The following is a 69,558-nucleotide window of genomic DNA, read 5'->3' as shown; positions in this document are numbered from 1 at the left end:
GGGGGGGGGAAACTACTCGTAGCTAGCTAGCATATAAATGACTTTTTTCTCTTCTTTTGACAAAATCATATTGTCCATTTTTCATTTTATACGATACTTTAGAAATTATAAATAATTTAAAAAATAATTTTACTTCATTCTTTACAAAATTTATTCGAAATTTTACAAATAAATATGAAGCTATAAATAATTTTAAAAATAATTTTATTTCATTCTTTAAAAAATTTATTCGAAATTTTACAAATAAATATGAAAGCTTTTTTAAAAAAATTGCAAGAATACATAGAAAAATAAAATACTTGCTCCGTTTAAAAAAGAATGACCTCCTTTCCTTTTTAGTCTGTTTAAAAGAGAATGATCTTTTTCTTTTTCTGGTAACAACTTTACACGTGGCATGTCTAAAGTCACAAAATTAAAGAGCAATTTTGTATATTTGACATAATTTTAATTTAGGATCACATGATCAAAAATCTTCTTTATTTTTTTAAACTCCGTCTCAAAATCAAGCTAGATCATTCTTTGTGAAATGGAGAAAGTAACTAATGATCAACTAATATAAAACGAAAAAAATAACTAATGATCAACTAATATGAAACGGAGGAAGTTATAATGGCTCAAAAATGTCAAAGTCAACCAATATGAATAAAAGTTTGGTCCACTAATATTAAAAATTTTGAACAATTCAACAATAGTGGCTAATGTATAACAATATTCAATTTTCCCATACATCTATAAATACTCCCCCTCCCCATACTTCCCTCCACACAACTCAACAAAAATGAACTTCTTCTCTTCATCAAAAACATTTTTCTTTCTATTTCTCACATTATCTATAGCATCAAGACTAATCTTGGCACAAAATTGTGGTTGTTCATCGGATTTGTGTTGCAGTAGATGGGGTTATTGTGGAAGTGGAAATGATTATTGTGGTGAAGGGTGTCAAGGGGGACCTTGTTTTAGTACTACTCCAAGCAATAATAATAATAACAATGGAGTTATAGTTTCTGATGTTGTAACTAATGCATTTTTTAATGGAATTGCTGATCAAGGTGCTTCTAGTTGTGAAGGAAAAGGGTTTTATACAAGAGAGAGATTTCTTGAAGCTCTTCAATCTTATAGTAACTTTGGAACTGTTGGTTCTAGTGATGATTCTAAGCGTGAAATTGCTGCTTTCTTCGCTCATGTTACACACGAAACTGGACGTAAGTTTGCTTACACTTATTTTTCGTTGGTCTTATGATTTTAGTCTATCGTATCATTAAAAAAGGATCCTTTTTAAGCGGTAAAAATGGTAAAAATGCAATTCGACCTTGGTTTTCTTGCATTAAATCAATTTTTTTCAAAAAAAATGAGATAAAACATGGACCATCCACTACATAAAAAATGTCATTAGCGATAATTAAGAATTAATTACCAATATATATATATATATATATATATATATATGTTTAGCGACAATTAACATTCTTTGTTTATATATGTTCCCAAAGTGTTTATTAATATCAATATATATTTGGAAAAAAAAATGACAAACATAGTCTTGAAGTTAGTTGTAGAAATGTATCCTACTACTACAAAATTTGATTGTTTATTTTTTAAAATTATTTACCTTCCTCGTGAGATGCCACTTTTTTTAATTACTCGAATTCACAATCTTATATTTGGAGGTTGGGGGTGCTTGATTACCATCTAAAACATCTAACTCTTGTCGAAAGAAAAGGTTCAAACTCCAATTGGTGCATTTTATGATTACGTAACTTAAAAAAAAACAACCTCACGAAGGTCGTATTTTTTTTATAAAAAATGAAATAAAATCAACCTCCACAAATCAATTAGATCTTCGACATAACTCACCCCCCCCCCCAAAAAAAAGTCAACTCTAACGGAAGGAGGATTTCCCTAACCTCATAAGCAGAGTACGTAGTAGATCACCAATCTCATTAATCACCAATATGAGACTTTTTCTCATCGATCGTCAGTACTTCACAGCTAATCAACTAATTCCTTGTTTGTTTGACTTTACACAACAGACATGTGCTACATAAATGAGATAAATGGTCCATCAGGAGACTATTGTGATGAGAACAACACAGATTACCCTTGTGTCTCAGGGAAAAACTACTATGGTAGAGGACCAATTCAACTATCATGGAACTTTAATTATGGTCCAGCAGGACAATCAATTGGATTTGATGGATTAAATGATCCAGACATAGTAGGAAGAGATGGTGTTATTTCATTTAAAACAGCTTTATGGTATTGGATGAATAATTGTCATTCTTTAATTACTTCTGGACAAGGATTTGGCCCAACAATTAGAGCTATTAATGGACAAATTGAATGTGATGGTGGTAATCCACAAACTGTTGCTAGAAGGGTTGAGTATTATACTCAATATTGTCAACAACTTGGTGTTGATACTGGGGATAATCTTACTTGTTAATTATATATTAACAAGATGGAATTTAAATTTATGATTATTGAATAAGAGTTTATTGTTATACTTGATTTTTTTTAAAAAAATAAATATACATAGTATTGTACTGCTTTTATCCTTTTGTTTGTACTTTGAAGAATATTCTTTGATGTATATTCACACTGTATTGATTATATATGAGAAGAATTATCATTTATAGTATCTTTTATATGTAGTTTTTAAATTTAAAGTTTGGTTTCAAAATACTTTATTAATCTAATCAAATTTAATTTAATGGGCTCTTCAAAAGCAATACGTGACAATTATTTTGAAATTCGTAAGTAACTTTAAATTCTTAGCTTAGAGATAAGAGCTGTATATTTCATTTTCACCTGATAAAAGTGGAGTAATATTTTTGGTAAAAACAATTTATTTTTGTAAGAGATTATTATTTTTTGATATTTAGTATTTTAATAAACATCCTTTATATATATATAGAGAGAGATATTATGTTATTTGCACGGATAATATTAGTTTATTGATGATAAAATTGTTGAGGAAAATTTAGTTAAGTATAGTTTTCAATCATACCTAAATTTTGACGTAGATTTTATTTAAAAAAAATATAAGTGGAATGTTTTAGTATTTATCTTATTAGATAGTGATATTATATTTCTAATCTGAAAGAGGTTTTATGTTTGTCGTCAGCTAATTAGGTAACCTCTTGTTGGATTTATCTAATCCCATTATTATTTTGTCTTTAGTACTCTAATTAGATATATATAATTATGCAAAAATCATGTAATGATTACTATCGCAAGGATTAATTGAGATTAATTTTGGTTTGGTTTGACATATTACATATTAGTATACATATATTTGTTCACTTTTTAAACAAGACAAAAAAAGTTATAGGGTTAGTTTAGTCATTTTAACATTTTAAATCATGCATTATTTAAGCCCACAATATTAGAGGGAACTTTCGCAAATAATATTATAATAAACTTAATTATGCTCCATAATTATAGTTTGCATATTTATGGGTTGTAGCTATAATACTTTAAACTATCTCGTTTGTATAATTTGCGAATTTGTATGATTCGCAGGTTTGTATTATTCAGTGGTACATTTATATAATTCAGTTAATTTTTATATGAACTCAAAATAACAAATTTATACAATTACAAATATCAGAAGTGTACATAACTATATAAAGTATACAAATTCTGAATTATACAAAATTATACAAATTTCAAGTTATACAAACGTATTTTATTATACAAAACTAAAAATCTGAGCCGCATAATTATAGCTAAAGTAGGTCAAAAATTATAATCAAAGAAAATTATAGTTATGTTAATTAATTACTAATATATATTTACTTATACATGTAATTTCCCTGTTATTGTATCACATTTTAGAACTGAAATTTCAAAACTGTCTCCTATTGGGGGCTGGGCTTGTAAGAGGCCGTGTCAGAGATTTCGTTCAAGCCCAAATAGACTAGCACGTTCTGGGTTTGATATGTTGTAGTCACAGCCCAGTAGTTTTCTGATTATTTTTAAATGTCGAATCCGTCTCTATTTATGCTTGTCAATTGAGAATCATGTTAGGTGATGGTAATCGACTAATTGTCATAAGTAGTAAGTAGTGGTAAAAGTGTTTGACAATAGTGATTAATAGTGATTGTTGATCATAATAGTTGGTAATAAACAAAAATAATAGTGGTGAACAATAACGATAGTTAATGATGATGATAACAATTGGCGACACATAGTAATGATTGATTATGGTAATAGTGAATTGTATTGGTGGCTCTAATGGTAATTAATGATAACAATCGTTAATAACAGTTAATATGATGAGTGACAACAATGATTATTGTAAATAATAATAACTTTTAATAGTAAATGATGATAATGATTGACAATAAAATAATAATTTTTTGAGATTCATTTAAAGATCCATATTATGATACTCTAGTAAGAATATCCATTCTAATGATCTCAAAAATACCTACTCCTTTTGTCATTTTTCCAACCTTTCAAAACTAGCTAACTTGACTTTGATTGGTCCCATGGAGTGTAGAGTCCATTGATAAAGACCAGCTTATATTTGAGTAACACGTGGACGGCTAATAGGAAGCCACGATATCCCATTTGACACATTCGTATAAATAATTCATTAATTTAATTATATTAAACAAGGTCAATATTAAATTTAATGACAACTTTATCAGTAGGCACCGTCCTCTTTAACTTTTTTTTCTATTTTATTTGAGTGCTTAGGAGAAGTTTCACTTCATCATGGGACCTTCCACTTCATTGTTCTAGATTGTTCCATTGACATTTTCAATATTTTAATAATGCTTCTTACCCCCCCCCCCCCAAACCATCCCCTATTTGAGTTAAAATAAAAATAAATAGGCATTGGGAAGAGGTGTGAGGACATCATATTCATTGATTGGAAGGTGTGAAAGAAGCGTACTAGAATATAAAATTATTGCTTTTTGAGGATTTAAATTTGTTTGATGTTTATTGTTATTTTAATTGAATTATATATTGTATTTTTGTTAGTGATATTTATTATCTTTGATTGTTTATAGTATTTTGATTATCGCATAATTTTGTGTTCTTGTTTCTTTCTAGTGGGATTTACATTGCTCCACTTGTTAATTTTTGTTTTATTCTTTCTACTTGAATTTACTATATTCAGTTAAATATCTTTCAGAAATATTTTTATTTCCATATCTTATTCTTTTTACTTGAATTTACTATATTTAGTTAAATATCTTTTAAAAATATTTTTATCTCCACAAGACAGTGATAAGATCTGCTACACTTTAGCCCTCTCGATATTCCGTTTATAAAATTTTATTGAATATATTACTACTAAGATCACACACCAAAATTCTTATTTATTTCTAAATTTTATATTCAATCAAAATAGAATCCAAATCGAACTGGAGAGTCTATTATATGTGCCCAAAAAAAAAAGAATGACAATACTATGATAGTTGACATATTTAAATTAAGGAAAAATTACGCAAGTATATATCTTATTTTATCATATTTTTATAATTTTCTACCATTTATTTTTTTTTCAAAAAATCTCTATCGGATATGTTTTTCTCTTCTCACTAATACATCCCTATACCCTCTCGGATACATCCTTCATTTTCTGATATATCCCTCACATATGTATCCGGATAGCTGCTAATGTATCCATTTATTCTATCCCCTCTCTGATGCATCCATCTCCTCTCAGATACATCCCTCACCTATGTATCAGCATGTCAGTGATGTCGAAAGTTCAGTGATATATTTGAAATCTAATGATACATTCGAAATTCATAAATTTTAAGGAATTTTAGTAATTTAAAAAAAAATACATTTAATTAACTCTTTAAACTATAAAATTTATGTAAATTATATCTAAATTAATACACTCTTTATACATTATTTTGAACACTATGAAGATATACATGTTACAAATCATGATTGTTTGGAATAATTATGTAGTTCTAGATTGTTAGTCCTATCTCAGATTCTTTAAGAATCTAATCCTAATTATGGAATTTAAGCTAAGTTGGAATTTGCCTTTTTCATCTATTAACTTTTAGGTAGTTTTGTCGTGTGACTTTATGTATGATAACAGGCTAATTAATTTGATTTAGTACTTCATGAAACAATTTTTTAAAGAAAAGGTAATTTTACTACGTAATCTAGATAACCTAAATGACCTTTTACTATATAAAAAAAATATTTATATTCATTAGTACTCAATATATATAATAAATATTATACATTTGTTGATTTTTTTTTTTTAATGAGCGTTAATTTATGTCAATAATTTCCCTCAAATGTATGTCCTATATGTTCTCCTTCTTGACAATTATTACCCACATAAAAACGTAACAAAATGAGACATCCAATATTCCAGATGAGAAGTGATTTTAATTCTATTTTTTGTTGACTTTCTTCATTTGAGTTTTGACTAAAATTATATATTTGAACTATGGCCCTACGTTAAATATATCTGTGTTTTATTATAGTAAACCAATAAACATTCCTTTAACTGATCCAAAAATTACAACAATCATCCTTCGATTAGTTTATGTCGACAAGAAAGAAAAAAATTTGAATTTCTTGTTTTAACTTTTCAAGTTGTGTTGATCCTCCCGCCCATTCGATCGTTTTAAAGAGAATTTTAATAGGCGTTTGATCATGCGATATATTATCACGATATAAAATTGTGAGATAAAATCAGCGTTTTGACATGTGATTTCACACTAGTTTCATCTTATGAGATAAAATCACAGTTTCTCCAGAAATTATGATTTTGAGATTTTCTAAATATAAAAATTAACCCACAAGTTTATAATTTGTTAAAACAACTCTACATTTATATCTACTAACCATTTATTTTATATGTAAATAAAATTTATAAACATATCATTACTTTTTAAAATATATTATCATCAACAACATAAAATTTATTATTACTTTAAATTTGATGTATATAAATGATAATATATAAATTGATCTGGTTAATATAAATAAGAACGGGCGGGGGAGTAGCATGTTTTTGTTTTTTCATAATAAAATCCTTCTCTTTCGATTGCATATGAAAAAGTTTAAAACAATTTAATATGAAAAATAATAAAAATGGGTAATGTTATTTGATAATCACTAATTCCAATATATTTGATTTTAGCACGAAATTAATGCACTTCAAATGTGAAGTTGCCAACAGTGGCACTAATTGAAAAGTATTTTTATTAGCTGGCAACACAACTTCAAACAAAAATTTTATTTAGTAAGATTCTTAAATAATTGAGGTTATTTTATAGTTTTACAACTTATTAATTTTTATATTTATGAGAAAGTATATAACATAAAAAGTTTAAATCTCATATTCAAATAAAATTTTAACTTTATTTCGTAATTTCATATCATAATTTCATATCACATAACTAAACAAATCCTTAATATCTTTTCAATTTGATTTTTTCAATTTCAAGGACCGGACTCTCATATTTGTTTTTTCGCAAATCTTTTGTCCTTTTATTGTTTGGGTTCCAAAGCATCAAACGGAAAGAAAAAAAAAAGACAGTAAGACCCCCTTATACGTAGCTTTAGTTAATAAAAATAAATATACGCATATTAATTTACACATCGCTCAATTTTAACTTATTTTCTATGTCTCAATTCTTAGTTTTAGGGATAATATATATACTGAAATCTTAAATTTAACTTCAAATTTTAACTCTGATCTTCTATTTTCATAATGCATAAATAAACACTTTAACTGTTCAACTTTTAAATAAATAAATATATGAGTTTTACATGAAACAATACAAGTAGGACAAAATATAACATGTAAAATGACATGTAAGACACGTGTGTTTATTTGTTCAACTTTATACAAGTTAAAGTGTCTACTTGTACAAATTCAAAATTAAAGGACGTAAATGTAATTCGAAATCAAGTTAAAAGACATAATTATGTATTATGCCTTAATTTTATGATGCATATATTCTTAATATTTACATTTCAAATCTCACTAATGGAGTATTCAATTGTAATTTTAGGACAGAATTATTAGGAGATACTTTAAATTGACATGACTTTTTATTTAAATACTTCAAAAAAATTTATACTCCATTTAGTTCTATTTAATTATCATCATTTTAAGACCACATCTTTTAAGAAACTTGATAAGTTTATAATTATCTTTATATAATATTTTTTTTTAAAAGTTAAGTCTTTATAAATGAAATTTATTTTGATTAATTCATCTGATCAATAAATATAAATAACTTATTTTTTTTTATATTAATCAAGTTCATAATTTTAAAGCTAGTAACAACGAGATATAAATAAAAATAAAAAGATTGATCTTTTAAACACTTGTAGTACTGTGTCATTTTGGTATCTTTTGTTTATTTAACATTATGTGTTGTTGCATCTATTTTAATAATTGTGAAAAGTAATTGTTGTTTTTTTCTTCTCCTTCTTCTCTCTTTCCCCCCTTGCCACCTACTTTACCTTCCGGCTTCCACCGAATCACCATCATATTAATTTTGAAAAATCTTACAAAAATATGAAAGAACAAGAAAAAAAATTTCATCACACTAATTTTTTAAAAACTTTATAAGAACATGATAAAATAAGACACGAAAAATTCAAATTATAATTATAAAAAAAGAGAGAAGAATCCCATTATCTTTCTTGAAATTTCACCAAAATTTACTATCGACAGGTATTCGTCCGAATTAAGGGTGTGTTTGAAAAATATTTTCCAATTTTCTCATGTTTTAGTTGGCTTATGTTTGAAAAATCAACTTGTTTTTCTCAAATTTAAAAAAATGGCTTTCCATCCAAAATTATGAAAAACATTTTCTAAAACTTTATTTCATCCTTTGATTTTTTTTTTACCCTACTCATGCCTTGTACCCGACTCTCTTCAATAAAAAAAATATTTTTTTTTAAATTTTGAATATATTTTTATTTCTATTCAAAACATCCTATCAAACAAAAAGTAAATAAATTTTATTGAACGAATAAAATGATATTTAAATGAGTAAATAATTAAATACTAAATAAAAATTCTGTTAACTTTAAATATTAATAAATAAAAACTACATCGATCCAAAAAATGGTTGACCAATGAGAAGTTGAAACGTTCAAAATGTATGCATGACATGAATGTTGCCATTATGTCCATTGAAACAGCAGGTCCATCCGAAAAATAGAAGTTTATAAATAGAAGTTTATGGGAAAGTAGCTTTAAGGATATTGAAATCTCATAGAAAATTGTACCACGTGTACAATTAAAATCAAATATGAATATTTAAATAAAAACAAAATCAAATAATTGTTAGCCATTGGATATAACATGAGGCGCTTGTTCGAAATATCTTCTACTCCACAAGATATTTATGTCCCCTGCCCCTCAAAACTCTGCTGCCCATTTTCTTTGTTGTCAACTTCTTAGTCTCTCTACTTCAAATAACTAGACATCGGGTAGATATTTCTCCTGCCCGTTGCTTCATCCCTTGCATCTTCTTTTATATATATACTTTTTGATTTTGAGGGATTTGTTGCACTCAAATTATAATAAATATGAAATTTTCATATTATTATACGTTTTGATTGGAGGTGTTACACTCTTTTGATTGTTGTTTATGTATTGTTTTATAATATATTATATTATTCAATATTTATTATATTATATTTATAGTGAATATAATTTTAATTAGACGGTATTATTTGTTGTTGTTTGATAACATTTTTCTTGTTTGATTTGATTGTATTGTATTATATTGTAATTTTATAAATTTATTAAAATATTCTTAATTATTTTAAAATAGGAAGTTTGACTAGAATTAAATAGCAAAGGATAATGGATAATTATGAAATATTATGTAAGGATATAATTAAAAAAAGAAATTAAGTCACAATGGAAACACTGCAAATCAATTGTTCCATAAAATGAGAATTCTCATTATTACTATTACATAACAAAGAAATTTAATAATATACATATTAAGTTATAATTAGATCAAATATTTAATATATAATAACAATACAATATAATAGGTAACAATGAGTAGGTTAATGAACCTATACTTTATACCTTAATCATGATTAAACATTACCCCATGAATAAATAAAATAAAAATAAATAAGATAAAAGAAAAGAATTTTTTTCTTTTGGTTTTAAGTGGCTAATTGATTGGCCAAAAGTATTTTATTTCAGATGTATTTGGTTAAAATTTTATGAAAAAAAAGATATTACTTTTGACTAGTAGCAGCTTTGCCCGAAAGCAATATTATATTAAAACTTTAAGGCAAACATAAATTGTTAATTTAATATTAATTGTTTAAATTGATCAGCCAAACCTAAATTATTACTTTACAAAAATACTTTTTCAAAAAATAGTTATAATATATCACTTTTTTTTTCAATAATACTTATATAATGAAGAATTTTTGAAATTGAATTATTAGAACCAATTTTTTTACCTGATAAATAAGTAAATGCTTCATAGATATTGTAAGCAACATATACTCCTACTGATTGAAATTAAAATTAATTAATCACAATCTACCTCAATCATTTACATTTTTGCCATTTAACCCTATTTTCTGAGTGTATGAAACAGATATTTGCAATAAAAAATATTCTTTTTTTCCTCCTCAAAATAAAGGCAAGTGTAACTTGAAACAAACCAAGTAGTAAAAAGCGTGATAATGACTAGCATTATTTAGATCAGAATCATATTATATATGGGGTTGTTTAGTGTAATTAATTAATCATAGTATTTATTAAATTGTCTGTCAAAGCAAACAGGGTAAACAGTTGTCCCATTGGCAGTGTCTCCACTTGTTTATTTGAATAATTATTGTAACCTCTATTATTAGTATTAAACTAAAACATGCTTAGGGCCCTTAAGCACTTTCTTTATTAAGAGTTCCAAACATTTTTTTTTAATAATTCAATCACCAACCCATTTTGGATATTTTAATTGAGCATGTGGAGACCATTTTCAGTACTTAAACGAATATGAATTTTTGTCCCTTGTTTAGTTGTTTATAAACTAGGACTTAGGGAAAGAAAAAAATTGGGAAATGAGCAAAAAATAAATAAATGTATCTCCTTATCGGATCTCATGTGGTAGAAAAAATGCCAATAAAAGTGAAAGGTAAGTTTATGGGTGAATATATTATAAATTATAATTGAAATAATAATAATAATAATAATAGAAAATTAAGTTGAGGTATGAATAATTTGCTTTTTTTTTTTTGTTAAGGCAATTCAAGTTTAATTTGATATAATCTTATATATTTTATATAATTTTTATAGTGTTAAGAGCTAATTACATTATATTTCTACTCTTTTTTAAATTGCAAAAAATCTCTTAAAAACTTAAGAATTTCGGATGTATCACTCAACATTTCGATACATCATATTCTGGTTTAGGATACCTCACTCGAGTTCTGATAACAACGCGTCCTGATTTTGGATACATTACTCGGCGTTTCGATATATCGCATCTCAGCATACGATACATCACGTTCAGATACATTATACCTTTGTTGATACAAGCTATACACGTATAATTTATGACTTGTCCCTTCTAGAATAAAATAGTCCAACAACATCGTATAACTGAAATAACTCTGAATTTGTTGAATAGTCTAATGTTTCATCATTTTGAATAGTTAAAAATTGAAAAATTAGATTTTTTTTGTTTCAATCCTCTATTTCACTACACTAGTCTCAAAATATAAACACAATATAAAAATTCTCATTCATTATTTTTATCTTTTTTCCCTCTATTACAACACATGAAACAAAACATCCTTTAAATAGGTGTGTAATTTCTTCCACATACGGTCAAAAATGTGATTTAAGAATTAACACTGCAGTTAGTAGAAGAAAATGATGAAAAACGTTTCTTGCGGTTACATGAGTTACAAATGACACCAAACTTTTCTTATTTTATGATTACAAGTTACTATGCACTTATTTTAATATCTAATATTGAAATGCACAATAACATCAACATTTTCGTACTCATTTTGATATTAAAATAAGAAAATACTTCACTAGTTTCAAGAGATTATTATGTATAATAAATATGTACTATGGATTAAACATTCGCTTCATAAAATAAGAACCTTTTATTAGAGTAAATAGAGAAATCGGACTTAAAATATAACTGCTCAAGGAAAATGAAGGATAACTTTATACACAAATAATCAAGATATTCACTTAAATTTTTACAGTTTTACACATCACAATATTATGCTAAAAAGTGTTTAATCGAACAAGTTATTGTTCACGTTGAAATAAAATTTTATAAAAAGTTTAAGAGATTTTCAATGTATTTCGCCGTATAACAATTACTATTTTTCTAATATTTAGTATGTTTAGTTATAATATTTTTAGTATTGTTATTAGTAAAAACAAGAGTTTTTTTTATTCATATTGAAGATGAATTTTTTTCCTATCATTTGAACTGAATTATAAATAAAAAACACATATTTGAGTTGAATTCAGCTAACATAATTTTTTTTTTGGTACTTTTAATTGAATATTTTATACCTTTTTATATTTATCTAAATATATATTGAATAATGCTCTTGTGTTTAAATGGTACATAAACAATGAAGTTGTAATTTTAACATGAAACAAGCTGGTTGAGATGTAATTTCAAAATGATAATTGAGTAGGATTGAACGTTAAATTTTTCAATTTGATTTTATTAAATTTCAATTTAATTTTTTGATTTTGAAAAATGTGCACTGAATTCTAACCAAACTAACAATGATTAGATTTGATTTAACGTCTTTTAAAATAATTTTTCGATGCAAATAAAAAAAAAGGTCAAAATCAAAATATAGGACACCTAAATAAGTATTAAGTGATGATATATCTCAATATGGAACACCATTATTGTGCTTATGAATATTTGTCTTTGTAAAAAATATTCTGCCTCCAATTACTGTTCAAAGAAAAATAAGCACAAGACAAATTTCGTTACATGACTTACATCAGCAGCAAAATGTTTGGACTCATTTTGAAAATTAATATTTGAAATAACTATTTGAATCGTAAATCTCATGCTATTTTAATTTGTTCATAAATAATTCAATTGTATGTATAATTAATTTTTATTAATAAAAAATCAATTCTTCGAGGTGTATCAAAACTGTAAAACCCTTACATCGAACATCAAACATCAAACTAAAGAATCGAATTTAAGAAAAAAATGACCTTGCCCTGAAAAGTCAAAATCGAAGATAAAGTGCTAAAGTAAGTGAGATTGGTCTTATAAACTTAGGGATTTGTTTAGTAGGGAGTAATAGGCAAAATAATTCTTGTATTACGTGTGATATTATGCAATATTATATTTGGCAGGGATTTTGGACCTATGTATAACTAATCCATGGATTAGTCATACACCCTCCATGGTATTATAGGGTGTATAACTAACACCTTCCATTTGGGGTATTAGTAATACATAGATCTAATACCATGAGTTTAATATATGTTAAGACAAAAATATCCCCTCAAATCCTTTCATTTTGTTTATTTTCTTGGTTTTATGTTTTATATTTGTACTAATAAATTTTTTTAAATTGATCAGCTTACAAATTTAATTATTTAAATAGAGTTATTTGTAGATAAAATATGTGTTATTTATCTAATTATTATTAACCACTATGCTAATGTTGATGTGTGAATTTAAGAGTTATTTTTGCTATTTTGAAACATCTTGTGTATAAAAATAGTTTAATTTATGTTGCTATTTTTTTATTTTATGATAAGGAGCAATTTTGTATATATAATAAAACTCCTAAGTTGAATGATTTTATTGATGTAAAACAATGTTGAATGATTTTTTTCTAGAAATTCTTATAATTTGTGACTTTTTGAGATATTAACATCAGTTTATTATTATCACAATTATTTACCCTTAAATAATTTAAGTGAGAAAATAGTGAACATGGTAACAAAATTTTTCTTCTCCTAACTTGTTAAAAGGCTATAAAAATAATATTTGTGGTCAATTATCTAAATTGACCCAATTATATGAAATAAAAAATTTCATAATAACTCAAGAGTATAATTGAAAAGAAATTTTTTTGTAGAGCTTTAAACCCCAACAAAATTAGGGCCTGAAGTAACGAATCAAACATTAAAAAAAAAAGAAAACATTTGATAAAAATAATTTCTGCATTACTTATCCCTGCACTATTGATCTTTATACCAAATGTTTCCTTTAGAGTGAATTTAAATTCACTCGAAATGAAATTAAAAAGTAAATAATTATATACAAAACTGAAATGCTAAAGTAAATTTTACTGCTACGTTCAGAGGGTTTTAATGTATTTTCTCTAAAAAAAATTTCAATTTTTCTATATTTGGCCAAAATGAAGTGGTATGGGTGTTTGTCATGGGTACATGTGATGATGATTCATGATGGTGTTGAATTACATGACACATGGCCATTAAGTGCCTAAGAAAAATATCTCAATGCCACGTCTGCAAATCTGAAGGAAGAGGGAGAGCTCAGCTAAAGATCTCTTCTCTTCTTCTCTCTCTTCACATTCATTTCTTTTCTCTCTCTACTTTTTTCCTCCAACCAAAACCTCTTCTTCAAATTTCATCTTCAAATTTCAGGTATTATATATTTCTTCAATTTTCTGCTATAACAATGAATTTTTTTCTATATTTTTGAAGCTCCGTTTCTCTATGTGATTTGTAGTTAATATCTCTGATGTTGTTGATTTGTCTTGCTTTTGCATCAGTTCATAATGAAATTGGTTAGGAAGTATGGAGATTCGGTTTTTGTTGATATGTTGTTAATAAGGTCGTTACAAATATTTATTGGAACTAAAATAATGCTATTCCAGTAATTTGTAATTTATAAAATTGTTGAGTTTTACCAAATATTTTTTTTTTGGATTTTCACTTGATGTCTGATACTCACATTGGAGACGGACTAAATTCGTAGCTTTGATTTTTTAGGGAGACTCTGCCAAAGGGATTTTTTCTATTCGTAAGGGTTCGAATGCAAAAATCTTATTAAGGTTGGAGGGATCTCAACCATCCCACACAATTCATGTTGCTAGTTTACAGTTGAATAGATTCCGTCCATTGTATTCCTTATGCCTATTTATGCATATGTTTTTTTTTACTTGCTAATGTTTTCCTAGATTGATTTTCATACTGTCCAAGTTTACTTTGAATATGACTCGTTACAGACTGGTGCTTACTTGAAAACTCTTTGTACATTAATTAAAGATATAACCATTAGAGTATTATTAGAGCAAAGGCGGAGTCGAGGATTTTTAGTTTATGGATTTTGAATTGCAATCCATTCTTAGTTTTGGATATATTTTTTTTATCAGATAAATGATTTTACACCGTAAGTAGAGAACCCACAACAAAATATGTTTCTTTATGAATGAAACCAATCATCTGTAGTAACATAAAACATAAACTACAAACAAAAGGTTTGTAGCTTTACATATTAATTATACATATGAAATACAAGGTTTAAGCTAAAGCCTGTAGCTACAATGGTGGCTCCGCATCTGTATTAGGAACCCCTAGTGTTAGATAAACCATAATTATGGAGTATTGAAATGATATGGACCCAAGAAAAACATACTTATGATATTGAGGTTCATACATTCTAACCCAACTAGTTTGGAATTGAGGCGTAGTTGTTGTATAATTCTTTGTTGAGCTTGAAAATCAATTTTCCTTGTAATTCTTGGACAGGTCATATGATTTTTGTTTGTGCCAACTGCCAATTTAATGGGCTGTTAAGTGAATTACCATATTCCCCTATTTCGTCAGTTTCATTTTCATTTCTCTCTGATGTTTTACTTTTCGTTGAGTTTTGGATTTATATTTCGTTGTGTCAGCAAGGATGCCGTCATTGAATGAAAAACTTGATATATGAAACAGTACGTTGTCCCTCTAGATTTCTTATGGAAATCCTCCAATAGTTCTTTCACATACAACTTTTGGTGCTTGATTTGATCAAACTAACTAACCGTCTTTTTTTATCTCTTGAAAGATGCTTTCCTTTATGCATCTGTCTAACAGTTTTGACTATCATTGTGTTTTTCTGTTTTGCAGGGCAAATAGTCATATGTTGTAGTTAGTATCTGCTTACTATTTAATTACGGAATTTACATTTCCGTAACCTGCATATTATTTCAGAGATACCTTGAAGCTCTGAGGTGGTTTTGCTCGTTAGAAGTTCTGGACCATCCTTTGCTAGGATCCTAGATGTTGAAATTACAATCTGTGGATCCTAGATTGGTAGTGGTCATAGTGGTACTTGATGGCCTAATCTGTGAGCATCCTCTCATATTGATAAAATTCTTGGATTGACAGCAGTTATATGGCCGCTACATGCGAGAGGTGGATTGATGGCCTTCAATACTCTTCAATATTTTGGCCTCCCCCTCAAGATGCACAACAACGGAAGGTGCTATTATTTTCTTAAAATTACAAATACCTTACTTATTTTTCATTGCTTAGGTTGGGGTAAGTACAATTTATCATATTTTTGGAGATAAGTTCTTTGACTGTTTCTATTTTTTATTCATGTGGATGGATGTAGCTGCACTATGGGTTTGCCATGCATTATTGATGTCATTGCTCTCAACTGTAATGCATGTAGATTCACAATTCTCTAATTTGAACAAACAATTACAAGATTAAATTCATGGGAGTGGAGGAGTGAACTCATACATGAATAATCTTACCAAAAGATATTCAATGTAGAGGTTAAGAGATAAGCCCACACAACTCACCAAGAGTATTCACCTAATAAGATTGTCTATTTAATAATCTCTATTCAATTTTATTTATACTACTAGGGTTAGCTAAGATAAGAAAAGACATAAATGCCCTTAATTTCATGTACACCATAACTTGATCAAAAGGACCCTAAAACATAATGTTAATCTTTTCTTGTATTGGTTCTTGATTTTGCACTTCCCAAACTTGCATCACATGGGGTTTGGGGATAAGTGGATTGGTTGGACTGAAAGCTGCATTTCTTTTGTCAGATTTTCAATCATCATCAATGGGTCAGTAGAAGGCTTCTTCTCGACTTTTGAGGGTTTAAGACAAGGGGTTCCCCTATCTCCCTTTCTCTTTATCTTGATAATGGAGGATTTAAGTTCAATGCCTTCTATTGAAGTGTGTGACTATCTCATCTACAAGTATAAGCTGTTAGAGAGAGCACACTTTATTAGTTAATTATATTCTTAACACTCCCCCTCATGTGCGGGCATGATTCTCTTTCATGGGACAAGCACATGGTAATTCTTTTTGATATGGGTGGCAGTTAGATTTGATCCTAGGATCTCTGCCTATTCTGATACCATTTCTGATACCATGTGAAATTAGAAGCAGAAGAAAAAATATTGTGAATTAAATTGATTGATCATTCCCTTAAGTTGATGGGATTTAAAGTTGTTAAAGACAATGCAAATATGGAAAGAAGATAATAAAATATTACACAATTTCCTAATTGCCTAATTGAAGGGATCAACGAATATTCTCATATCTAGGCTATTCAATTATACCTTTATTTAAATATTCTCATATTTATACTATCCAAATATACCATAATTAACAATCCACCGCAAACTGGAGCGTGTAAGTCATATGTTCCTAGTTTGCCACCAATATAGTCAATTCTAGATCCTCATAGTGATCTTGTGAAAACATCCGCCAGTTGATCTTTTAAGTTGACAAAACTTGTGGTGATGTATATTAACTCAATCCTCTCTCGAATGAAGTGACAATCTATCTCAATGTACTTCGTTCTTTCATGGAATATTGCATTAGAAGCGATATGAAGTGCAACTTGGTTATCGCAAATTAGTGTCATCAGTTCAACTCCTCCCATCTTTAATTCGTGGAGAAATTGTCTCAACCATATAAACTTACACCATATAAACTTACACGAATCTAGTGTCATAGCTCGATATTTAGCCTCTGTGCTTGATCTAGCTGTGACTACTTGCTTTTTACTTTTCCAAGATATTAGATTGCCTCCAATTTGAACACTATAACCTGAAGTGGACCGCTGGTTAGAAGAACCTGCCGATCTGCATCAAAATATCCAACAATGTTGGTGTGTCCCTTTTCTTCATACAATAAACCTTGTCCTGGAGAGCTTTTGATATATTGCAATACCAGTGACTAACCCAGGGTGATTGCTTAAAATAACCGCGCTAACAACAAATGAGATGTCTGGTCGTATGATCGTAAGATAGTTGAGTTTGCGAACAAGTCTTCGATACCTGCTAGGATCTTCTAGAGGCTCCGCCTGTCCTGGAATAAGCTTAGTATTTGGATTCATTGGACAGTCCACATGTTTGGCATCCAACATTACGACATCTTCCAAAATGTCCAAGGCATATTTCCTTTGAGTAATAACAATACCATGACCAAATTGTGCCACTTCAATGCCTAGAAAGTTAATTTTAGCTTGCTTAAATTTTGTCTTGAAAGTGATTTGAGAGGTGTTGATTGAGTTTAGTAATACCTTCATGATTATCTATAGTAATAACAATATCATCAACATAAACAACTAAAAAAATATGTATGCAATGAGATGAATGCCTAGAATACAGAGTGATTAGCTTCTATTTGGATCGTTCCTCCAAATTGTTGAACAACAACTCGAAAACGGCCAAACCAAGCTCTAGAAGACTGTTGAGACCATAGAGAGATCGATGAAGTTAACAAACTAGTCTAGACTCTCTCTGAGTTGCTCCATATATACCTCTTCAACAAGTTCTCCATGTAGGAATGCATTTTTGATTGAAAGTTGAAAAAGGGGCCAGTGATTCATTACTCCCATAGAGATTAGAATATAGACAAAAACCATCTTGCCATCTAGTGAGAAATTATCTCCATAATCGATGCCATAAATTAATACCATAAATTAGAGTGTATCCCTTAGCAACAGTCTCGTTTCAGACGATCAATAGCTCAATCCAAACCTACCTTAACGGTGAATACCCAATGGCAACCAACTATGGTTTTGCCTTCAGGTAAAGGAACAAACTCTCTAGTACCATTATCATGCAAAACACTAATTTCCTCAATCATAGTTTGATGCCAACCTGGATGAACCAATGATTCTACCATAATCTTAGGAACTTTTAGTGATGATAAACTAGTAAGAAAGGCATGATATGAAGGAGACATGTGATGATAACTTAAATAAGCATAAACGGGAGTTTGATTGGTAGTAATTCTAGTACTTTTGGGAAGAGCAATAGAAAGATTATCCGATAAGTGATCGATCAAAGCAGAAGACATTGTTGGAGCAATCACCAAGATTTCTCTGTGCACCTCTATTAGAAAGGAGGTTGAAGTTGTCGAAGTTGTCGGGAATAAGCATTAAGAGTTGGAGGTGGAGCTAGGGTTGGAATAGTTGGAATGGGAAGGACTGCTATGGCCTTCTGATTTTCCATATTAGGAGAAAAATATGGAGAAGTTTTGGAAAAAGTACCATTTGCAGAAATGAAGTACGTGTTGGTAGAGAAATCAAAACATCTGTAATCTTTTTGTAGATGAGAATACTCGGGAAAGACACATTTAAAAATCTTATGCTGAAGTTTATCTTTTCCATTGGTAAGGTTATGAATAAAACAAGGGCAACCAAACACATGTGAATGAAGGCGAAAAAAATTTTGGTCCAGATAAAGGACTGAGTGAGGACTCTGGTTGAAGGCATGCGATTGATTAAATAACAAGCATTAATAGCGACATCACCCCAAAAACGTAAATGGACATGATTATGAATGAGCAATATGCGAGTTGTTTAAATAAGATGTTTGTTCTTTCGCTCACAACTCCATTTTGTCGATGAGTATGCGCACATGAAAAGAAGTGCAATACATGCTGGGATGGCATAAAAGAAGAGAGGGAAGTATTCTCGGGCATTATCAGTGATTAACTTCTTAATGGAAATACCAAATTGATTGCGAATTTCAGCATGAAATTTTTGAAAGATAGAGAGTATCTTAAATCTATTCTTCATTATAAATAACCACTTGCACCGAGTATGGTAATCTATTAAAGTAACAAAATAATGAAAGCTTAAGGAAGAGTTGATACGACCTGAACCCCATATATCCAAATGAATGATATGAAACATAGAGGTGGCCTATTATTGATGCGCTTTGGGAAAGAGGCATGAGTGTGTTTACCAAGCTGACACGACTCACATTCAAACATAGATAAAATAGATATACTGGGACCATCTTTTGCGATTCGAAGAGACTTGGATGACCACCTAGTCTCTAGTATTGATTAGATAATTCCAACGAGGCAATTCAAGGAACATCGAGCTGAAATGTCTATTTTTTTTGAAAATGACACTTTTTGTTTTGTGGAGTTGGAGAATCACAAATAAGATACTCAAGTGCTGTCTTAGTAGTGTTTGAAGTAGCGTTGGGACTCTGGATAAATCCGGGAAAAAGTTTTAGGTATGTTGTCAATGGTGTTCAAGATATTGAATGGTTAGGGGAGGTTCTGGGATGTTAAATTGGAGAATTCCCTATTATTTGGGTATGCCTTTTAGCAACGAGATACAAACAAAACAAGTGTGGAAAAAAATAGAGGAGAGGTGCCACATGAGTCTTGCTACTTGGAACAAGACTATCTAGTAGACTGGTTCTCTTTAATAGTGTCCTTAACTCGCTACTCTCTGATCTCATATCTCTATTTCCTATATCTATAAGTGGGACAAAAAAGCTAGATATAACCAAGAGAAACTTTTAACAGGATAAGCACAAAGTTAGGGGGTGTATTAATTTTGTAAAGTGGGATAAGGTAGTTATGGAGAAAAAAAAGTTGGCATTAGAAATCTATGGATGCACAATAATCGTTTTCTTATAAAGTGGCTATGTAGGTACCGAAAGGAAGACAATTGGTTATGAGGGTAATTTCCTACAAGTATTGGAATCAAAGTCCTCGGTTCATAGGTTATGTGCTCTCCCCTTTGGACAAGGAGTTTGGAAACATATCTGTAGCTTATGGCCCACCTTTGAAGCCAATACAAATATCAAGTTAGGAAATGACATGAAAATAAGGTTTTGGCAAGATACTTAGATTGGGGCGGGGTGGGTGGATAGGGGAGGGTTTTCTATGGCTAGAAGCGTGGAGCCCCTTACAAAGTTAATTGTTTTATGTGGTTGTTGGCCCATGACAAATGTCTCACACCAGGCCAAGGGGAGCCTCTTAGTAATCCTAGACTAGAAGATATAGAATATTGGTAGGAAAGTTGAATTATCTCATTGTGACTCGACTTAACATTACCTTTTGCAGTTAGTGTTGTAAGTCAGTTCTTGGATTTTCTGTCATTGGAATGTAGTTATTCACATCTTTGGATATATAAAAGATTTTTAAGGGAAAAGACTACCTCAGAAAGATTGATGACATGAGAAGTTGTTGGATATTCAGATGTAGACAAGGCGGGGTTACTCTGTGATAGACGATCCACTTTGGGATATTGTGTTCTAGTTGGGAAAGATTTGGTGTCTTGAAAAAGTAGGAAACAAAATATGATTTCTAGGTCATGTACAAAAGCAGAATTTTGGGCTATGAGAGTGTGATGAGATTAAAAAATGGAACTCATGTGGGATGAAGCCGTACTGCACATTGCACCTAATCCAATAATTCACGAGAGGACCAAACACATATAGATTGATTATCATTCTGTCAGAGAAGCTACTCTTAGGCGACACTGCCACAAGGTTCTTTTGCGGTCAAATGATCAACATATTCACCAAGTTCCTAGTAGGTGCCAGAACAAGTTATATGTATATGTAGCAAGCCTTGTACATATACTTTGTATGCACCAACTTGAGGGAGAGTGTTATAGCTTGTTTGGCCAAGCTCGTTAAATCAACTTTTTTTGGAAAATGTTGTTCTCAAAAGTGCAATTTTAAAAAGTATTTTTGGCGAGAAGCAGTTTATTTTTGACCAATAAATTTAAAAAGCATTTTTGAGCCACAATTAGTGTTTGGCTAAACTTTTTGAATGTGCTTCTAAAGTGTATTTTTCCTCAGAAGTGCTTTAAAAAAAATGCTTTTAGAGAAGATCTTCTTTTAGCTTTTGAAAGACATGTTCTGCTACTCCTCAAAGACTTATTTTCTCTCAAAAGTTTTAGCCAAACACCTCACCTTTTATTTAAAAAATAAGTACTTTTTGGAAAAAGAAGCACTTTTGGCCTCCCAAAAGCTTGGCCAAACAGGCTATTTAGAATACCTGGTGAATATTCTAGAATGTTTATAAATGTAGTAGGTAGCTTAATTTACTCCTATTTTAATTAAGTACTGATTTCCTTTTTTTTAGGACATGTAAACATAGTAATTTATGCCATATGTGCTTGAGGGAATAATCAAGACGAGTTCCTCTCATTTCTCTTCTGTTGCACTGAAAATAACTACAAGATTTGGAAGTTGAGATGGTTACCTAGTTCTTTGACCAGATTTATTATTTAAAGGAATTGGATGTTCTATGATCTGAGAGTCGGGAAAGGAAAGCAAGTTTTATGTGAACTTGTGCTAAAATTTTCTAGAGCAAGATTTTGAAACCTTTAAAATAATCTGGAGAATCAAAATGCCTCTAAAAGTTGATTGCTTTACTTGGAGGTACTTCTTACAAGGCATTTCATACACAAGTTAACCTACTTAAACAAGGGTTTTAACATTTGCACCAGATATTCGAAGTGCAAAAGCCATAAAGAAGCCCTTAAAGGCTTAAACACCTGCTTTTGTGCTCATTTAGCTGTCAGTTGTAGTGCTCATTCTGTAGAGCCAATGTGCAATTGATTACACCAAATTACTATATAAATCTGGATGGAGGATAAAGAAGTCAATCTGGTAGACAGTTCCTTTCTGGATCCTTTCACATTTTGGAGGGAAATGAACTATACATCATTTTTTTGAGAAGGTAACATATTTTATATATTTATGAAAACAGCACTTAGGTTGTGCTTAGTGCTTACCATATTTACAGGTGAAAAAAGAAGAAAAACTGCTCCAGAAATCTAACAAAAAACAAGGGTGTCTATGATAGAAGAAAAAGAAAAGCCTTGAGGAATTCAACTTAATCATTTGAACTGAACTGCTAATGTCTTCAAAACATCTGGAATTTATCTCTCCAGATTGTCTACCAAATGCAAGATGGGACAATACTCCATCTATTTCCAATCCTGCATCTGCATCTTCGCAAAATGAATTATACATTTGAAGGAAAATTTGATGTTGTACACGGTGTAAAGCATTAAGTCGACAGCTCTTTTTTTCACAATGTGCATACATTTGGTACTTTTTAGGGCTTCGTTGACCCTGTACGTATTTAAAAGTAGGAGCAATCCATTGGAACTTCAGTAGAAAACCATGTCCTTTTGTAAGGTTTTCTGTTTTTTTAGTATACTTGTAGTAGGCATGTTTCGGCTCTTCTTTTAATGAAATTTATTACCTTGTCCATAAAAAAATCTTTGATATATGTCGATGCTTATTGCTGATTTTTATGAATAATAAAGTGATTACTATTAGAAAAGCGCTGCAGCTGCTTAAATAATTTCTACTACAGCCTGAGATGTTTGGCAAGTGGAGTATTTGGACTTACAGATCTTCTTTACCTTTTCTGTTCTATGAAGGCCTCCAATCTTATGTTTGTGGTTTTGGGATTTTATTGCACTCTGAATATGTGTCCATTCAAATATATCTCTGTCTATTTTCTTGTTCATTTTTTTGAGGGTGCCCTAGCTGCGTAATATCTGCCAGGAATAACATGGAAGAAAAACAAAATCTTCTGTAAATATGCACTGCTTGACCAATAAAGGTGAGTCCAAAAGAGGAAGTACACACTCACTGATGCAGATGGAAAAAAGGCCATCACCTGACAAGTCCTTCCTCCTGAAGGGTGTAAAGCCAGGGGATTAAACCGCTGTTAAATTTAATGATAAATCCCTCAGAGAATTCTATCTCTCCTTCTCATTGCATTATGACCTTGCATTTTTTTTGTTTGGATTTGAATGGGTCATAGATTTGGTTATTGCATTATCTTCTTGAACATTTAAATGTCTAAAGAAGGATATTTGTTTTTCCTTTTGTTTTCTATCTTTTGATATCTGTATCTTCAGTCATATCAACCTTCTTCATTCTCTTTGTAGGCTCAAATTACTGCCTATGTTGAGTACTTTGTTCAGTTCACATCAGAACAATTTCCTGAAGATATAGCTGAGGTATGTACTGACATCAGAAACTATCCTCCCAACAACTCTCTCTTTCTTCATAATTTCTCTATCTAGTTGAATTTTTTTTAATATTCTGGAAAAGTAATATAATGTGTGTTTTGTTGGCAGCTGATACGGAACCGGTATCCATCCAAGGAAAACCGTCTTTTTGATGATGTTTTAGGTATCATAAGTCTTAATCCAGATGATAACCATGATTTAAGTTCAGCATTAAGATTATTCCTACCATCTATTTGTGAGGTTGATTGATTTTATCTGTCTTTTGATTGATTGCTTTTGATTTCCAGCGACTTTTGTTCTTCACCACCCAGAGCACGGACATACTGTAATTCTTCCAATTATTTCATGCATCATCGATGGCACACTGGACTATGATAAAAGTTGTCCACCTTTCGCTTCTTTTATATCATTGGTTTGCCCAAGCAGTGAGGTATTCAGAATCTCGAACTATCAATTTGAATAATTGAGCCATGTGAATACAGTGATCTTTCTAGCAAACATTCTAGTTCTTGCAAAAGAAAGGCTTTCATACTAATTCTTTGCTCTTAAATGCAGAAGGAATATTCAGAACAGTGGGCTCTTGCATGTGGAGAGATTCTACGAATTTTGACACATTACAACCGTCCGATCTACAAAGTTGTGCAACAGGGTGGCGAAGCAGACAGAAGCAGCCAAGGAATCGATGCTTCAACAAGTAAATCTGCTGATAGCGAACCTAGTATGCCTTCAGTGCATCATGAGAGGAAAACGCTGAGGCCGTTGTCTCCATGGATTACTGATATACTGCTCACCGCACCTCTAGGTATTAGAAGTGATTACTTCCGTTGGTAAGTGTTCAGTGTGTCTACATACGCATTAACTTTTTCATCATATTTCAATTTCATCAAGATGAAGGACTAATCATTACAATAGTTAAAACCATATATAACTTTCCTATTCTAATTTTTTCTAGTGTTGCATGCTTCCTGACACTTGCTCTAGAAGTTTTTTGTGAAGACATTGAGCCGGTACTTAGTTACCCAAGATATGGATGAGCTAACTAACATTATATAGGATGATGTCTCATGGCCTATACTTTTGCATATGATATTACCCAAATTGCGAAACTAGCAATGTTCTCAATCAAAAGCATGACTATAGGGAAGCATCTAGAGTAAGAGTTCTAGGATAAGTAGAATTGTAGAAGAAGACTGAATATACACACTGGAAGTTTAGCTAGCATATAGCACCAAGGTTGTGGCCTAATGGTCAATGAAGTGGAATTAGGATCATGAGGTCTTGGGTCCAAATCCCAACGGAGAAGAAACTGTAGATGATTTTCTTCTCATTTGTGCAAGTCTTGATGGATAAATCACCCAATATCTGGTGCTGGTGAGAGGTTGCAGCACCATGTAGAATTAATCGAAATTCGTGCAAGCTGACCCTAACACCACAATTATAATAAATAATTTAGCTAGCATAACAAAAGTGAAGTTGAAGTGAGATTTGATGGGGGATTATGATGCCTAAATGCAAACAATTCAGAAATATAGGCACAATGTCTAGGAGAATGGCATGTAGGCCAAGATCCATGAAGGAGTTGATGTTCAGATGTAAGAGGGGAGGTAGGAAAAGAAGACACAAGGCTTGGAATGTTATTCCTTTTGCTTTGATGTGGGTCCTTTGGAAGGAGAGAAATAGGAGAGCTTTTGAAGGGGTGGGGATGAGCTTTGCTCATTTGAGGAGTAGTCTCTGATCCGTAATTTTTTTTTGGTGCACCCATGTAGTTCCTGTTTATTATAGAAGATTGGGTGTCTTTTGGAGAGAACCATATTTTGTCGGTTTCTCCTTTTCTAGGTATACCTCTTGTATACAGCCAAGATGATTTTGTTATTTATGAAATACTTTACCTGATAAAAAATAATGTCTAGGAGAATGCTATGATAAATGAAGATGCTACTCATGGAATCACAACAGCATGGTTGAAGTGGAACTACTGCTGGAGCATTAAGTGATAGAATGACACTCACCAAAGGGAAAGGCAAGGTTTCTAGACCGGTTGTAAGACCACTGATGTTTTATGGGAATGAATATTGCTCCTCCAAAGTCTGGCATAGCCCCAAGATGAGTGCTGCAAAAAAGCAGATGTTAGGAGAGATATGCACTCATATAAAAATAAACAAGACCAGTAAATGACCACATTCAATGCATAATCTAAACAAGACACTACTTTATCAAAGAAATGACTACATTCAACAGAAAGTGATATTGTAAGATTAGTGATGTTTTATGACAAGTGATATTTTTATGGAAATGAATATTGGCCCTCCAAAGTCCAGCCTAGCCTCAAGACGAGTGCCACAAAAATGCGGATGTTAGGATAGATGTGCTCTCATATAACTTATAAGATTAGACAAGGTTATTAATGACCCATTCAATGCGTAAGCTAACCCGGACACTACTGTCATACAAATAGTTGTCTAATTCAACAAAAAGTACAAAATTGTACACATAGATGATTAAAATAAGGGAAGGTTGGTTGAGATGGTTTTTCTCACTTTTTCATGTTCTACTGTCAAACTCCAGATTTACCAGTTCTTAGATGTGTAATTATGAATCTTCTCCTCTCAACATCTTTTCATGAAACTCAGAATATTTTGTAATTGTGTTTCATGAAAAAAGAATAAAGGGCCAAAATTACCTTTACACTATTGAAAATATAGTACTTTTACCCTCCATTATCTTTTGGCGTAAAAAGTGTCTTCACCTTCTAAAACAAGGGCCAGATTTTCCTCAAATATATCAGTTGTCCAACTGAGCATTTGACATGGATAAAAAACCATTAAATTGTCCCACTTACCCATTAATCTGTTTTATAACCATGACCACATCTAAAATAAAGGGGTGAAATAAAATTATCCCTCATCCACCTGAGAAAAAAATACCAGAAACCCATTCAAAACTGACCACCCTTTACGTGACACAACAAACTAAGGCCCTATATTTACCAAAATAGCGGATGTTTAAAAAATTACATAATCTAGCGATAATTTGGGAATATATAGCAAATACGCCTGTATACACTTATTATCCGTGCTGATACAGTTAGGCAGATATGTTGTCACAGATACACTTATTAAGTGTGCAGATACAATATATTTTAATATTGTTACACGCACAGATAGTGTATTCCGCTACAGAGATATTGTTCACGTACAGATACACTTATTATGTGCCCGGATACAATGTATTTCACTTTTATTATGTGCACGAAAACAATGTATTCTGCTATGTTTTGAAACCAAATTGCTGTAACGTTTCATAATTAAGCAAAATCTCTCTATCTTTCGTAATTCTGGCGCAAATAACGCCAGTTTATGAAATTTTCTAAAAAAACCCATAGGGGAAACATTCCAAGTTCATTAATAAAAACCCATATGCTTCTTTTTTTAACACTCCAAATTGAAGTCCATAATCATCATCAAAAGTTCATGGCTGAGATAAAGCTCACCATTTTAGTAAAATTCGTTTAGCCGGCAGAGAAAGTGACGAGGGAACAGATATTAAGTTCACCAAGCGTAGTGGTGGCTGTTGAGGTTTCTTGGCCGTGAAAGGTAGAGAGGAAGGAGTGGTTTCCATGGAGCAAGTTTGTCGACTTTGTCGGGTCCTGCCGCAGGTGGGTATTTTGATGGTGTTTGTTGATTAAGAGACCCACATCAAAAATAGCCTATTTGTGACAAAAATCAATATCACAGTTCTAGAAACCTTCTCCATTGCAGCGTAAATGAGCTTAACACCATTAATTGACCAAGACCCACCATAAAAAGAGCCTTATTTTGAAAATCAACAATCCAGTTGCAAAAGATTTCTACTTTGCGATGTAAACAAGCCAAACACCATTAACTGACCACAACCCATTTGAACAATAACTGGCAAGCCACCATTACTGACTCCTCTATTGGAACATGATCTTTGCACTTTCTATTTTGCTGTTGGTTGGTTGAATGAATGGATATATATATATAGATAGATTTTGCTTGTGAAGAGATGGAAGCCATTTCAAGCTTGGACTCTTTTACACAGAAGAGCAGTAGGAAAGTAGGAAGAATGGATAAGAAGAAAGTGAATAAGAAGAGAGAGAAAAAGGAGAAAGAAAATTAAATTTTGAGAAATCTTGCCAAGTTTAATTTTTTTGTTGACCTAAAGAGAAAGAGAAATGAAGTCTGTTTGTTCACCAAAGAGAAAGAATTTGACATAAAGTTCTTTGACTTGAGAAAGGAGAAAAAAACTAATTTTTAAAGTTGTTTGTTTTCCTAGCTGGAAGTCTGTTAGTGAGGAGGGTAATTGTGAGCCAATAAAATAATGTCAATGACATTTTTGATTCCAAACGGTAACGGAAGCTTAAGGTGCTCTATTTGCAATGGTTTAACAGTAATTTTGGCCCTTTTACAAAAAAATTATAATGTAATTACCTGATTTCATGTGGCAGCAGCCTCCTTCAAGAGTTAGATCTGGCCATTTAATCGATCGTGTTGCTAAAGCCTTAACTAAAATAATTCTGCGAAAATCAACATGCTATAGTAATTATATTCAGTTTGGCTCTACATTAGTATAACAGTAACTCAGGTTATATAACACACTCACAGTTTCTGTAGTTAGGTTGCAGTAATATCCTCCTTAATCTTAAACCACTGGTCCCAAATCTCTTTGCACTGTCCTATCCAAAGCTGGTATTCTTGTTCAGCAGAATTTTCTGTCTTTAGTTCTTGAAAATATTTTCAATTTTCCGATCTACAATTGTAGTTTTAGACCAGTATTTATTTGAAAAACATCCATAATAACTCTTCCTCAAAGAAGGTAGAGCTTCTCTTTCTTCCCTTTAATCAAAGGGACTTTTTCAAGGTTGGTCTATTAATTTGTCTATACTAGTGGATGAGGATCATCTCCAAAGTCCCTCATGACATGCCTTCTGAAGCTTTTTTTTTAATGACTTTCACTAATACTTCTATTTATTTCTGGGGTTGTCATACTGAAATACAAGTGTATTTTATGCTTGTGCCCATACTGAAAATGCTTTCATGGGTAGTACATATATATATAGCACAACATACACAACACTCACTCTTTGGTCCATCTATTTCTTTTATCCTCGTCCAGATGCTAACTTTGTTTAATCTGTTTTTGGTGCTTCTCAAGTAAAAGAACTTTATGTCATTTTATTGACCTGAATTTTTTCTCATTAAATGATGTTCTTACTCTAAGGGGTTGTTTGGTACAAAGATTGATAATGCAGGGTGGCCCAGTAGTTTGAGCTTGGGACTTTCATGTTGGAGGTCTCAAGTTCGAAACCCCTTGCCAGCGAAAGCAAGGGGCTTGCTTTCTGGGTCGAGCCTGGTGCAGATTACCTCCCCTATGTGGTCTGCGAGATATTGCATAGAGCGGGGGTTTTACTCTGTGCGCACCCAAAGGGTAGCAGCTGCGGGTTTCCTTTGTTATCAAAAAGAAAAAAAAGTAATGCAGGGAATAGTAGAGCATGAATTATTTTTTGTCAAGTGTTTGATTCATTGCTTTCACTTGATCTTGTGTTTAATTTAAAACTCTATAAAATTTTTCTTTCCTATTATATCCTTGTGTTATTATGAGATTGTTTATTTCATGTAATTGAGTCAAGCTAGATAACCGCCGGACAATATATTTTTTTTGTATGATTATCTATTTCATTTAACTAGTTAAGTTAAATATATATTGTATATAATTGTTACTAATTTTTAGGTTGATTTACCACTACGGAGATCCTTGATGACATGATGTATTTCTAATTTTTTGTTGGTCAAATATATCTTAAACTTGACATGACTACTTATATTGTTCAATAGCTAAAGCTTATTAGAAAAAAGTTCAAGTGGTTAATCGACGAACTAAATTGAATAAGAAAAGGAGAAAAAAAGGAAAAAAAATATTAGTGAGATCATTAAATTACACTAAACGAATTTGGGAATTAAAAAGAACATGTATAATTATTTCAATATAAACAAACAAAAAAATCAAATTATAAAACAAACATAGGAAAATGAATAAAGGGATAGTTTTGTCATTTAGGGGTCTTATTAGTTATCCCTCAATTTCCTAGGGACTAAATAAGACCACATATGGTGTATAAACAATCCATTTATTAAATAAAATAAAATGACCAAACAATGTATTAGATGGACTAAATTTTAATTCATGGACTATTCTATTTAATACCGCCTACCAAACGGATCCTAATTCATAGACAGTGAGGTCGTTGTGTAATAGGAAGTTAGAACTACATTGTCATGCTATTGATGTAGCAAAGTGATTCATGTATGTAGGTGTGGTGGTGTTATGGGGAAGTATGCTGCTGGAGAACTAAAGCCACCATCAACTGGTATGTGAACTTTCATTGGTTGAATATGTGTCTGTTTTATGGCTCAAGAACTGCACATTCAGTTTTCAAAACTAAATCGCTCACGTGAAATTCTTGCTATTAAGTTTGTTTGAACGTATCTGTTGTATGCTAAAAGTCTTCTCAGACCTTGCTAATAGAACTTGAGGATAGCTTGTTGACATCCTTTTAGTTACCACATCTATTGTCATAGCCTAGTATATACTAGTATTTTTTTTTTGAAAAGTGGTAACATGTATTCATCAGCATTAAGGGTATGCTGGCCACCTCCAAAAGTGTGATTACATAGATAGCTAATTTCAGAAAGCCTAGGAAATCCACTATGTATTTCCTGTTACAAAGCATGAAACCCCAATACGAAGCATTTGTCACCTTTTTGTCCTCTAAAATAGATTTCACACTAGACAAAATTGTCATTTAATTAGTATTCTAACATATAGGACCTTGAAATTAACTAAAAGCCTTTTAGTTATTGAATTTTTACTTGGTTGAACTATATAGGAACTAATATTTAGGAATTTAAAATCGAGTAAGATTACTTATACGTATCTTTACTTATTTGAATTGTGTAAAGTAACTATAACTTTTCCTGTGAGTGTTTTTGAACTATGTATAAGGGGTAGGGTTTTTAAGAGTAGCTCACTCCAATTCCCTCAATTGTTTACAATATTGGGTTCAGAGACGACAGATCATCTCCCGACTCTTTTGGGGCTTATGCATTAGAATCTTCTGAAAACTTTATTGTTGTTTTGGAGAAGGGTCAAAACTACCCCAAACCTATTAACTTTCTCTTAAAATTACCCTCCTCCCACCTATTGATCCTAAAATGCCCATCATTCTTTTCTAGCTTAAAACTATCCTTAAGACGTAATGGTTGACTTGTTAGGACTTCATAAAAATACACATCGCACTTCTCCAAACACGGAACCAAAATAATATATGCTTCCGTTTGACCATATATTTTGAAGTTGAAACTTTAAATTTGAAAATTTGAGTTTTTGTTGTGATTTTTGGAATTTGAAGTTGTATTTGGACATGCATTTTACTTGGAAAAAGTTTGAAGTTTTTGAGTGGAAGCCCAAAAAAGTGATCAGAGTTTGAAGATCAAATTTTAAAATCTACTTCCAAAATCTATGGCCAAACGCGAGCTATAGTTTTTCAAATTTATATGTTCTAAATAATATCCAATCATTTTGGGTTCAGTATTTATTGATACAACAGATTTTATAAGAGTTCACAAGTTGTAATAGTCATGTAATGATATTCTGCTTCTATATTAGATCTTGCAAGCATATTTTAGTTATTATTCTAGGAACACCAAATTGCCTCTAACTAGAACAAACATTCCAGAAGCAAAGCATCTATTAGAATGTCACCCTACCCAATTTGTATCCTTGAGCTTCATAGATTATTCCTTGTCCTAGAGCCAACTCTGATCGCTCCCCAATTTCTTTGGAGTGTGGAAATTGGAATCATAAGAAGTCTTGTTTTAAATTCAAAAACTGGTGGCTAGGGGTGGATGGTGTCAAAGAATTGATACAGAAGTGGTGGAATGAGTTTGAGGTGCAAGTCTGCCCTGACTTTCAGTTAGGCAGTAAACTTAAAATGTTAAAGAGAAAAGAATGGAGTAGAACAACTTTTTGGGAACTGCAAAATAAGAAGAACAACCTTCTGAATGAGTTAGCTGAGTTAGATCTGACCCAGGAGAACAAAGAACTTAATGTAGATGAGCGGATGATCAGGGCGGCAACGATTATGGTCAAACCAGAGGATTTGGGCAAAATGAGGAGGCAAGTTGGAGACAGAAATCTAGAGTTTTGTTGCTTCAACAGGGGGATAAAAATGCTAAATTTTTACGAAGAATGGCCACTGCTCATAAGAGGTACAATACCATAGACAAATTGAAAGTCGAGGATGGAGTTGTGGTATAAATGCCTGAGATTAAAAGAACTTTGGTGGATTTATATATGAAATTATACTCAGAAACAGAAACTTGGAGGCCCTCTTTTGAATTCTCAAATTCCCCCAAAGTCAATGATGAAGAAAGTGAATGGCTGCAAGTCCTTTATCAGAGGCAAAGGTCCTCAAAATTATTAATATGTGTGCGGTGGACAAGGCAACGGGCTGGGATGGCTTCACAATGGGTTTCCTTAAAGTGTGCTGGGGATTTCTCAAAGAAGATATAATGTCAATTGTTCAAAATTTCCATCAGAATGAGATTTCTGAGAAGTCCTTCAATGCTACTTCCATTGCTTTGATTCCTAAGAAGAATGGTGCGGAAGAGTTAAAAGATTTTAGACCTATAAGTCTTATAGGTGGGGTATACAAGATCTTATCCAAGCTTATAACAGAAAGATTGAAATCAGCGATGGGGAAGCTAGTTGATCTGCAATAATGGGAGCCTCGAAGGTTTTTTTTCAATCTCAGAGAGGTCTTAGACAAGGAGATCCAATGTCACCTTTTCTATTTTATTTAGTCATGGAAGGACTTAATCATATGATTAAGGTTGCTCAATCTAATGACTGGATAAGGGGTTTTGGTTCTCAATCTATGGAAATATCCCATCTATTGTATGCCGATGATTCTTTTGTTTTTTGGTAAGCTGAAGTGGACCAGATCAGACATCTCAGAGCCATTCTTACCATCTTTGAAGCTGTGTCTGAGTTACATGTTAACTGGTCCAAGATTTTCCTACAACTCGTTAATGATGTACTAAATTTGTTGTCTTTGGCGGTCAATATTGGATGTCAGGTGGTTGCTTTGCGACAATCTATTGGGGGTGCCTTTGGGGGCCAATAGTCTCTCTATGGAGATCTGGAATAGAATAGTAGAAAGATGTTAAAGAAAACTATCAAGGTGGAAATCTTAGTACCTATCTTAGGTGGTAGAATGACTCTCATTAATTCTGTATTGGATGCTTTACCTACATATATGATGTCTGTTTTCCCTTTACCAAGGGAGATTGAAAAAAATTTGATAGATTGAGAAGAGGTTTTCTCTGGCAAGGTAATAAGGAGAATAAAAGCATCAATCTAGTCGATTGGGGATTCTCTAAAGCAAGAAACATGATGTTTTGGTATGAAGAAAATGGGACTTCACAACAGAAGTTTGTTACAAAAATAGCTATGAAGGTTCAATAATAAGGACAGGGCACTTCAAAGGTTTCTCATTTCCCAGAATTATCGGATGTTAAATCAGTGGACTAATGTTGTGGATGCGAGGAAGTCAATTAATTTAAGTATTTAATTATATTTTTAAGTAGATTTATTTTATTATTTATTTATAATTTTAGTAACTTAATTTATTATTCTAGCATGGGGTTAATGTTTCATAGTTTTATAATTCTAGAATGGGGTTTATGTTTCATAATTTCATAAGGATTAAGTTAAGTTGTAGTTATTAGTTTAGAATAAGATTTATGTCTCATACTTACATAAGAATTAGACTTCCTATTGATGTAATAAGAGTGCTACGTAAACGCGCTTTTGATGAATAAACATTAAGTCATATTTTGGCAAAAAGCAAGAGATTAGAGTTCTCTCTTCCATTGAACTTTAAGGTTTCAGTCTCCCTTTCCAGAGCCGAAGAGATTGGAGTTCTCTCTTTCAATGAAATCTAAGGTTTGGTGAAAGAATTTTCCAAGTCATCCAAGGATAATTGTCTAGATTGGGAGTTGGCTCCACAAAATCAGCAACGCACATATCAACAAATTCTGCTACTAAAGGCAATACACCACCAATTCAATTAGCCGATAAGAATCATCCAACAAGTGGTAATTCAAATCTGATAATACCAAGTTATGTAGAGATGAATTTTCCTACTTTTAACAGTATCAACAAGCCATTAACTTGGGCATATCGTTGTGAACAATTTCTTGAGCGTTTTGGATGATTGACCTGGAATTTGAGCTTGAGGACAAGCTCTTTCAACGTGAAGGTAGTTATTTTGTGGATGCGAGGAGTTCAATCAATTTAAGAATTTAATTATAGTTTTAAGTAGATTTATTTATTATTTATTTATAATTTAAGTAACTTAATTTATTATTTTAGAATAGGGTTTATGTTTCATAGTTTTATAAGGATTAGGCTAAGTTATAGTCATTAGTTTGAAATAGAATTTAGGTCTCCTACTTTTATAAGAATTAGGCTTCCTATTGATGTAATAAGGCTCCTATTTTAAGGGGCTTTTGATGAATAAGTCAGTAAGTCATATTTCAGCAAAAAGCAAGAGATTAGAGTTCTCCCTTCCATTGAACTCTAAGGTTTCAGTATCCATTTGAAGAGCTGAAGAGATTGGAGTTCTCTCTTTTTGAATGAAATCTTAAGGTTATAGTGTCTCTTTAATGAGCTGAATTTGTATATTACCCTGTGAATCGATCCTTCCCTAAAATTTCATAACAAACTACACGTTGTAGTGTTTGGAGAACTATTCGAAATTAGTGGCCGAATTTTTGGGGTAATGTGGAGATTATTGTGGGCAATGGTGTAAAGACGGAATTTTGGGCTGATCATTGGATTAGGCAGATCAATTTGAAGTCTACTTTCCTTGTCCTTTATTCAATAAGTCTACAATAACATGACATGATCAATCATTGTAGAGTCTACAAGGTTGGGATCTGATTTTATAATAGCTCTAAATGATTGGGCATTTGAGAGTTTTATCAGAATGTTATAGTTATTGGGATCTTTTGGTGGTACATCTGAATTTCCCTGAAAGACTTAGATGGGAAATGAATAACAAAGGGATTTTTTCCAGTAAAATCTGATCATTGGAATCTGAATCAGAGAGGTCCTATTAAGGTGAATCAGCCTTGGAAACAAGTTTGGAAAGTAAAAATTCCAATGAAGGTGTCTTGTTTTGTTTGGTTGGTGATTAGGAAAGCACGCCTAACTCAAGTCAACTTACAAAGAACAGGTTTTCAGATTTGTTTAAGATGTCTTTTATGTGACAGGAGGTTGAGAGCAATGAACACCCCTTTTTCACTGCAAGACAACCATAAATTTGTGCATATGTTCTTCTGTATTTTGGGGATAAAATGGGTACTATCTAGCTCTACTCTAGGGCTTCTGAGCAGCTGGTGGAGTGTAGGGTATAGAGGAGGGGAAGAGGATTGGTAGAAGATCATCCCTGCTTGCATCTGGTGGAGTGTGTGGAAAGGAATTTCAGATTTTTTGAAGGCACTAGCAGTTCTTTCTTTGTCTGTTCTTTTTTTGGTGTAACCAAAGTGTATTGGGGGAAGTAGGTGACGTAGTTGATTTAATTGGCAATGTATAAGAATAAAGGTTTTGGACCGTCGTCTTTTGTACCTATTGGTTTTTTTTTGTAAACATCTCAACTTAGCACTTTTTTTTGGGGTGTCTTAAGTTTTGTTTAATACAAATACAATTGTTACCTCCTCAAAAAGAGTATTCCTTTTCCTGAAGCATATTTCTTAATGAAGGACAACTCATTGCATCCCAATTATTATCACATTACGTATCTTCAGGATAGCTTTTGAAGGGATAGAAAATGACTTTGTATATTTAAGAAATAGCCTCTTGTCCGTTATTTATTTTTATTGTACCCATGAGATTCTAATTCTTATAAAAGATGGGATTTCTTTTCTATATAATCATATTATTTTGTATTCTCTACTTTTTGATATATCACTTGTATATGGGAGTTTTCTTCCCATTAAATTAAAAATATTTTACATTACAAATCACATCATAAATCCTATAATTGACTCACAATATTCATTTGGAAGGTAATATACGGTTGGGACACTAGTGAGAGCATCTACTTGCCAACTAATCTCTTATACATCTCTGGATTAGTAAAAGGCTTCTCCTAACCTAGAAGAAAATTAACACTTGGACCCATAAGTGTATATAGGTTTAAAATCATTAATGGGTTTTCCTCAAGAATGTGGGGAGAATATCTATGCTATGAAATGTCAATTTCTGATGGATTGAGCTGCCTCAATACCTAAAAGTACTCCATCATACCTGGTTCTCAGCTTGGTATGTAATGACTTTTCAAGTTAGCAATACCATCTTGATTACTGTCTATGCTATTTTATAATGTTTCTAGTTTTTGGTAAGTAAAATCTTATTTACCAAGTGAAACCTTCCAAAACAGAAAGAGACAGTAGGTATGGACACCAGCTCTATCCTACAAATCTAACTGGCTACCCTTTACGGATACATATTTAAATCTCGTAAGTAGCTAACTTAGGATATCTACTCCCTCTTCCATGCGTCTCCTGAATAACATGCCTAATAATTGTGCTTGCTACTTGCTTCTGTGTCAACAACCTGCTATTACACTCCAACCATATGCAATATAAGGAACTTGCCATTGCCATTTTATGCAAAAGTGTTGTGCTGCCTTTACCCTTCATATGTTTAATTGCCCACTGAACCTCAGCTGTCCAGTGCATTGTGCCTCTATTGATCCCTTGCCAATTCAGTATTCTGCTCCATACTTCTGCAGAATATGAGCATTGAAAGAATAGGTGGTCATGATCTTCCATTCATCTGCTGACATAGTGGGGCATAAAGGGGACTGTATTGTACCCCATTTAGCCAACCTATCTTTAGTCGCAAGCCTTCCATTTACTGCTAGGTACATGATGAAAAACCATTTAGGAGCTCCCACATTTGTCCAGACCAGTGATCTCTACTCTACCTTCTCCATTGTACCCCCTCATCTGCAGGTATACTTTGCCTATGGAGTATTTTTCCACGTCTTATATATGCCTCAGTATAGCCAGCCTCTTGGAGATGTTGAGCTGCTTTCAGGATTCTTTTTACCACCCAAGAAGCTTGTTTTGCCTGTATGTTCCACACACCATTCTACCCATAAAGCTATGTATCCAAGCAACCCATAGCTTATCTTTTTTCTGACATACATTGCATAGCAGCTTCCCAATTGCGGCTTTATTCCATGTGTAAATATCAAGAAATTGCAAACCTCCGTTTTACTTGGGCCAACACAATTCGTCCCATGCAATCAAAGCCTTCTTTGAGTTCTCTAAATTTCCACTCCATAAGAATCTCCTACACATAGCCTCTGTAAAGATGGATCTTGGGCCTAACTCAACTTGAAAAGCTAGCTGATGAGGGGAGGTTTGTCCAAGTCCATATAAGGAGATCAAATTCTCATCCCTCTATTGATGTGTGTCTTCTTAACACTCCCTTGCACGCCCAGACCCGGAGCATGAACAATTCTAAATGGGGCCCAACATCGGTGAACAACAAATTGGGATGGGTTTGGCTCTCATACCATGTAATGATGGATCCTGAGCCTAACTCAACCTCAAAAGCTAGCTCATCAAGGGAGGTGTCCAAGTCCATATAAGGAGATCAAATTCCCATCCCTCTACTGATTGTGAGACTTCTTAACAACTTCCACTGTTTGAATAATCTTTTGAGGAAGGGTAAAAATTTGGGACCAGAACATTTAAATAACATATACTACACTCTTGATGAGTTGAGCTCTACCTGCATATGACAAGAATTTGGTGGTCCAGTTTGTGATTTTAACTAGCATCTTCTCTAGTAGGGGTTTGCATTGGACTAAAAACACCCTTTTAGTGCTCAAAGGTACTCCAAGGTATCTGTTAAAGAATGACAAAAATCCCACATCGGTGGTTAATGAGATGGGTGGACTCCTTATAAGGCTTGGACAATCCTCCTCCCTTTGAGCTAGCTTTTGGGGTGTGAGTTAGGCGTAAGACCTAATTTAACATGGTATCAGAGCAGGGCCCGTCTCACCGATGTTGGGGCCCCCAAAATCAAAATTGCTCACGCACCAGATGCTAAGCATTTCGCGTGAGGTGGGGTGTTAAAGAATGACAAAAGTCCCACTCGGTGGTTAATGAGATGTGTGTACTCCTTATAAGGCTTGGGCAATCCTCCTCCCTTTGAGCTAGCTTTTGGGGTGTGAGTTAGGCCTAAGACCTAATTTAGTATCTGAATGGCAGTGTTCCCTTGACAAATTGCAGTTCTTCCAGTATCTTTCTTTGCAGTTCTTGCTTAACTCCACCAATGTACACACTACTTTTCTCTATGTTTTGCTACCAGACTTGAGGCCTGAGAAAACTGCGTAAAACACTGATACATCCACTTGCATAAAACACTGAATCATACACTTGACTGATTTTATATCTCCTCTGCAAAAAAGCAACAGTTCATCAGCAAAACTCTATTGTGCTATCTTTTGAGCTTTGCATCTAGGATGGTAGTGGAAATTAGGGTCCATCTGTAAACTCTTCAGAATTCTTGTCAAGTAATCCGTTGCTAGTACAAATAAATAGGGGGACAGCGGATCCCCTTGTCTTACCCCTCTCCTTGCTTTAAAAGGTGTTGTACTATGTCCATTAATCTGAATGGAGTATGTGACTGTTGTAACACATTGCACTATGTCCATTAATCTGAATGGAGTATGTGACTGTTGTAACACATTGCATTATCCACCTAGTGACTCTAGGTGGCATTTTGAGTACCTCCAGTATCTGCTCCAAAAATGTCCATTCCAGAGAATCATATGCTTTTTTCATGTCAATTTTCACCATACCCCTTTTAGAAATCCCCCGTCTCCCATATCTTTTTTTTTTTTGAAACTGGTAAGGTTGTATTCTTCAGCATTAAGGGCATGCTGGCCACCATCAAAAAGCGTCAATTACAAACTTCCTATCAAATCTACAATCTGATCTGTATCTACTATACACAACTGTTTACACCAAAAGAGTAGAGATACTATACAATTCCATTTGACCTTGTGTATGGAATTGGATCTATTGTTGAAACATCTACTGTTCCTTTCCTTCCAAACTGACCACCATATACATGATGGTATTAACCTCCACCATCTCTTCTGGCTCTTGGTACCTCCTCTCCTTACCCATCTCTTCAACACGTTTGATGTACGTTCTGGCATAGTCCAATTCTGATTTGAGATGCTAAGGAACAGATTCCAGATTTGAGCAGTGTAATTACAGTGCAAGAAGCGGTGGCTGTTGGTTTCACTTGTCAAATTGCATAAAAAACATCTAGGAACCAGCTGTCTACCCTTCTTCTGAAGTACTTCTTGTGTTAAGCAAGCTCTCTTTATCACTAGCCAAGTGAAGCATTTCACTTTTGTAGGAATATCCCCTTCCAAAGATAGTTCCAGAGGTGTTTTGGCTTTCCTGCCATCACTTGGAGACCTCTTCTGTAAGCACTGTTGACTGAGAAAAGGCCATCTTTGCTGTGCTTCCACAACATCCTGTCTGTAGCATTGGCGTTGATGGTCACTCCACCTAGCATCCCTAATATCTCAGCCACCCTTTCTACCTTCCAATCATTGAGAAGTCTTCTAAAAAATAGATCCCAGCCCTGTTCAGTCCAGCAATCACCCAGATTGGCATCAGGATTTCCAGAAATTTGAAAGAGATCTGGAAAGAGATCCCAAAGAGGGGATTGGTCTATCCAAAAATCCTTCCAAAATTTTGTTTTAGTGCCATTTCCCACCTTGATTTATAAATTTGTCTCCATCTGTGACCACAAGTTTCTAATTGATCTCCATGCACCCACACCATAAGGTTCGGTTCTGATCTCTGTACACCAAGGGTTTAACTCACCATATTTAGCTATTATCACCTCTTTCCAGAGGGCATTTCTCTCTTCAGTGTACCTCCACAACCACTTCTTCAATAGGCTCTCATTCTGCAGTTTCAAGTTCTTAATTCCCAGCCCCCCTCTGTCTTTGCTAAGTAGAGCAGTTTTCCAGTTTACTACCTTGCCATAAGAATTTTCTCCTTAGCTTATCCAGATTTTCCACTACTTTTCCTGGGATTGGGAGTAGAGACATCACATAAGTGGGCAGAGAATCAAGAACAGAGTTTATTAGGATCAATCGTCCTCCAAGTGAAAGATATTGAGCCTTCCATCCAGAGAGCTTTTTTCAGTTTTCTCCAAAATACCATCCCATATTTCCAAGGCTTTGTGATTGCTACCCAATGGCATGCCTAGATAGGTTGTAGGCAGCTTCCACACTACACCCTAGTATGCCTGCAATCTCTTTTATATGAGGTACCTCATTCACAGGGAAGAGACTACTTTCCCCCCAGTTCACTTTCAAACCTGAGACTGCTTCAAAAAGTACCAATATCACTCTAATGTAGCTTACCTGTTCTTCTACAGGATCACAAAGGATGATGGTATCATCTGTGTAGAGCATATGGCCAATTTCTTTTTCTTCCCCCCCTCTGCCTCCCACTTTGAAGCCTTTGATCCATCTATTTTGTGTAGCAATCCTCATCATAGCATTAAATCCCTCCATTGCTCGAATGAACAGGAAAGGGGAGATAGGGTCACCCTGTCTCAGAGTCCTTTTTTGATCCAAAAAACCCACAGGTTCTCCATTCACAAGCACGGAGAACTTGACATTTTTGACGCATGTCTCAATCCATTCAGCCGTTTGTCCCCAAAGCCCATCTGGCTAAGGATATTTAAGAGAAAAGACCAATTTACATGGTGAAAAGCCTTTTGGATATCCAATTTGCACATTAAACCAGGGCTTCCTTTATTCTGGAGTCCATGCATTCACTGACTATGAGTGCAGCATCCATGATTTGTCTCCCCTGTCTCCCATATCCTTTTACAATTTCATGACTTAGTATCACATTGTCATTCAAAGCCCTTCTCGGTAGCTGATTGATTAGGATCCACAAGATTCTCCATGACTAGTTTCAACCTAGCAGTGATTACTTTAGATATAACTTTGTATTTTGTTGAGCAACATGAAATTGGCCTGTATTCACTTATTCTAGCTGGGTTTCCCACCTTAGATATAAGAGTTACAGTAGTACAATTAATAGGTTGGAACATTTCACCAGTGTCAAAGAAGTTTAGGACTGCTTGTGTAATCTCCTTCCCCGCTATTGGCCATGCTCTTATGAAAAACAGAGCATTTAATCTATCTTGTCCTGGAGCTTTAGGTCACTGATACCCTTCAGAGCTGTTTCCGCTTACTTGTTACTGGAGCTGCTTTGCTGAGCTCTATTTAGCATTCCTCCCTTCCTCATTGCAGTGTATCAACATTTGACAAATAATTTGCCGCTTGTCCAAGTAATCCTTGATAGAAATTCAAAGCGTCTTCCTCAATATCTTCTTGAGATGCACAATTATACCCGCAGAAGTAGTCAGGCTTGTGATAGTATTCTGGACCACTTCATATGAGCAAAGTAGTATCCTGTATTAACATCACCTAGGTTCAACCATTGTACCCTCGACTTTTGTCTCATAGCACTTTCCTCAACCAAATTCCAATCTACAGTTGTTTCCTCAGTTCCTTTTCTTTGCTCCCTATTAGCATGCACCATATTATGGTCTAGCATATCATTCTGTACTTGGTGAAGCTGCTCTCTGATTTGCTGGATTTTGTCCTTCACCCCTCTGAACTCAGAATTGTTAGTCTCTTTCAAAATATTTTTCATCTTTTTGAGCTTCCACCAGACTGTCATCATGTCTCCTTTTCTATGTCCTTGCGAAGCTTGTTTGACTATTTGAAGAAACCTAGGATGGTCTCAATACAGTTAATGAATCTGAAAGCTTTATGAGTTCTCTTGCAATGTGTCCAGTGCCAGACTCGAAGGGGAGTGATCAGACATTTCTTGTCTTAATATCTTTACCTCCTTTGTTGGCATGTGAAGCATCCAGTCAGCATTTTCTATAGCCCTATCAATCCTGCTACAACTGTGTCCATTTGTTTAAGTGTATCAGCCACCGACTGTTGTCATCTCATTCATCCCAGCATCCAGCAAAAAATCATTAAAATCCTTGACTTCTGCATCCTGCACTGGACTGCCTTGAGGTCTATCTTCTGTTTTTAGTATTGCATCAATTTTCCCATACATAGCAGTGGCCCCTGTGTATTAGCAACCAAATCCCTCAGGTCCTCGCAGAATTTCAGTCGATCATGCACTTTATGTAGTCCATAAACTGCAACGAACATAAACTCTATCCCACTACCTTTAACTTTCACTCTAGTTTGTATATAATGGTCAAACTTGTTTCCCACATCACACTCTACAAATTAAGGATCCCATAGTACCCAAATCCTACCCTTAGTACTGAATGTATAATTCTCCTCATACTTCCATCCTGGAGCAATTTTTTTTTATCACTTTATTTACTGCATCTTTCTTGACTTAATGTTCTAAAATATCTGTAATACTAACATTATTCACCTTCATAAACAGCGTAAGTTCCTTCTTCTTATGTAGTTTATTTATCCCTCTAGTGTTTCAAGTGACTGGCATCATATGGATTATTAGTTAGTCCATCTCCCTCCCCCTTCTTGTGCATAAATCGATCATCTCCCACACTTGTACTCCCATGTTCATATATATATTTAGCGTATCAAATCCATTTCTTATCAGAACTGTTTCACCTGGTTGCTCCTTAGGAGTAGCTTTCGCTGCTATTTTTGGTGACACCACCTTCCATGCCTCTTCTTGGGGTATTACTGCTGTTTCTTGATCCCCTTGTATCTCCCCCTCCCCTTTCTTGCTTGTATCATTCTTATGTATCCATTTACTCACCCTTCTGGTTGGTATTGGAGGTCTCGCCCCTTCCTTCGCATGGCATTTGTGGGTTACCTGCATACATTTATCACAATACTCAGGTTCCATTCATATTGCACTACTTGCTCAAACACCCTACCATTAGGATCTTCCACCTTCAGCTTCCTTGGTAGCTCTCTAACCACATCCATTTCAATAAGCACTGGCGCAAAAGAAATACGATCCACTTTAGTAGTACATTCATCCGCATACAAAGGGATCCCAAGTCCACTACTAATCCAACTTGAAGAGTCCATACTCCAGCAATTAAGAGGGAGATTGGGGTATTTCACCCAAATTGGCACCGTTTGCAATACTTATTGAAATCAAATTCAGGACTCCAGATCTTCACAATAATAGTTCGATTGTTCATCAAATGAGGACCCGAATACAGTACCTCATTCCTATCATCTACATTTGCAAATCGTACTAAGAAGTATCCATCATTATGGTAGTATACCTTTGGTTTACTTACTGTATACACTTATAGAGCAATGTATCGTTCCTCAGCTGCAATGGTAGGAGAATCCCCAACTACATACAGAATAAGAGCCTGTTTCCATTCCTCCGTAGCCTTCTCCACCTCCTCTCTGTTCAGTTCAACTACCTTCTCTCCATTCTTCATAAACGGAGCCACATAGCTGAGCCACATAGATTGAAGAAAAATGTTTTAATAGGTTGAGTTTCAAATAAGGTGAAATCAGCTAACTTAATGTATTGACGAAGGTCGGAGGAATAGCAACTATATCCCTTTTGAATGTAAGAGTAATCAAGAAACACACACTTGAAAGCTCTAGGGATTATCTTGTATCATCCAGGGGTAGGGTGATGACCAAAACAAGTAACATGAGATAGAAGAAAATAGAGGTGGAACCTGATTCAGGATTTTTTCTGATACCATTTGAGAATTATGAGAGAACTGAAAAAATCATGGAAGAAGTGTCTTACGCATGAATCTTCAATAGTCACATTTTTCATTTTGTATATTTACATTTGTTTGATGTGGGAAATTTACACACTACTCTGTATAACACTTGAGTGCAACTGTTCACATTTTAGCTATTTAAAACAGCTCACTTGGATAATGGGGCATGTACAAAAAAATTGTCTCCTTCCAATTTACGGGAAACCATGCTGGCTTCCTTTCTCCTTGTGACAAAATTTAGGTGTCTCATAGAGAGAAGAGGGCTACCAATTTCTTGGTGGAAAATCTAAGCTCTTCACATATATGAAAGTTTGCAGTGGAGACTGTACAGAGCTGTTATATCTTTGATAATACTTCTGTGTACTTTCTTTTCATTTTCTTCTTTTGTTTTGTGGTCTTCCTATTACACCTATAAATTTTCTCTTGTGTGGAAGTATGAGATAGTATTTTGAGAGAACGTTCATACTTTAGAATTGTGATATACTTTATTGACTCAGCATTTTATCTTAGCTTCTTCTCGTGGCTCTGGAAAGCATCCTCAGTTAATCCCTTCAACTCCGAGGTGGGCAGTTGCCAATGGTGCTGGTGTTATTTTAAGTGTTTGTGATGAAGAAGTTGCTCGTTATGAGACTGCTACCTTGACTGCAGCTGCCGTTCCTGCTCTTCTGCTTCCACCTCCTACAACACCTATGGATGAGCACCTTGTTGCAGGGCTACCAGCACTTGAGCCGTATGCACGATTGTTTCATCGGTAAGAGCATCATTTAGGTTATTTTTAGAGCTTTTAAGAAAGGAAAGGGATTTTTGACATCTGCTTCTGGATTAGATACTATGCCATTGCTACTCCAAGTGCCACCCAGAGGCTTCTTCTTGGACTTCTAGAAGCTCCACCATCCTGGGCTCCAGATGCACTTGATGCTGCTGTTCAGCTAGTGGAACTTCTTCGAGCAGCTGAAGATTATGCTTCTAGCTTGCGGGTAAGTTATAAAAGTTTCAATTGAAATAGTTTGGACAAGTTCTTATAGAGGCCAACAACTTATATTTGAATGTCTCATGTTTTGTCATTTTCCCAGCTTTTCTTTTGGGGTTTCTATATACAAAATGCTGATACTTTTGAACTGTCACAATCAGTTGGGGGCACAATTGAATTGTTTACAGTATGATTTTCATAAAAGCTTGTCCACTACTAGTATGCTATGATTCTGATAATTTGGACAGAGACCCATGGCTGCAGCATCAGTATAAGTCTAATGCTAGTTTTCAACACCTTTTGGTCTCATCTACCTAGGCATTAAATGATCCATTCTCGGCCAACTTCCTTTATCTTTTATATCTTTTTCTTTTGGGGCAGAGAGACTGGGAGTGAAGAAGGTAGTTTGGTTGGTTTTGGCCTTCATGTGGAGGAAAACACAGATAAATTTACGTGCTGAAGCAGGATATCTGAAAGATGGAAAAGGAGGAGTTGATGTTTACATGATTATACGTCACTTGGGTAATCCCAAGATCCATGAAGGAGTTGATGTTCAGCTGGAAGAGTGGAACTAGGAGAGGAAGACACTAGACGTGGAATGTTACTCCTCTAGCTCTAATGTGGGTCATTTGGAAAGAGAGATATAGGAGAGCTTTTGAAGGAGTGGAGATGAGCTTTTTGCTCAATTGAGGGGTACTCTCTTATCCCTTATTTCCTTTTGGTGCACCCGTGTAGTTCCTGTTTGAATAGAGGGCTGGGTGTCTTTTGGAGAGAACCACTTTTTGTAGGTCTCTCCTTTTTGGTAAATCTCTTGTACAGACAAGTTGTCCTTGCTATTATCAATGAAACCCTTGCTTGATCCAATTAAAAAACAGATAGAGAAGGAAGAGTTAAGTTGAGTATGAACAAGAGGGGAGTAAACTTTTCTATTATGTCTCTTCTTCTTTCCTTTAAGCTAGTTTTTAGGAAAGGGATTAGTCCTTCACCATGTGGTCCTACCTCATGAGTTCTAACTGATGTTTCTACCAACATCATTAATTTTGTATGCATGTTACCCATTTTAGTGGAGGTTTATACACTTGAAGCAAATGTAGAGTTTTCTTAGCTTCACTAACTCCAATAACAGCGGAGACAATTTCAGTTTTGAATTGATTCTGCAAAGGACTCTTGACTTTCTAGGTTTGCAAGAAGTACATAAATACCATCCTAGTTGATCTTTATTCTATTTCCCAATGGCGTAAACACTTTAGGCTCACCTATTGTGTGTGTTTTAACTTTTACGTGGAGATTCCTAAGCGTTTTTGTTGGAACTCTCTCCTTGTCGAAAAGTATTTAGAACGCTTCTCAGCTATCACAAAGAGGGAAATGTTGATCAGTTTATTAATGATGGTATGAGCTGGTCTTGAGAAGAACCTAGAATTGATGAGATAAAGGCAAGGGTCAAAAAGGAACTGCAGGTTTGGATACTCAGCGAGAGAAAGTTATTACAGCATTCTCATTTATTCTCTCCGTAAAAATGCACGACCTGGTGGTGTAGGGAGTAGGGACTGAAAAACAAAAAAAGCAGTGAACTAGGTTCCTATCTATCCTTTATTATGCTCCATCTTTCTTTCATAACCTTTCAGAATATTGTTTTATCTCATTGCATCACTGAAATGCTTCCTCTGTTCCTTACCTCCTTGGCTCCCCATATAAGTTTTTAGATGAAGTAAGAATATTAAAAACAAAAGAGCATTAAGTAGTCCGTATACAAAATGTACACCAGAAAGTAGAAAATCTTACAAAAATATATGATTTTATATGAATGCCACCCAATCATCTATACAAAAAGTAAGTTTGTCAAGACCCATGGGAACACCCTAGGAGTAACATGGCGTATAGGACCCCGAGAGGGCCCACACAAGCCACCTAACATACATAACATAGATTATAGAATATGAGATATTAAAATCAACATTTCATATCATGAGTCTATAAAACGAAGCAGAAGTCTACTAAGTGTCAAAACTGTCTATTACATCAAGAGTGACTGCGATGTAACCATGGCATCATGTACAATGTCCGAAAATAAAACTGAAAGCAATAAAGGCTTGGTCCTCAAAACATGAGCACTCATTACTACTAAGTAAAAGCTGAAGGAGGCTCCTAGACACGAGAATGAGAACCTGTAATGTCGGACCCTACATTGGAGAAAACATTATAGGCAAGAGTATGCGTTTGTACAAAAAATGTACAAGGTAAGATGGCAATGCATAGAGTAGTAAAATCGTGCTAAAACAGACCTTTTCATGTTCATGCAAAGACCAAGTTAAAACCATAAGAATGTTGGAGAACATCATACTATCATGGTCAAATGCACATAAAAGTTCTTCTTTGAACACTTGGGAAAATACTTCTTTAAGTAACTTTAGTTCATCTTTAGTCATGTTTGTGGGAAATTAACCTTAATCGACATAGAGACCATGTGAGCCGAAACATGGAGTCCGGTGTTCTCCCCAAACTTGGCAACACCTATAATTTGGTAAACGGCCAGTTCCACTTTTTCCATCGGCGTCACTCCCATGATCATCAACACCTTATACACTTCATCAATAAATTATTAAGGATCTTCCTCAACCTTGGACCCATGAAACTCCGGGGGATTCATTCTAGTAAAGTCCCCTACTTTAGATGTTGTCATACCCATATTTGGGTTCACGGGAACCACAACCTCCCTATTAGCTTGAGACTTGCAAAGAAGCTCTAAACTCCGCATTATTCAGTTTCTTGGCCAAAGGGTCGACCGAAACCTAAAGAGCTTGAGGAGGAGCTTGAAAATCTTCTCATTCCACATTCTCATTCACATTCCTCCTAATGTAAACTCTTCGAGGGGCCATATCCTGAAAAGCACTGAATAAGGATTAAGAGAAAGACATATAGAGTTACACTATCGCATGACTTTAGAGTAATGAAAGAAGTGGAATTTCCTAATCATCATATAGCTTCTTATTTATAAGTGTGGTACGCTTCACACTCATTAACAAGACTCTACTCGACGTGGCTTAGAGACTTTCTAGGACCTTTCTAAGCTTGTGCTCTAATTACCAAGTTTGTCATGACCGTACACTTTATGAGTAACATGGTGTATGGGACCCCGGGAAGCCCTACACAAGCCACCTATCATACATAACATAGATTATAGAATACGAGTTGATTAAAATCAACATTTCATATCATGAGTTTATAAAACGAAGCAGAAGTCTACTAAGTCTGAAACAGTCTATTACATCAAAAGTAACCCTGGCATCACGTACAACGTCTGAAAATAAAATTGAAAGCAATAAAAGGCTTGGTTCTTGAAACATGAGGACCCACTACTAAGTAAAAGCTGAAGGTGACTCCTTGCCACGAGAATGAGAACCCGTAACGTTGGGTCCTACATTGGGGAAAACAATGTAGGCAAGAGTATGCATTCGTACAAAAAATTTCTCAAGTATGATAGCAATACATAAAATAGTGAAATCATGCTAAAAAGGACATTTTTCATGTTCATGCAATGGCTTAAGACCATAAGAAAGTTGGAGAACATCATACTATCATGGTCAAATGCACATAAAAGTTCTCCTTTGAACACTTAGGAAAATACTTTTTAAGTAACTTTAGTTCATCATTAGTCATATCGGTAGGAAATTAGCCTTGACCGACTAAGCTAAGACATGAAATCTGGTGTTCTCACTTGCCAAGGCGAGAACCATGAACTTCTAGCTTACGTGAATCCACTAGTTAATGTCTATCTAGACAACTTGTGTTGGTACATAGTTTATGGACACAGGTACACACCACTTGTCCACTCGGTATTTAAGCTTAATTCCCACGGAATAGTCATCAATCATATTCAACTTATCTTTTTTAAGGATATGGATAATCACCTCTTGCCTTATACTATAGGAACATGGGTAATTGCTTCTTGTTCTTCTCATTAGAGGTCATGGGTAATTGCCGCTTGCATCATTATTAGAATAGCTCTTTAACTTTGTTTCATTTTAGGTGAGAAGACCTTTCAGAACAATCAACATATATGCTTTACTCTCAAAGCAACTTACATCATGCATCGGAAAGAAGAAGATATAATCAAAAGCATTGAGAAAGTCTCTATGCATCGGAAGTCAAAGAAAGCAACAGCTGACTGACTGTTTAATCTCTATGCATCGGAAGTCAACACGGTTCTAGAGAAAACATAGAATCCACAATTAAATAGAGAAAATGGCAGAAATGGTCTCTTATGGTTGCGAGTAGGTTTAAAGAGTCCTAAATTATGCTTTGAACAGTTTTTGTTCTTTAAGTTTGCCAAAAGTGTCTCCCTGAAATATTTAACGAACTCTGTCTATTAGATGTGACGGGACTGTGTAAAGAAGAAGATATAGTCAAAAGCACTGAGAAAGTCTCATTATATGGTAGAAACTATAGCACAAAACATATATTAGACACCAAAAGATGGACCAAAAATAGCAAAAATTACATTGAAAAAAATGCACCAAACTCTAGAAAGAGATAAAATATAGCAAAAACTGCAAACATTATACCTCCAAATGTTAGTTACCACTAAAAAAAAATTTGTTCTCTAACTGACCAAGTTCGTTAAAAATCTGATTGAGGCTAATGTCAAGAAAGATTTTAAACCTACTCCCAAACATAAGGTCCATTTTTGTCATTTTCTCAAATTCAATAGTGCCATGAACAATTGAATGTTGAACCTGGAGGATCAGAAATATTTTATTGTTTTATTTACTGGTCGAATATTAAGTCTGTTTTCAAGGTGCATAGCCTTATCTCCATCATATGACAGACTTTTCTTCTACCAAATTTCTTAAGGTCCTTGCCATGTAGGATGGTCTTAGCCTCCTAATTATACCAAACAAACTCCACTTTCGTTGTAAAATTTTGTCACATCCCTCTACATCTATAATGTGGGCTGTACGATGAAGTGTAGACATTACATGATACTGTTACTATGCTTTCATTTCCCCGAATCGTTGCATAATATGCCAATCTCTTTAGATGCATCATATAAACCATAAGTAACTTGCTCATATGGTGAGAACTAGGTAAATTACTTGTGCTTCACACGGGATTGAACTATGTTATCATGCTCACATTGATCATTTGGTAATATTCGGATTTTCGATATATACACTTAATTGTCAAGATCATTTTATCTTAAGGGAATCCAAAATCTTAAAAGTACTATATATATATATATATTTTTATTTTTTATTTAAAAATTATGAGTCATAGAGTTATTTTAAGTATAAGAAAGAGGTCTAAGAAATATCAATGAAAATAGTTGGTCAGAAGTAATGAAATTTTCTAAATTCCAAGATCTTATAATGAATAACATCAGACGTTAAAGAAGAGACCAAAAAGCCTCGAACAACAACACTCCCAAGTAAAGTGGAACATCACGTCCATACAAGAACATAATTAATTAATTCAAATGGAGGACCTTCGGCTCCTTTCTTATGACCCTAATATTATTAGTATCATAAATGTTTTTCCTCATCGTCTCAAAATAGTCATTACTATTAATTAGGTTTCATATCACCAGCCCTATGGTTATAATGTAATTATCAACCAAGCAGTAGGCGACATCATTCATAACTGGACATTCTAAACAAAATTTTTACACATAACATATTAAAAATTCTCAAAGCATAATTTTCTGAGTGCTTGAACTCACAAATATCCACAAATAATAATTATGACAACCTTTCTTTCCTAACAATCAAGAAGAAAAACACATGTTGCTTAACATATTTTTTAAAAAGATAGTCTATCGGACTGTATCCAAGTTTATAGTTCACAAATTTAATTGAAAGAAGCCAAAAGAAAGAGTTATTACTTCTTTATCAAAAAGCAAAAAGAAAAACATTATCAAAAGAAAGAGTGATCACTACGGCAAAAATGATCTTTAGAGACAATTATAAATGTCCCTAGAAAAAGTCCGTAGCAACATTGAATGTAATGATAATTAATTAATGTAGGTAAAGGCTCTAGCACTCTTCGTTACTGTGCATATTCATTGCCGATAAAAAATATTTTTGTTTGTGTATTTTGGACATTTATTTGTTTCAAGAAATCTTGATCTCTTATTATGCCTAAAAAGAAGAGACGAAAAAATATGACAAATTAATTAACTTGCGATAAAATAAGTGAATTAATTGTCTGTATACTAATATTCTAGGAAAGGTGCAATGGCATATAGAATGTTTGTACCTAAGAATGAGCAAGCAATACTTACTGTGACAAAGAAGAGAGCAATCTGTTTGGTTCTTTTAACAAACTTCAACATTGGTTGTGTATTAGTTATGACATATTTATTGTTTTGTGCTATCAAATATAGCACAACCCACAAGAAATTTTCTCAAAAAGTATACGAATAAAACTATAGAAAGAGACAAAAAAGAAGATCAATCATCCTCACTGGAATTTTTAACTGATTAAAAAAAAAAACACCAAAATAGAAAAAAAATTGCAATAGATATATGAATTAATATGACTTACAGGAAAAGATTAAGCTTTATTAGATAGGAGGAAGAATATCTTGAGGAATGAAACACACTTCATAACAAACTTAATTAATGTATTTAAATTCAACTCCCCTATAGCGAAAAAGACCTACCAATAATAGTGGCTGAAATAAATGTTTTGTTATTAAAGAACCAAATATAATGAATTGAACCATTTCAACAATTTTGTGAGTTGTGGATGTGGAGAGGTGCAAGAGTAGTAATGCTACATTGCGATTAAAACCATTTTCTTTGTTTACATGAAGAAACCTGTAGGAAGGAAAGAAAGAGATAATCATCCCTGCTGATATTTTTTATAAAGTTAAAAAAAGGTCACTAAAATAGTAAAAAGAAATTGTCATAGTTACATGAATAATTATGACTTATTGGAAAGATTAATCTCCATGAAGTAGGAGAAAGAAAATGTAAGGAATGAAATAAACTTCATAAGAAATATAATTAATATATTTGAATTCGACTACCCTATAACGAAAAAAGACCTACAAAAACTAGTGGCAGAAAATTCCTCTATTTATAATAAACAAACTGTAGGTCACAATTCTTTGAAAAAGTTACAACCCTTCGAAAAGTTCACAACCTTACATAAAAGTCACAACTTTTTATAAAAGTCACAACTCTTCATAAAAGTCATAACTCTTCCTAAAGGTCGCAACATTTCATAAAGTGACAACTTTTCATAAAGGTCGTAACTTTTAATAAAGTCACAACTTTTCATAGAAGTCATAACTTTTCATGAAAGGGGAAGGCTAGTTTTGGTAATAGATAAATTTAAAGGGGAATCCTTGATTATGGTGGCGCCACATAAGCGGGCCTAGGGTTCTCTTTTATATATATATATATATATATGATATGATAATATATGATATATGATATGATATGATATATGATATTTGATATATGATTGATCTGTATTTTGCTTTCATTTCAATTTTAGAAACTGAATTTATGTTGCCCACCTTCAATAAAGCCATACTGTAATAGGTGGTCTTCTTGCACATTGCTGGATTCTCAATTTCGTTCTCAGCTTTCTATGAATCCTTTGCAGAAACTATGAACTCTTGTATGTGCGCTACCAAAAAGTATTTCATTAAGTATGGTAATGCTACCATATCAAATTGTAGTGTACTTGATTTAATACTCCACTAATTGTATTTGTCTTGTCTTAATTCTATTTGTTTTCATTTTACATGTAGCATTTCTAACCTTTCATTTATTGCTGAAGCTTCCTAGGAATTGGATGCATTTGCATTTTTTGCGTGCAATTGGAATTGCCATGTCCATGAGAGCAGGCATTGCTGCGGATGCTGCAGCTGCTTTACTTTTCCGAGTACTTTCACAGCCTGCTCTGCTCTTTCCTCCATTAAGGCAAGTTGAAGGAATTGAAGTTCAACACGAACCACTGGGTGGCTATATTTCATGCAATAAAAAGCAGGTATATTCATTGGTTTGAAAATTGAATGCTATGTTTGTGGTATATCTGGACTTTCTGCAGAATCCTTCCAAATTTATCAAGTAGTTGGTTTTGATAGTGACTATGAATCATGAAATTTTTTTCAGAGACAAGTGCCTTTAGCAGAAGCCACAGTTGAAGCCACTGCGCAAGGGATTGCATCAATGCTTTGTGCACACGGCCCTGAGGTTGAATGGAGAATATGTACCATATGGGAAGCTGCTTATGGCTTGATTCCTTTGACTTCATCAGCTGTTGATCTACCTGAAATTATAGTTGCCACCCCTCTGCTACCACCTATTTTATCATGGAACCTGTATATGCCACTACTAAAGGTTCTTGAGTATCTTCCTCGTGGGAGTCCATCTGAAACTTGCCTCATGAAAATATTTGTGGCCACAGTAGAAGCAATTCTTCAGAGAACATTCCCATCTGAGTCCTCTAGAGAGGAAATCAGAAGAAACAGATACAACATGTTTGGACCTGCCTCCAAAAACCTTGCTGTGGCAGAATTGCGAACAATGGTTCATTCATTGTTCTTGGAGTCGTGTGCTTCTGTAGAGCTTGCTTCTCGGCTTCTTTTTGTTGTATTAACTGTATGTGTCACCCATGAAGCAAAAACAAATGGGAGCAGAAGGCCTGTAGGTAAAGATCCTCACCATGTTAGTGCAATGGGTTCAGACTCGCTGGAAGTTGGTGGAAAGCAGAAAGAAAAAATTCCCAAGAAATTGAAAAAACAAGGACCTGTTTCAGCATTTGATTCTTATGTTCTTGCTGCTGTCTGTGCTCTTTCATGTGAACTTCAACTCTTTCCTTTGCTTTCAAGAGGGAGTAGTTATTCGGATCCAAAATCCATCCTGGTTGCTGCAAAGCATGCTAATGATTCGTCTATGGAGTTAAAAAATGGGATTCATTCTGCTGTCTGTCACACTCGGAGGATATTGACAATTCTGGAGGCTCTTTTCTCTTTGAAACCATCATCTATTGGAACTTCATGGAGCTACAGCTCAAATGAGATAGTTGCTGCAGCTATGGTAGCTGCTCATATTTCTGATCTGTTTAGACACTCCAAGGCTTGCATGCATGCTCTTTCGGTCTTAATACGGTGTAAGTGGGATAATGAAATTCTCTCCAGAGCATCTTCACTGTATAACCTCATTGATATCCATAGTAAAGTTGTTGCATCAATTGTCGACAAGGCCGAACCATTGGAAGCACACCTAGTACCTGTTCCTGTTCTTAAGAAAAGAAGCTCGGGCTTGAATGGGAAAAAACATAATAAATATAGCAATTGCACCTGCTTAACTGCAGAACAGTCATCCTTGCTCGAGTGCAAACACTCAACTGATTGTAAAACTTTAACTATGAGTGAGAAAGTTTTACACTCAAGCGAGGCTGCACAGTGCACCAGTGGTAAAGGGATCGCAAGTTTCCCTTTAGATGCTTCAGATTTGGCGAACTTTCTGACAATGGACAGGCTTATAGGATTCAATTGCAATGCTGAAGATCTTATAAAGTCGGTACTCGCGGAGAATGAGGAATTATGTTTTTCTGTTGTCTCGTTGCTGTGGCACAAGTTAATTGCATCTCCTGAAATACAACCAAGTGCGGAAAGCACTTCCGCTCAGCAGGGATGGAGACAGGTATCCACCACATTACTTCATGATATTAATTGTAGAGTGTCTATTTTTAAATAAGATAATGTACATCTTAATTCTGAAAACATATATATGGTTACTGCAATGCTAGGTCTTATAATATGATGTTTTTAACTTGACAATCCCATGATCATTCTCACTTGAAGTTTCAAATATTTGGTCAGTCCATAGTTTTGGCATCAAAGATTTGAATACTGTGTGACATCTAAAATTTAAGGAGATCACTAACTTTAAAGTTCGGAAAATATGTTTCCTTCTTCATGCGCTTCAATGCTGCATCTTTCCCCTCCTGACCCCCTTTCCGCATAGAGCTTTCTTGATATGAATAGATTGTATTTGATAACACCCGATTCTATTGGCTGAAAAATTGAACAATTTTGACAGGCAATTGCAACTTTACCTCCCTTAGAACTTGTTAAAGCTTTGAGGAGTTCTTTCTTTTGATGTTAAGGTAATTTTATTAAATCAAGTACCAAGAACTTAAGTAAGTATAAAAAGGTATTACAGAGAATCCATGACATCAGATCTTCGTAGAGTCCAATACCATCAAAAAGATGGTTCAAATCTTCCATTCTGTGTACATAACTTTGTGCATGCTCTTGTACTTTACAATAGAAGTGTGTTGTTTCTTCTCTTCAAAGCATCCTTGTTTCTTTCTCGCCAAATAGTCTACTTGTTGCACAATTGGGTGGTCTTCCAGTCCTTTGTCCCTGCTGGTATGAGACTATGCTCAAATATCCTTTGGCATCACTCATTGGACCCCAAAACACGACAAAATGAACTCCAAATCTGCCAGGTCCAATCACACTGTAGTATTAGGTTGTAGGTGGTTTTCACAACATTTTCACAATGCAACACCTGCTGCGCATTGAAATTCCTCTCTTCTATATGGTGTTGTGTGTTCTTCAAGCCTATTTGCAGCTGTCCATCCAAAAATGCAACCTCGGGAGAGGCTTTTGTTTTCTATCACTTTCCATGGCTAATCAGTCTCCTAGTTTCCTGCCTGCTTCTGCATCTTATTATGGCAGTTTTTCACATTATAACTCCCACTTTCATATGCCAACCAGATCTGCTTACCCTTTTTGCTATCATCCAGAGAAATTGCCTTCAATAGATTCATCAGTTCACATATTTTATCAACCTCCCAATCATTAAAAGTATACCTTTCCAGTATCTACAAAACAGTCAGCAATCAAGCTTTCCTTGTTTATTACTAGGGTTTATAAACGGGACAAATATTTTAGTTTGAGCTCTTCCCACTCTTATGGTTTGACAAAAGGAAGAAGAATGTGTAGAGAGATAACTTACTTGGCCACCAATTTTTTATCCCTGTTCGCAACTATTTTACTCTTGTAGTTTTCCTTCCTTTTCCCTAGTTTTCAATCATAGGAAATATCATGTCAAGGAAGATGGAGAATAGTAGAGCCTGAACTCCACCTCTAGTGTAGGGCAAAGTAGCAAGGACAAAAATATGGAGTTCCGAAATACTCAAGGAATGAACAATGGTTTCAAGACATCTAATGTTCTCTCTATCCTTAAGGCTGAACTTCCCCTTCCTAACAATCTTTGATTTGCAGAGAAAATTATGTGAATATACCTCGAGCATCAAATGAAGCCAGTAGAGCTTGGTTCTGTTTGTTTTGAGGTGTAGCATACATATTCTATATATTAGTCTGTAGGCCTCTTGGTCCTCATTTGTTTTTTAAAATTAAGACGTTTGAATCTGAACATTAAGATCAAATACATTTGAATCTGAACACAGATCTAAATATTAATTTGTTGTATTAAGATTTGGATAATAAATAGTTAAGACGGTTTATTTCATATCTAAATATATAAAAGAGTGAATGGTCAAAAACACACTTATTATGTTACTTTTTTGTGAGTTTCATACCTCAACTATCCGTTGCTCCCTTTACTTACCTAAACTATACACCCTTTGTATTAAAACACACCTTGATGATAAGTTGAACAAATATTATTCCCACTCGACAACAGACCTGTGTAGGCCAACCCACATCAATGTGTGTTTAAATACAAAGGGAGTGATAGTTTAGGTAGGTACGGAATAGTGAGGTGTGAAACTCGCAAAAATATGATAGTTTAGGTGTGTTTTTGACCATTAAGCCTACATAAAACTTGTCTTTGCTTAGAAACTTATATAAAATACTAATTAGTCTTATATTATATTAACAAATTATTTCTTAAAAAAATATGTGGTGGTTGGTGGCAACAATGGTGGTTGTGGGTGTTGACTGGGGTAGTGGTTGTGGGTACATAATAGCAAGTGGTGATGGTTGCTGACAATAGTGGTGGATGATATTGATAGCTAATAATGATGGTAATGTCGAATAGCAGTATGTAGTTGACGATATATAATTGTGGCTGATGGTGGTATTGTTTGTAGTGTTCGATAGTTGTTGTGGTAATGGCGGTTGATGGCGATGATCGTAAATTGTGGCTAGTGAGGGTAGTGTTATTGATATTGGTGAGTGGCGGTGATTAGTGAATGGAGGGAATAATAATGAAATGTCATCTTTACAGATTTCATTGGACAGATAACATTTTAGTAATGTTAAGAATCTTAATCATTAAGATGTCAGTGGAGGTAAAAACATTGGTGTTTTTTTCCATATGTCCAAACTTTGAGCTGCTTCAAGAATTGATAGGATATTGATCTCTGCTGATTGGAATGATAGTTTCAATAATATGAAACACTTTACCTTGCAAAGAATTACTTCTGATCACTCCTACTGCTCTACAATGGGGATCTTGGGAAAAAAAGAGAAGTTACTTTAAATTTGAAAACTGGTGGTTGGGTACTGAGGGCTTTATAGATAGAATCAAAGGTTGGTGGAGTAGCTTCAGCTATGAAGGAAGACCTGATTACATTCTGGTCTGTAAGATGAAAGCTTTAAAGAACAAACTCAAAGAATGGAGTAAGAGTGAGCAGGGGAATCTTGGGTCACAGAGGAACACTTTTGCTAAGGAAATTGGTAGCTTTAGAGACAATTGTCGGGATAAGAATGCTTACAGATAAAGAGACAACAAACAAAGATGAATAGTTGCTTGAGTATGAAGATCTGATTAAGAAAGAAGAAATTTCTTGGAGACAAAGATCAAGGGCACTATGGCTAAAGGAGGGAGACACGAATACTAAGTTTTTTTCACAAGGTTTCCAATGCTAACAAAAGGTACAACAATATAGACCAACTTTGTGTGCAAGGAGAAATAATTCAGGAGAATGCGAAGGGGAGATAGTGGAATTTATCAAAGCCTATATACAAAAACACCAGTTTCCAAACTGTCCAGTTCTATCAACAAAGGAAAAGGAAAGTATGGAAGGAAGTTTTAGGAAGAAGAGGTGTTGAGATGTCTAAAGATGTACGCTACAGACAAGGCACCAGAGCCTGATGGTTTTACCATGGGATTTGTTATCAAATGCTGGGAAGTGGTGAAATATGATATAATGAATGTTTTTCATAATTTTCATGAGGAGGACATGTTTGAAAGGAGCTTCAATGCTACCTTTATAACACTCATTCCAAAGAAGAAAGGTGCCAAAGAGCTAAAGGATTTCAGGCTAATCAGTTTGACAGGTAGTATATAGAAAATCTTCTCCAAAGTACTCACAGAGAGGTTAAAAGGAGTGATGGAAAAATTGGAGGACTCACAACAAATGGCCTTTATTGAAGGAAGGCAAATCATGGATGCGGTTTTTGCTAGCTAATAACAGAAGCAAGGAAAACCAGGGATTCTTTGCAAACTTGACATAGAGAAAGCCTATGACCATGTCAATTGGGTCTATCTATTGGGAGTGCTAAATAGGATGGGGTTTGGACAAAAGTGGATAAACTGGGTAAAATTTTGCATATACACTTTGATTTCTTCAATTATTATCAATGGCTCACCAACAGTTCCTTCAGGGCACAAAAGAGTCCAAGGCAAGGTGACCCTTTGTCACCATTCTTATTTTTATTAGCAATGGAAGGTCTCAACAGCGTGGTCAAAACAACAAATGGGTGGTTGAGAGGTGTTGTGGCTAGAAAAGGAAGGGATAATCTGGAGGTGACTCATTTGCAGTATGCAGATGATACCCTCATTCTCTGTGATGCAGATGAAGAACAAATCAAAATTTTGAGGATGATATTGGTTCTCTTTGAAGGGATGTCTGGACTGCACATCAACTGGGAAAGAGTTCACTTTATCCGATCAATAAGGTCACAACCATGCAATCCCTAAGTGCAAATCTAGGAGGAGAGATTGATAGTCAGCCAACAGTGTACTTGGGTATGCCTTTAGGAGCAAAATCGAAGTGTAATGAAATCTGGAACAATGTGGTTGAAAAATGTGAGAAGAAATTGGCAAGGTGGAAAAGACGGTACTTATCACTAGGGGGTAGATTAACCCTCGTCAACTCTCTGTTAGATTCCTTTCCAACTTATATCATGTCTCTTTTCCCTATACCAGCAATAATCATTAGTAGGCTGGTCATAATCTGGAAGAAGTTTTTGTGGCAAGGAAATAAAGATAGGAAAAGCTACCACTCGGTCCAATGGGAATCTCTGATAATTTACAAGTCGTTTGGAGGTTTGGGGATAAGGAATCTGGATACTCATAGTAAGGACTCAGAATGAAGTGACTATGGAAGAATGAAAATGACAAAGAGACATTGTGGGGAAGAGTCATAGAAGCTAAGTATGAGGAGGAAGACGGATGGATGACTAAGGAAATTACAACTCCTCATGAAGTTAACTTATGGAGATCCATCTGAGAGATCTGTGGAATGAATTGAAGTGCTTCTTCAAGATCTAGGTGAACAATGGGGCTAAAACCAGGTTCTGGACAGATGAATGGCATGAAGAAGGCAACTTAGAAAGGCTATTTCCAGATATCTACTCAATAGTATTACACCAACAGAGTACCATAGCAGAATTATGGACAACAGAGGGATGGAGATTCAATTTCAGAAGGCAATTCAATGATTGGGAAATACCAAAAATGGCAAATTTCGTCAACAAGATTAAGCAATTCAATGGGTTGGGAACAGATGAAGATGAACTATGGTGGAAGGGAGATGAGAAAGACACATACAAAGTGAGCAAAGCATATCGGAAAATGAACCACAACCAGCAGCCAAGCGGTTGGCCATTGAAGAACATTTGGAAATCCAAAATACCATATAAAGTGGCATGCTTTGTGTGGCTTCTGGCAAACAAGGCAGTGCTTACCCAAGAGAACCTAATGAAAAGAGGGATAATTTTAAGCCCCAGGTGCTTCTTGTGTGGCCGAGCACGCGGACACTGTGAACCATCTATTCCTATATTGTAGAATCACAGGACAACTATGGAGACTGTTGTTGAACTTCAGAGGAAAAGCATGGAGCATGCCTGGGAAAATTACAGAGGCCTTAATTAGCTGGGAACAAGCTGAGTTGTTGGACAAGAATAGAGGCAGGTGGAGGATAGTCCCAGCAAGCATTTGGTCGACAATATGGAAGGAGAGGAATTCTAGGTGTTTTGAGAGCATAGAGAACAATATGCAACAGATTAAGCTTAAATGATCTTGTCTTTATTATTGATGTTCTAGACTCATTATAGACAAAGGATCATAAAATCATAGATGTAGGTAGTACTTTGTAAATGTGGGGCTACTACAACTCTTGTAAGATTTGGATTCTAACATATATAGACAAAGTTACTAGTTTCAAAAAAATGTTACTTGGTATATGTATTGGTGGGTGATAGCAAGTATCCCGTGGAATTAGTCGAGGTGTACGCCCCCTAGAACGGTTGTCAAGAAAATATATATAAAAATAAAGAATACGCTTAATGATTAAGATTCAAATAAAAAACAAACTCTTAAAGGTTGAGATCTGAAAAATTTAGAATCAGATTTTTATTCAGTGAAAATAAATGAGATTTTATATGATGTAATTGACAATGGAAGTCTATCTTTATGGTGGCATGAAATATTGAATTAACCCTGGTGGGGTGGGGTGGGGGTATGAGGAAGTTGAATAATATATTTATGTGTTACAGTTGTATAGCATCAAACTTTTATCAATATATGTACACTTCTCCCTTACAAAAGAAATAGAGAAAACTTGTGAACTAGTTATAATTTTGGTTAGAAACATCAACTTCCATAAAATTAGATTGCACCTTACCTTTTTTTCTCTTTGGGTGATCCTTTAGATATAGCATATAGTGAAGTATATTTATTTTTTTTGAACATTGGTTGAGTCGTATTCTTAAGCACTAAGTCTAAGGACATGCTGGCCAGCTTCAAAATTTACAGCCCTAACCAAAATTACAAGCTCCCTATTACTTTGATAATTTGATCTACATCTTCTATACAGAGTTGTTTACACCAAAGTAAAGATACCAAACAGTTCCAATTTACTTTGTGAACGGAATTAGATCTATCTTCAAAAGATCTCCTATATATTTCCTTCCACACTAACCACCAAATGCATGATGGCATTAGCTTCCACCACTTCTTTTGAGTCTTGCTACCCCCTTCTGAAAAGATCTGAAGTGTGTTCTGGCATAGTCCAGCTGAAGCCTGTGATTTCGAGAAACAGCTCCCTGATCTGTGTAGTGAATTGGCAATGTAGCAATAGGTGTTTGTTTGTTTCCCCTGTCAAATTGCACAGGAAACACCTAGGGTCTAGTTGCTTCCCTTTCTTCTGTAGTGATGATGATAGCTGCCAACCCCAACTTGTATTCCTTTCTTGTAAGCGTTGTTTACAGTGAAGTTACTATCCTTGTTGTTCTTCCATATAATTCTATGTGGTGCATGTATTACTAGATTGGTTCCCCCCATTTTCCAGTAGAGAAGCCACCCTATCCACTTCCCAATCATTCGATATCCTCCTGAAAGACAGGTCCCAGCTTTGATTTGTCCAGTATTCACACACTCTGGCTTCAGGATACTCACTTAGAGGAATTTGATCAATCCATCAATCTCTCCAGAACTTAATCTTGTTGCCATTTCCAACTTTGAGAAACATATTTTCTTCCATAGAGTTCCATAAAGCTCTGATTGTCCTACATACTCCCCAGCCATAGCGTTCTGAAACTATCTATGTGCACCATGGGTTCACTTCCCCGTACTTTGCTACTATCACCTCCTTCCATAGTGTTCTTTCCTCACTAGTATACCTCCACAACCACTTCATCAAATGACTCTTGTTTTGGATTCCCAAATTTCTAATATCTAGTCCCCCTTTTGGCTTGCTCAGCATCAGTATTCCATTTCACTAGACAGTGGCCCTTGCCCTCTCCCTCTTTTTCTCTCTTCCATAGGAAGTTTCTTCTTAGTCTTTCCAGCTTTTTTGACAACGTTTGGAGGTTGGAAATAGTGACATAACATAACTAGGTAGTGAATCTAAACCAGAGTTTTATCAAGATCACTCTACCCCCAGGCCCCAAGGATAGACATTGAGCCTCCCATCTTGACAATTTTTTTTTGCTTGTTCCAGAATTCCATCCCATGTTACACTGAAGTATATTAATTAGCAATTTTGAAGGTCTCCAATGTGAAGTCATAATTAAGAATTATCTTACAAAATGAGTAGTTTAATTCGTCCATGATTATTTTCCATTTTCAACCAAACCATTTCTCTTAAAAAGGGATGACAGATGGAAATATAGATCTCAGTTAACTACTCAAATGATAGAAGGATAACACATGGTTCTAATATTATGTTTTCTGCCATCATGACTTGCAAAAAATATTCTTTACTTCCCTTTTGAAACTGTATAATTGAATTACTCAATTTAAAACCTATATTGATTAGGTGCCTGGTCAATATTTAGATGCAGTAAAAGATAGAGTACTTGAAGTTGATCTTGTAATAGAATATATTGGAGTTGTGTTTGGACATTAACTTCACTTGAAAAAAGAAGTGGATTTTCTGAGTAAAAATCATCATTTCGATGTCTCACCAACATTTTGAAAATACTGAAGTTCAATATTTCAAATTCCAAGAGTAAAAACCATTATTTCACTTGAAATCGATCTCAAACATAAATTTCAATCTTCATCATTATTTTAAATAATGAAGTTCAGTATTTGCACATACTGCTGGCCAAACTGCAACTTGTAAATAATGACTTCAATAAAAAAAATTGAAATTGAAAAATGACTTCAATATCTGCAAGTGAGTTATGGCCCAACATTAGTATATTTACATGGCACAAACAGCATAACAAGGGAATCAGTAAAATACAACTTCATGCTATAATATGAAATGGTTAAAATAGATGCAATTGATGGTTTGATTACCATCAGTTGTATTACGATTACTAGAAAATATGACTAACAGCTACTTGGCAATAGTACCTTAAAAAGCATAGCTTTTACTAACATGAAGCTTTTGCAGGATTAACGTAGAAAACATGAGATACCTATTAGCTTTCACCAGTGTTCAGATTGGTGAGGAAATGAATTGTAGTCTCGTTGTATAGTCTTGGGAAATCCTCTCCTCATGAGTTGTCTTTTGGGTTTGAGTTAGGCCCTAGGTTTATTTCTTCACATGGTTTTAGAGCCAAACTGTTTATCCCTATTGTTGTGTTCCTCAAATGTTGGGTCTCCGCTTTATGTTATCCATGGTCTAGTTGTACCTTCATGTGCGTAGGAGAGGTGTTGAGTCCTGTTCAGGAAATAGGTTGTGATTTCTTTATAGTCTTTGAGCAATCCTCACAATATGAACTAACTTTTGGGATTGAGTTTGGCTCTAAATCCATTTCTTCACAGCACAACAAACAGATTTTTGCACCAATACCTTTTAAAATATTGGACACTTATTAGCTTTTACTTGTTTTACAGGTCATTGACGCACTATGCAACGTCGTATCAGCATTGCCTGCAAAAGCTGCAACAGCCATTGTTCTTCAGGTCCTGATTTCGCTTTTTTTTGGAATTTGAATGATGATATGAATATGGACCCTTTTTTTTCATGAAAGATAACATATATTCTTCACCATTTCTCTAGAAAAAAAAGAGAATTATGATTTTTTTTCAAGCAGCTGATCTTATGCTCAATTTCTGTTGGTGGATCCATTAAGCTTTCACAGATTTACATGCTTTCAAATATTGCAATTTTGTCCATAATAATATGTGGCCGCATATCTATAAAAGATAAAATTTTAGATGTTTTGTGGTATGCGGTACTTGTCTGCCTCATGAAGCTTTTTTGACTTCCATCTTTGATCATTTTGTAACTTTGCGCCTAGTCATTTGGGTCTTCATCACCATATCTGTTTAGTCACTTTCCTTGCTTTGTTTACTTGTCAGGCGGACAAGGAATTGCAACCATGGATTGCCAAAGATGATGATCTTGGTCAGAAGATGTGGAGGATAAACCAAAGAATTGTAAAATTGATTGCAGAAGTAATGAGGAATCATGATACACCAGAGTCTTTGGTTATTCTTGCAAGCGCACCAGACCTCCTCTTACGGGCAACAGATGGGATGCTTGTAGATGGAGAAGCATGCACCTTACCACAGCTGGAGGTAATACCAACTTCAGTTAAACCACTTCTCATTGAAGTATATCTTTGATTTAGCAAGCTAGGACTTTCTATATGCTCTGGAGTTCTGAGTAATATGATGTGTCTGAATGGCAATTGATTGATCGTATTCTATTTCTTTTTCGATTTTAATAAAATTGTTTGTTTGTAATTGACCATGAACAGCTCCTGGAAGTGACAGCTAGAGCTGTACAACCAGTGCTTGAGTGGGGAGAATCTGGATCAGTAATCGTTGATGGTCTGTCAAACTTGTTGAAGGTAATATCTCTTTAACTAAGTAAAAGGATTTGTTGCCAGTGAAAAAATTTTCTTTGTCACTTTAAGATGATATGTACTTCTTGTTAATACATTGCAGTGCCGCTTACCGGCCACAGTTCGTTGTATTTCTCATCCAAGTGCTCTGGTACGTGCTCTCAGCATATCACTTCTCCGTGCCATTATGCAGACTGGTTCAATAAAAACTAGAGCTAATCGAGCTGATGTAAATGGTATCCATGGTCCTGCTTATAAGTACTTAAACATTGGCACTATTAACTGGCAAAGGGATATTGAGAAGTGTTTGACGTGGGAAGCTAACAGCCGAATTGAAAATGGAATGTGTACACAGTTTCTTGATATGGCTGCTAAGGAATTAGGGTGTACTATATCCATTTGATCTAACTTAATATAATTGGGGCAGTATATTAGTTTTCTTCCCATGATTTTGCCACATGAAATTCACAAGATTAGAAAGTGACCATCTATTGGCATGAGGATGGAGAAAGGAGAAAGAGCTTTTAGTTACAGTCAGGAAATGAGATTAGTGTCCTTTTGACGCATCCATGATCATGGAAATATAGGTAGTCCTTCTCTGGTTGTATTTTCTTTTCTTTCTTTTTTTTTGGTTCAGTTTATGTTTGATGTACACCTGAATATGAACATGATTGTGGAAATATGATGTATTAAATATTCAGTGTGACCAACAAAAATGGTGGCTCTATGTTACCTCCTTGTAATAACCATGTCTGATTTCTTTGCCAGTTTCTTCAGAAAGTTGATGTTCTTTTTTTCATTCCAACCTTCTCCCTGTCGATTTCTGTAACAAAAATCTAAACCAATGACACTTGATACGAAGCCCCCAAGTCGATGGTTAATCTAACCACACGCTGTCTCCTTCCCTCACTCGGCCTCTCTGAGGACCGTGTTACGTTAATGGTGTTTCAACTACTCAATGTGTGCACCAGATTTAGTTTGAGTAGATCAAGTCTTAATCAACTCTTTGCTGTAGTGAATCTGCCAGTACAGATGAACTGGCTGAGGTTAGATTAGTACAAGACATTTGATGAATTTTAGTATAAGAAGTGTTTTTGTGATGTATTAAAAATGTGGTACAAAAGTTCATCTAAAAATTGGTCCGTATGCTATTTTGCTTCGAGGAATTGTGATGCGTATATTTAATCATAGCAATAAATTGACAACAAATTAGCCAACTAGGCTCGTGACCCAACACAAAAGTATTACTCCGTCTAAAAGTGGACTAGTAATTAGGGATAGAGAGAGTGCAATTTTTGTTCATTTTTACTCGTTTTTACTTGGAACGTTTGACTTGTCTCACCCATTAGAATATAATTACTCCATTTGATTCTGATTATTTCTCCACTTTTCCTATTTTTAGTTGTCCATAATTACTTCTCCTTTTTGACAAATCAAGAACAATTTTATTTACCTATTATATCCTCAATTATTTACTTTGAGAAAGAACTTTTTAAAAATCTTAGTGTTTAATCTATTCACTTCATAATTAATAGGAATAAAATGGTAAATCACTATGTTAATTATTGTTTTCTTAATACGTGTATCAATTCAAAAGTGGACAAGTAATTTGGAATAAAGGAAGTAGTGATTTGAAAAATAAATATTTAATGTTGAGCTAAACATGAAAAAAAGAGCAATTGTCTTCTCTTGATATGTCAAAAGTGACAAGTAAAAATGAAATTCTTTTTTAAAAATAGGTGACAAGTAATAATGAAATCTATTTTTAAATAAGTGACAAGTGAAAGTGAATAGAGAAAGTTATTTCTAAAAATTATCAAAAAAGAGGCACCGAGTTTCAAAAAATGGAAAATCCAAAGTTCGAAACTAATCAACTATCATGGAAAATGCCACTCTTTTTATATCACATGTATATCGAATATGTGTGATATACATGATACAGGGTTAAAAGATCACCTGACTAGTTTGGAGTGTATATTTGATTTATTCAAACAATATTAAAATGTAGAGTCCGATTTCAAAAGGGTAACTTTTTTCTTTCAAAAACAAAACGGCACATCAAAAAAAAATTAACCAAAAGGGCAAAATCGCTTCGTGGGGAGCGATTTTCTTCTGACAAAAATCCGTCATTACAAAAAAATATAAATCGCTGTCTTTGAAGCGATCTCAAAAAAAACTTTTTTTCTTCAAAATCATTGCAATGTTAAGAATTAAATTATTTTTTTCAAACCGCTATATTGGACAAAATCAGGAATTTCTTTTTTTGATAGGTTTAATTGAATTTTTGACCAAACTAAGCCATTATACAAAAGCAATTTACTAAAATGATACATTTTTCTAAAATTTTACAAAACTAATATAAACGTATTTCACAGTAACGTTTTAGGGTATATTTCGTTTTTAAAAAACTAACAGCGTTAAGTTGATATACGTTACCGTGAGTAACGTGTTACTCTTACAATGTTATTTTGAGTACTAAAACTTTACTTTGAGTAACGTTTTACTCCTAAAACATTATTGTGAGTAACGTGTTAGGAGTAAATCGTTATTGTGAGTAACGTATATCAATCTAATGCCGTCAGCTTTTAAAAAGTAAAATATACCCTAAAATGTTACAGTGAAATACGTTTATACTAGTTTCGTAAAATTTTAGAAAAACGTATTATTTTGGTGAATTACTTTACATAATGGCTTAGTTTGGTCAAAACCTCGATTTAATCTTGCCCCTTTTGAACTTTCTTTTAGATTCAATATCTTTTATTATTATTTATGATATAAAATTCAATTTACCTCATGCTTCTACAATTTTATTGAGTATATGGTCCTTCTTGTTAATAATTTTATATTAGTAATAATTAACAATAGGAATGAAAATTAATAGCACATTAAGAATAGGCATGAAACACTGTCCCTGCAGCGATGTAAGGAAAACAAAACTCGACTTAAAATCGCTGCCACAACAACGATCTTTAATTAAAATAAAAAGTTTTGGATAAAATCGCTTTTAGGGCAGCGATTTTAGTCATTGTGTCAGTGAAAAATCGCTTCATCAGGAGCAATTTGCCCTTTGGGTTTTAAAAAAATTTGATGTAACCTTCTGAAATTTTTGATAATTTCTTTTGCCTTTTTGATTCCGAACTGTATAAGGTTTTTTGAATATTAGAAATGATCTAATATTTTTTTCTATCAAATTAAGAAACACGCATTTAAATTTGGGAAAATTACGCGGATAAGCAAACTTATACTATTTAATTACTCAGCATAGCTATAGTTTGCTATAACCACTAGAGACTAACATTATACATTAATTACGTGCGCTAACTTCGAATTTGTATAATTAGTCGTGTTTGTATATGTTTAATTCGCCAAGATATACAAATAAATATGTATAATATACAGTTTTTTAGCCTATATGCAAATACAATTGACCTCTCTCCCACTATCTTCCCTCTTTCGCTCGCCTCTCTCCTCCCTCTCTCAATCTCGCTCGCCTCTCTCCTCCCTCTCCCTATCTTGCTTGCCATTTATAAACATGTTATATGAATAATATACAGTTATATACAATTATATACATATAAAAAAATTCACCTCTCTCCCACTCTTTGTCCTATCTAGCTCGTCTCTCTCCTCCTTCTCTCGATCTCGCTCTCCTCTCTCCTCTCTCTCCCAGTCTCGATCGCCTCTCTACTCTCTCTCCCAATCTCTCTTGTCATATATACAATTATATATGTATAATATACAATTATTTAACCAATATACATATATAATTCACCTTTCTCCCACTCTTTTACCCCTCTAAGAAATATGGAATAAAGAGTTCAATTCCATAAAACATGTTCCACAGGGCACCTCTTCAATAAATCAGGACAAAGTGATTGATCCAGTTGAGAGCGTAGCGTAGGAGACAGGTAAGATGACCATCAACGGACAAAAGCCTCTTCGCCTCTCGCCTCTCTCTCCTAGCCTCGCTCGCCTATGTCCTCCATATAACATGTAGCTACAAATTGTAATTATCAAACTATAGCTATGGTGAGTAATTAATTATTTTTAAGTGGCTATATATGAAAGTTTCCCTTTAAATTTTGAGTCTAATGTCATTTGGAATGATAATATTTTAAAGTAAGAACAAAATCTGAAATAACTAGAAAAAGGGATATTTGTATAACCAAAAAAAAGTTAATTACATAAACATATATCAATCATTCTATATATAGTTGAAATAATTATATATGTCTCAATAATAATTGGGAAAATCTCATATATAACAAACGTATTTAATGAAATAAAGCTCTATAGGTATAGTTTATCTAATTACATTTCATGGGAGTAGTTTAGTTTGCTATTAAACATTTAATTTGTATATCACGTTTTTTGTTTATAATTTATACAATATATTTTTAATATATAGATAAATGAACGCTAAATAAGGTAACAGAAAATTTAAATAATCCATGATTCAAGTTAATAGTCTTAAATCAAATATTTTCCAAAAAATAGTTCTATGATGATACAAACACCATAAAAACTAGTTTCCTCAAGCAATATTATACGGAAAAAAATTATCATTCTTTAATATTCTTTTTTATTTAACGCGAAAACTTCATATTTTGAACAACAAAAAAAATATGATTGATTTGTATAATATGTATTTTTTTAATACAAAAATAGAAAAATTGTATATCAACAATTATATTCAAACTGTTGGTCAGAAGAATCGAATGACACAATTTGTACAATTATATGCTTTACAAATGTAAACTATTTGTATAAATATAAACTATTTGTGTTTGTATATATCTACAAATTCTCTCTCTCTCTCTCTCTCTATATATATATATATATATATAATTTTGTATATAACTGCCAAAATATACAAATCGCTATATACAAATTTTTTTTATATATTGCTACATACCAACTTTTTGTATACATCGATATATATATATATATAT

General features: G+C 33.8%; 2 protein-coding genes across 6 annotated transcripts; both read left to right on the top strand.

Annotated features, from left to right (window-relative positions):
- Positions 1 to 762: 762 nt before the first annotated feature.
- Positions 763 to 2,631, top strand: LOC107016292 (endochitinase EP3). The gene is made up of 2 exons (XM_015216786.2): positions 763 to 1,202; positions 2,031 to 2,631. The coding sequence occupies exons 1-2, from the start codon at positions 779 to 781 to the stop codon at positions 2,441 to 2,443; spliced, it is 837 nt and encodes a 278-aa protein (XP_015072272.1). The 5' UTR covers positions 763 to 778; the 3' UTR covers positions 2,444 to 2,631.
- An 11,847-nt stretch (positions 2,632 to 14,478) lies between these two features.
- LOC107017606 (protein GIGANTEA-like) lies at positions 14,479 to 65,405 on the top strand. 5 transcript variants are annotated; one of them, XM_015217779.2, is made up of 16 exons: positions 14,479 to 14,614; positions 16,085 to 16,188; positions 16,349 to 16,439; positions 24,168 to 24,239; positions 24,360 to 24,414; positions 24,539 to 24,681; positions 24,807 to 25,078; positions 30,584 to 30,639; positions 44,682 to 44,922; positions 44,998 to 45,148; positions 52,930 to 53,139; positions 53,265 to 54,800; positions 63,651 to 63,719; positions 64,119 to 64,337; positions 64,520 to 64,612; positions 64,710 to 65,075. In XM_015217779.2, exons 3-16 carry the CDS (start codon positions 16,353 to 16,355, stop codon positions 65,007 to 65,009), a joined length of 3,504 nt encoding a protein of 1,167 aa, XP_015073265.1. In that variant the 5' UTR covers positions 14,479 to 14,614; positions 16,085 to 16,188; positions 16,349 to 16,352; the 3' UTR covers positions 65,010 to 65,075. The 5 variants fall into 5 exon arrangements, with proteins under 5 accessions (XP_015073265.1, XP_015073264.1, XP_027772270.1 ...); XM_015217778.2 differs by having other exon boundaries at positions 16,346 to 16,439; XM_027916469.1 differs by having other exon boundaries at positions 16,085 to 16,439; positions 64,710 to 65,405.
- The last annotated feature ends 4,153 nt before the right edge of the window (positions 65,406 to 69,558 follow it).

Source organism: Solanum pennellii, chromosome 4 (assembly GCF_001406875.1).
Source record: "Solanum pennellii chromosome 4, SPENNV200".
Taxonomy (NCBI): domain Eukaryota; kingdom Viridiplantae; phylum Streptophyta; class Magnoliopsida; order Solanales; family Solanaceae; genus Solanum; species Solanum pennellii.
The sequence above is the reverse complement of the archived record's forward strand: the minus strand, read 5'-3'. Positions and strand labels throughout refer to the sequence as shown.

What these genes read in the sequence shown, in the direction of transcription:
- LOC107016292 (XM_015216786.2), top strand. Translation starts at nt 779, where the DNA reads ATGAACTTCTTCTCTTCATCAAAAACATTTTTCTTTCTATTTCTCACA. An exon ending in TGTTACACACGAAACTGGAC is followed by an intron (nt 1,203 to 2,030) that starts GTAAGTTTGCTT and finishes TTTACACAACAG; the next exon opens with ACATGTGCTACATAAATGAG.
- LOC107017606 (XM_027916469.1), top strand. Translation starts at nt 16,353, where the DNA reads ATGGCCGCTACATGCGAGAGGTGGATTGATGGCCTTCAATACTCTTCA. An exon ending in AGAAGTGATTACTTCCGTTG is followed by an intron (nt 25,079 to 30,583) that starts GTAAGTGTTCAG and finishes TCATGTATGTAG; the next exon opens with GTGTGGTGGTGTTATGGGGA. An exon ending in GCACCTTACCACAGCTGGAG is followed by an intron (nt 64,338 to 64,519) that starts GTAATACCAACT and finishes GACCATGAACAG; the next exon opens with CTCCTGGAAGTGACAGCTAG.